Source organism: Melopsittacus undulatus, chromosome 1 (assembly GCF_012275295.1).
Source record: "Melopsittacus undulatus isolate bMelUnd1 chromosome 1, bMelUnd1.mat.Z, whole genome shotgun sequence".
Taxonomy (NCBI): domain Eukaryota; kingdom Metazoa; phylum Chordata; class Aves; order Psittaciformes; family Psittaculidae; genus Melopsittacus; species Melopsittacus undulatus.
The window spans coordinates 151,735,158-151,806,755 of record NC_047527.1 but is presented as its reverse complement, the minus strand read 5'-3'; the positions used below and the strand labels follow the sequence as shown (position 1 = coordinate 151,806,755).

Genomic DNA, 71,598 nt, shown 5'->3' with positions numbered 1-71,598 from the left:
TTGTCTCTCCTCTTGCTCCATTTGCTGGCATTTACCCAACATAACAGTGAGTGATGGCTCCGAGAGGCTGCCACTGCTTTCCCTGCCATGATAGGGCCATAGATCCAGCAGCATCTGCCAACTCAACAGCGCTGGCTCTAATTCCCTGCCTCCAGGTTTGGCTTTTCCGTTTTCCCTTTCCCCCCACTGGGTGATAATTGCTGCAAAGAACTCCCTTTTGACCAGCCTGATGAGATCCAATTACCATTACATCAGTGCTCAACCTTGGGAATGCTCATGACCACACACTGACCTTGATTGAGGATGCTCAGCCCAATGTCAGGGCAGAGGGATGATGGCAGAGTGGAGGGGCAGTCGCTCAGCTCAACCCCAGCTGCCCCTCTGTTTTGGGTCCATTACTAGGAACCTGCCTCAATGCTAATTCGCTATATGGCCCTAAATAGAGGGGCCTGTTGTGTGTTTCTCCTCTTTCTCCCCATCTATGAGACACACTTCAACCACCAAGATGGAGTTTTACTCTGGAATTGCAAAAACTGCACCAAAAGTCTATTATTCAGAGCCTTGATGTGGTAGTTTTGCAAAGCACGAATGAACTCCAGAGCAAGGAGCATCTGCTGTAGCTTCAGAGATGCAAATGGGGCTGCCCTGGGTCAGATCAGGGTGTTCAGGCCAGCATGAGCAAATTTCCCTGGTAGCAAAGCAGTGCTCACCATTGGAGCTGAAAGAACCACCAACACCATTGATACGCTGCCTCTCATGCAGCAGGTTCATTATAAAAGAAACCTTAGACCTGAAAGTCACATGAAAAACTTGGTATGAATTGGCCTGTATCCAGATGACTCAATACAGCTCCATGGGAATCACTGCAGCTTCTCTCGACCTGGGGGATGTGGGGCCCACAGACAACACCAGTAGGGTGTCAGACTGTTCATGAGTACCTTTTTTCCTCTCTTCCTTTTTAATGCATGATATAACTATTACTGCCCACAAATAACAAACGTTTCACCATGGTTTTAACTTCAGTGCTGACCAGGAACCTCAAAACACCCTGTTTTCCTTTTTTCCTTCCCTTTTTCTTTTCCTCTTGGTTTCTATTTTCAGGTTGAGTTGTGCACACACAAAGCAAAGTGATACCTCTTTCACACCATGTAGGTACATGGGTGACTGCTCCATCAGGCACTCCACATCCTGTGCTGCAACCTGAAGGCTTACTAGCAGGCTGATCCTCTTCCACACTGTGCTTACACACTGCAATGCACCCACCACTGGTGGTGGTATCCATGAGCTGCCCTGCCACAGAGAGAGGGAACAACTTTTACCTTCTCACTAATCTCTTTTGCTCCAGGTCTTACTTTGCTCAGGCTCCATCATCTGCATGAACAGCCTATCAACAAGGTGAAGACATCTCACCTTTCCAACCACAGGCATTCAAATGTCATCAACCACATACTCCAACATGTTCAGAGCACCTTAGGACTGGGGGGGGGGGATATCACAACACCAGTTTGCTGCCTTTAGGAAGCTCCTTTTCCTTGCCAGTGTGGAGGAGAATCAGAGTGCTTGGCTCTGTCTCCTCTTGCTGCTTTCAGCCCACCCTGTGGTGTATTATGGAGCGGAAGGAAAAAGGCAAAGACACATCTGGCTGCTGTGCTTCAGCCTTGCTGGCTGTTTCCATGGAGCACCACGTGCAGCACCACCAGACACACTCCGGAGCCGCATGTGGCCCGCCGGCTGTGCTTTTGTCACCTTGTGCAGTGGGCTAGTGTTGAAAGGAAACATCAGTGTGCCGTTTCATCCCCAGCCTGAGAACACCCCATGAGGTCTGGAGCTCACGTTTCATCCACATGCAGCAGTGCAAGGCACAACCAAGCACAACCCCGGGAGGATGATGTGATCCCACAAGCATCCCGCCGGCTCCAGGCCATGGGACTGAACTGTGGCTCACCCTTTGGGGCTGGGAGTGTGCTGAGCACGCAGGAGCTGGAAAGGCAGACTGCTCTTCAAGTGCTACAGGGAGGTCTCGGGCAGCAGGCAGGAGGAATCCTGGCCAGCATCACCCTACTGTGAGCTTCTGGATGAGAATCTGTGTTTTGAAGAAAAGGTTATCATAGAAGCATAGAATCACAGAAGGGTTTGGGTTGGAAAGGACCATCAGATCATCCTGTTCCAATCCCCTGCCATGGGCAGGGCACCTCACACTAAACCATGGCACCCAAGGCTCTGTCCAACTTGGCCTTGAACACGGAAGACATATAGAGATACACTGACAGAAGACACAAGAGAGAAATGGATTTTCTTGCCCATTTTTGCTGCAGGATGATGAGACATAGAATCATGGAACCAACCAGGTTGGGAAAGCCCTTCAAGCCCATCCAGTCCAACCATTCCCCAGCCCTGCCAAGGCCACCACTAACCCATGGCACTGAGGCCTCGTCTCCAGCTGTGGGAACACTTGCAGGGACGGTGCCTGCAGCCCTGCCCTGGGCAGCCTGTTCCAATGCCTGAGCACCCTGTGGGCAAGGAATTGTTCCTCAGCTCCATCTAAACCTGCCCTGAGGCCGTTTCCTCTATCAATTTCCTTGGTAGTAAAGCAATCCTCACCATTGTCACCTGGGAGAAGAGACTGACCCCACCTCATGAAAGTCTTTCCTCTGCTTTGTGTTCCCAAAGAGTGTTTGTTCCCCAGTCTGGTGAGTTTACAAGGCAAACACTTTGTTCAGAGCCACAAGAAGAACTCTGCTTATTATAAATAATTATAAATATAAGTATAGGTAAATATAAATATAAATATAGTATGGTAATAATGATTAACAAACACAGGTCATCCGCTTAGCTAAGAAAAATGGGCATCACTCATCAGCCCACAGCAGAGCCCAGGTGGTTTACACCAGAGGAGGACCAGGGCTCCTTATTCTACCTAAGGATATCTCTAGAAAGGATTCCTTACTTGCTGGGGTGGCATCAAGCTGTTATTGCCATGAATTTGGGATGCCTGCTCCACTTGTGATTAATTAGGTCACAAGTGAGTTAGTTATATTAGTCACCCTGGCATGACTGACACTTACTGTGCCACACCACTGCATCTTGTTCATGGCTAAGGATTTATAGGCACAAACCCTGACTCCGAGACCTTCTTTATATCTGCTTTCTTCATGCCTCTACTTATCTTGCTGATTTGCCTTAGCAGAGACCTAGGAGGGAAGAGAAATACAGATGTGCATTTGAAATGTCAAAGCAGCTCCTCAAACAGCAGTTCTGCCAGTCAGTGTCAGGGTTTTTAAGTCTTGTTTTGCCATGCTTGGAAAACCTGCTGTGCTCCTCTGGAAAGGAGGATTTCTCAGCCATTCCAGAATGGAATGCTTCCCTTTTATAATGATATATAATGATATTTGTTTCTTACAACTGTCACTGTTTGGGGGACTGAGTATTGTACATCCAGCAAAACCAGTGGGCAGATGGATTGATTGACTGGATGGTTGAGGTTTGAGTGGATGCAGGGTTTGTATTTGAAAAGGAAATTCTTGCTGTTGGTCAATGTGGAGAAGCTTAAAGGAAATGAACTCTCAGATATATGTCCTCATTTACAAATAGATAAATTTCCTCTAATTAGGGTTGAGATTCCACCTATGTAATCCCAGGGCAATTCACAACCAAGAAGCTGTTCTCAAGGCAATATCTTCTTAAGCAACCAAGGCCAAAGACTGAGGTGATCAAAGGTGAAAGTTAGATTAAGCACCTGCTTGGGCAGTGTACCACATTGTATATGCTGGTGGTAGGGTATAAATACTTGCATGCATGCATATTAAATACTGAATAAATTGACTTCAACATTTAAAAGCTTCCACTGCCATAAAGCAGAGTGTAAATCTAACCTCATATAACAACTCTGTCTCTGGATATCCTCACTCTGGGGCTGGCTGTGTACTGCGGTGCAAGCATTTTCCACCGCAGTCACTTCCAACTCTCTACCTTAGCTGTAAAAGACTGTTTAAGTGATCTAAACCGCAGGCACAAAACATCTATTTATTTACACTGCCTGCTTCTTTTCCACCACTCCATGGAGTTCATTAAGGCTGAACTGAAAAGCAACCACTAGTATCTATGGAGATAGTTCAATAAAGAAATGTATATTGCACCCACAGCCACAAACTCATTTTCACTTGGGAGGTGAATGTGCCCAGGCAAGTGGGTCTAAGAACAGTCTTGACATTTTCATTATGTTGAATAAAGGGAGAGGCTGAAGGGAGAGACTGAAAAGCCTGAGGAGGTGAAAGTCATGTAAAAGCTGCTTCCAACTGTGTAAAATGGTTAGAGACTCTGGTGTCATAACAGTTTAACACTGACCTGGCAGCATATGTGCTCCTGTATGCCAGCTTCTCACGGGGCAAAGGACAGCTTCCCTTGCATTGCCAAGCCTGATCCCATGATCAGATGTTATTGAAGAGGTGACAGGGGCTGGGACTGACAGGGCTGGTTTGTTTTCAGAGGTATTAGAGGTAGTATATTCATTTCCACAGCAGTGACATCTGCTTGGACTCAGATCCTCATGAGGCTCTTACTCGTGTATATTATTTACAGCACACTTCCAGGGGCAAATGGCTAAGGGTTTTCTAGTTGGCTTTTGGGTAAGAGAGACAGTTCTAGCTTATAGAATCATCCCAGTGGAAAGAGGGATGGAATTAGAGGCAGGGAGGGTTGGAAGAAGAGCAGCTGGGATTATATCAAACTTGGCTGATAATGGAACAAAGTGCCCAGATGATTTATTTCCTTTCTATCATTGGTGTCTTTCACTAACAATTAACTATCAAAAAAGGATATGGATCAAACCCTATGATATGAACTGTTCCTCCCTCCTCCTCTACTGAATTTCGGGAAGCTCAGCTCCAAACTCTGTAGCTTTCTCCTCTTGTGATATTAAATACAAAATCCCAGTATTTGCCAAAGATTACATTCCCCAGTGAACCCACCTGCTCCTGTGCTGTTTCCATGGAGGTTGAGCTCATCAGCTTTCCGACTATTTTGATGGCCATGCATGTTTTTAACCACCTTGAGGTGATACCTGAGAATCCATAAGGTCCCTTTTTCTAGCAACATTTTGTAGCTGGTTACCAGCACCCTATGAGCCTCACTGCAAGGCTGAGTCCCACATCTAAAACCAGCTTGAGAAGGGCTGTGCCATGGTGGTAAGAGTTTCACTAAGAAACCCATCCTTTGTTAACACAGATTCATAGAATCCCAGACTGGTTTGGGTTGGAAAAGAGCTTAAAGCATCCAGTTCCAACCCCTGCCATGGGCAGGGACACCTCACACCAGACAGGTTGCTCCAAACCCCTGTGTCCAACCTGGCCTTGAACACTGCCAGGGATGGGGCAGCCACAGCTTCTCTGGGCACCCTGTGCCAGCGCCTCAGCACCCTCACAGGGAAGAGCTTCTGCCTTAGATCTAACCTGAACTTCCCCTGTTTCACTTTGAACCCCTTATCCTATCACTGCAGTCCCTGATGAAGAGCCCCTCTCCAGCATCCTTGTAGCCCCTTCAGACACTGGAAGCTGCTCTGAGGTCTCCACTCAGCTTCTCTTCTCCAGGCTGAACAGCCCCAGTGTTCTCAGCCTGTCTCCATACAGGAGGTGCTGCAGCCCCTGAGCATCCTCATGCAAGGCCATAGTGAATTTAGGAATCAAATTTTAAGTGTCTATACTTTGTACCTATTCTAGGTACCAGAAGAGGACAAAAGCCTCAAGATGCCAAAAAGTGGGCTGTCCTTGCCCAAGTTTATCTATTGTGTGCTCCAGGGAATGGTCAGCCTGATGTCCTGGCTCCACTCAACCCTCTCCAGAGCTCAATTCCCCTCTGTTTTGTCAGCATAACTGCACATGAAAGGGCTTCTTTAACCCAACTGTTGAAGTGACGAAAGCTACAAAAATAAATGTAATCCTGGAAGTGTTGAGGCTGACCCAGATTACTGTGACAGAACTGGGTTAGGGAGCACCTCCAAGCTGCAGCTATGCTGGCACATAGTGCTTAGCAGGGTGGAAAAGGACAGCTGGGCATGGGGGTGCTCTGAAAGTGGGTTCAGCAGAGGCCAGAAGAGCACATTAACCCCTGCTTTAAACAGCACCTGCTGTCCAGAGAGCATCTCATTTCTTAGCCCAGTGAACTGTTCCCTATGGTGCAGGCATTCAGTGACGACAGCAGGAAAGCTAAAAGAAGCAAGAGGGACAGGGTGAGAAGCTGGTAAAAGGTGAAGGTTGTCCTTGTGTTAGGGTCTACTCCAAAGACTTCTGAATTACATACAAGTAAGGGAAAAGGCCTCTTCTTTCACCAAAACTTTGGAAGGGAATAGTTGTTTTCCAGCCCACAGAAGCTCCAGGCTAGAGATGAACTCTGCCATCTCAGTAAGCACCTCTGAACTCAAGTCCACCCCTCACTCAACATTACTGTTTCCCCTTCTCCTAGCACTTGCTGCAGCAGCCACTTGAGACAGTGAATGTCAGAGCCTTTCACATCTCTGCAGCCTGACTCTGGTCATGGGTTAGAAAAGAGTATTACAAACATAGGAACAATTATAGCAAAGAAAATCAGGTTCCAGTTTCCTGGAAAGCCTCTTCTGCAGCAGGCTGTTAATCAAACTGTGTCGAAAGCAAACCCTTTTTCATGGAAATGAATGGCAAAACCCACACTTCCCATTTGGAATAGGGCTGGGTGAAGATCAGGAAAACTGGAGTGGAAAGTAACCAGTCATCCACCGAGGTAAAACTGTGTTTTTGGAGAGGGGGGGAATGTGTCAGATCTAGGGCAAGCTTAGGAGATGAAGAGGAGATAGGAATAGTTCTGGTTTTCATACTCCCTGGAGCTCTGCTAGCAGGGTGCCTCTGTGGAGAGGAGGAAAGTCACCAGAGGCAGGTGATGTGGCCAGGAAGAAGTCTTCCTCAGCACTGGAACAGAATCAAGACATGATATGAAGGAGAAGCAATTTGCATTTGGTAAACAAGTTGTATTAGCTTAACAGAACCTTGCAATTAAGCTACATATTCTGGGCATCACTCACTGATGACCTCCCTGCTGGGCCTCAGAAATAATGTGTGTATATGCTGATACAAAGCACACCTCTAACAACAACTTGAGAGCAGTTTGAGGGTGTTGGGTTTGTAGTAACCCCTTGAAAAGCTAAGGCCTGGGTCCACTATCCTATAACTGATTAAAAGCACCTCTTATTCTTAGCAGCACTCCCTCAGGTCTGGACTTTATAATGCAGGTAATGAGAGCAAGGTGATCAGAGATATTAACAGCCACTGTGGCTAGCTGGAAGATAGGATGGGAATGCCTCCCTTAAGTGAGTTCTGTCTGTGAGCTTGGTGAAAGGCCAGAAGTACAAGGGAGAGTCATTCTCATTTCTTGTGATATTTTATTGATTTACTTCACATAATGCAGTTCAATAACTCATCCCCCAAACTGATGAAACTTCAGCTCCATATAAACAGGTATTAATCCCAAGTAAATTACTGATGAATCTTAATTAAGCCATAAGATGGAACAGCCCATGTAGTTGGGCTGATTAACGGTACACCTTGGACATGCACTGAAGCACAGGGCAATATAAAGTGCTTCTAGCTCAGTCTGGAGGAGGCTCAGGGGGGACCTGATGGCTCCCTACAAGTGCCTGACAGGAGGATGGAGTGAGGTGGGGTCGGTCTCTGCTCCCAAGGAACAAGGGACAGGACAAGAGGAAACGGCCTCAAGCTGCCCCAGGGCAGGTTTAGATGGAGCTGAGGAACAATTCCTTGCCCAGAGGGTGCTCAGGCATTGGAACAGGCTGCCCAGGGCAGGGCTGCAGGCACCGTCCCTGCAAGTGTTCACACAGCTGGAGACGAGGCCTCAGTGCCACGGGTTAGTGGTGGCCTTGGCAGGGCTGGGAATGGTTGGACTGGATGGGCTTGAAGGGCTTTTCCAACCTGGTTCATTCTGTGGCTCTAAGGCGTGAAATCAATCAGCAGAATGATAACTGCAAACCCACTCTCAGGGTATTGGCAGAGCTGGGGGCTTGACTGTTGCTCCAGCCATGACCATGACACTTCCAGGTGTCTATTTAAAACAGAATACGGCAGGAACTGAGTCCCTCAGGTTCTTCCAAAGCAGCAGGCCATGTGAGTGCATTGCTGTTCGCATCTCTCCTATGCATCCAAATAAAACATGCCAGTAAGAGCAGCACAAGCATGGGAGCAGGTGCCTAATGGAAGAAACTAAGTAGAGAGATGCCTTTGTGAATCCCTGGAACACCTTATGTTCTTCAGTGCAAGCCAAAACCAATTCTGTGCATTTCAGAGAGCATAATTCCTATTCTTTTTATGGTACTGTAAATTAGGAGGGACTCTATGGAGGTCCAAAGAACTAAAAGAGTGTAAAATTAAGGCAATGGAGAGAAGAGGGGGGGGAAAAGCTCTGTAAGTTACTCCCCTTGCACACAAGCATCATAGTCTGCTTCCTGGTTTATCAAAGCATGCTATAGCCCTTTCTAGAGAAGCAGACTATTAGCATACAGCTGCACCTCTTAGGAGAGCAGAACAGAAAGAAGTGGAGCTTTGGTGAAGTGTTTTTCTGGTGGGTTTTTGTGGTGTTTTTCACTCCCCACAACAGGGAATATAAAACCCACAGAAGGGGGATAGTGACAAAGCAAGTTCTCAGCTCCAGTAATTCAGTGCAGCTCCATTGCAGTCAGTGGAATGACACTGATTTACAGTAGATGGTTCATTTACATCAGTCTCCCCCCACTTCTTCCTCCCCCTGGGTCCAGAGAGGTTGAAAGCAAACACTGAAGAGAAAGCATATAAGGCCAAAGAAATCCAAGTGTCAGAGAACCCTGCAGAATAAGAATGCATTGATATTTAACAATGCAAAGGCTATATGCCACAGAAGGAAAAGGGAAGCAAAGGACGTGCCCAGATACTGGGAACAGTTTCCAGTGGAAAATGCATTTCACCTGGATGATCCTAACACTGCTTCTGAGCCTCTTCTGAGAAGGGGAAAAAGTATGTTTAAGTAAAAAGTATGTTTAAGTAAAAAGTATGTTTAAGTTAATCTCTACACACTGAGATTCTGGGTTCATAATTATGGGAGCCCACTGATAACAGGTTCCCATTCCCTTCTTGCTCAGTCTTCCTAGGCTCCTGCATCCTGAGGCTTTGTGTGTCTCCGTTCCCAGTGCTTTACCTCTGTCTCACCAGGATCCCTCTCTCCCACCACCACAGGAACTGTTGGGCATCTCCTTTTGTTTCCTCCTTTCCTCCTATGTCCCTTCACCACTTATTTTGTGGGCTCTGCTTCCATTAAGGCAGGAGGTAGGTGAGGAGCCATTAGCAATTGATTATCAGCACTAAGGACATCAACCCCAAGGATAACTGCCCTTGATTAAAGTACTGACTGTGGCTATCAAATCACTTTCTAGCTTTAGAGTACTCTTCCTGCATGCTCTGTCCACCCTTCCAGTCCAATTGGAAAAGACCAGAGCAGGCTGGAAGCTTTGACAATGAAAATCAGATCTTTTACAGGACTATTAGGAATACATAATATGCTGGGAACAATTCCTTTGAATCAAATTAATATGGTAGGTGGTTACCTGGCCCAGCTGAGGAACAACCAGGTCACTTTTTCTATCATAGAATCACAGAATCCCAGACTGGTTTATGTTGGAAAGGACCTTAACATCATCCAGTTCCAACCCCTGCCACAGGCAGGGATACCTCACACCAGACCAGGTTGCTCCAAGCCCCTGTGTCCAACCTGGCCTTGAACACTGCCAGGGATGGGGCAGCCACAGCTTCTCTGGGCACCCTGTGCCAGCGCCTCAGCACCCTCACAGGGAACAGCTTCTGCCTTAGATCTAACCTGAACTTCCCCTGTTTCAGTCTGAACCCATCACCCCTTGTCCTATCACTGCAGTCCCTGATGAAGAGCCCCTCTCCAGCATCCTTGTAGCCCCCTTCAGACACTGGAAGCTGCTCTGAGGTCTCCACGCAGCTTCTCTTCTCCAGGCTGAACAGCCCCAATGTTCTCAGCCTGTCTCCATACAGGAGGTGCTGCAGCCCCTGAGCATCCTCGTGGCCTCCTCTGGACTTGCTCCAACAGCTCCATGTCCTCCTTATGTTGAGGACACCAAAGCTGCACACAGGGCTGCAAGTGGGGTCTCAGGAGAGCAGAGCAGAGGGGCAGGATCACCTCCCTTGACCTGCTGCTCACGCTGCTTTTGATGCAGCCCAGCACACGGGGCGTTTCTGGGCTGTAAGTGCACACAACTCACAACAAGAACTTGGGGGTTTTCACCTAACACCAGAATAATGGATTGCACATTAGACCTCTTTTCTCTTCCACTATTCACTCTGCTCTTCAGCTATCCACTGTGAACACATGTACAGATACACACATCCCATTTGAGCTACTGGCAGTCCAGTTATATCCATCCTAGCAAAGCCCTCTAGGGCAGATGTAAGTAATACCAGCCAAAAGTGCTTTGGGTAGTGCACCTTTTAGTCGGGTTCACTGATATAAATGAACTCTGGCAGGGGAAAAAATGTTTGTTTTTATGCTTGATGTTGGTTTAACTGCAGCTGCCATAAAAATCTCACTGGAAATGTCACAGCAGAATCACACCCTGACTGACAATGAAATGTTCCTGGCATAAATCATGCACAAAGAAAGGATCCAGGTCTAATTTCTTGGGCAAAGGGAATGGGGCAGACCCAGCAGGAAAGAGTTCCGAAGAAAAGAAGGAAGAAAGATGTCTTAGGGTAAAACAATTCCCCTATTAAATAGATCTCCATCCCTGTACATTAGCAGGTAGTGCTGCAGCCCATTCGCAGTCACTCGTACAACAGCCACAGACCTCTGGATGAAGCTGCCAGTTGTTGAATGGGAAAAAGCTCCAATGGAAACCTTCAGCTTTGGCAGAGACAAGGCCACCTACGAGGCTTTCCATTTCCCTTTCTTCTCCTCCCTCTCCCACCCCCCTTGCAGCCATTAATTTACTAGCAGCAGCTGTGATTGTCTGAGATATGCAGGGAAGCGTAAGAGCATCCTGTGCCTCATGCCAATGCTGTTAGTTCAGGAATATTACAGGATTATTTCTTTAAGATGTCCCTCCTGTCATAGGCAAGGCTGGAATTGAGAAAATAAAAGGGAATTTAAGAGGATTTTCACTCAGTGTGTTTGTTATTCATGTTGTTGTTGCCACGGCATGTGGGATTTGTGTGCGTTTAAGATATCAACTTAACTATGTTCCCTTCACTTCAGTCCTGGTGTTTGCCAGCTGATGGGATGCCAAGGTGAAGTAACTGAATCAAAGGAGATTTAAAGTAAATACCATTCAGAATATGGGGCAAACAGTGTAATACTAGTGCGGTGGCTAGAGAAGGGGGAGAGGAGGGGAGGAAAAGGGCTATCATGTGCTGTTTTAATAGAGGGTGCCTCTCCAAAAGACTAATGAGAGGAGAAACCAGCTGTCCTGACAAAAACCATCTCAAATGTTGCCAGAGACTTCTGTTGTCATCAGTCTCTTCTTTCAAAGGGCTGCTGCACTCAGGTTTTATTTGGTGATGTCTTTTACTGTGGCCTGGAAGGCATTCCATTCATTAGTTATCCTTAACAGGCTAACTACAAACAAACGACAGAGCTGGGCTGCAGGTTGGTTTTGTCCTGTTTGCACTGTTTCTTTCCCAGATAGGCTTTATCAGTGTCTGCCCAACACACTTTGCCTTTTGTCTTCTCATTCTTAGATAGTTTTCTTTACAGGGACCAAGAAGGTAAAGGCAAAAACCCCACATGTTTGGTGTATAAGCACTGGCTGCACACTGTGTGCCCTACCTCCTTGTGTTTGGAGAGCTTCATTGAGTTAGATCCTGTGTTATTCACACAGCCGAGCTTTGCCCAAGGGGCAAGCATGTCACATTACCTTCACTCTTTTCTAGTCGGGAATGTAAAATCAACTATCACACACACCTATCTGAAATGTCACTTTTCAAGGAGAGTGGCAGTGGTCAGTAGGACATGTTTTACAGACAGGAATGAAACATCCTGTTCCTGAAAATCATAAAGTCACTTGGATCTTGAAGAACTGGCTTCTATCAGGAACAATCACTGCTGCACTGAAGGCACTTCAAGGTTGGGGTCATTCATGTTCACTCTCTTAAGCAATATTTTCTTTAGGGAGCACACTGGTGTGGAGAATTAAGACAAACTCTCTCTTTATACCTCTCTGCTCCATCCAGACTTTGGAAATTCATTAACAGTGGCAAATTGGAAAAGATACGGTCCAGTGAAGGGGAAAAGTCATTGTTACTCCTTGCAAAAACCTTTCTTCCAGCAGCTTCAAAACTCAGGGACATGTCAAGACAGCCTCCAGGTCCAGGGAGCAGATCCTGCCCCTCTGCTCTGCTATCATGAGACCACACTGGGAGCAGTTTTGATGTCCTCAACATAAGAGGGATATGGAGCTCTTGGAGCAAGGCCAGAGGAGGGACACTAAACTGATCAGAGGGCTGAAGCACCTCTCCTGTGAGGATAGGCTGAGGGAGTTGGGGTTGTTCAGCCTGGAGAAGGCTCCAGGGAGACCTTATTGCAGCCTTTCAGTACTTAAGAGACCTATAAGAAAGATGGGGAGAGACTTCTTAGCAGGGCCTGTTGTGGCAGGATGAGGGGTGATGGCTTTAAACTAAAAGAGGGAGATTCAGGCTGGATGTGAGGAAGGAATTCTGTACAGTGAGGGTGGTAAAACACTGGCACAGGTTGCACAGAGAGCTGGTGAGTGAACCATCCCTGGAGACATCCCAGGCCAAGCTGGATGTGGTCCTGGGCAATCTGATCTGGTTGAAGATGTCCCTGCTCATTGCAGGGGTTGGACTGGATGAGCTTTGAAGGTCCCTTCCAACCCAAACCATTCTATGAGTCTATGACTTGACAGGAAAGGAACCAGTGTCTCCGGGATCAGATAAACACGTAAAACATGAAGAACCAATGGCTGTTACCACACCAAGGCCTGATTTCATGGCTCTCTTGGTGCCCTTCAAGCCCTGCTGCCTTCTGCAGAGCTGCCCATAATGCATCCAGCCTTAAAATGGCATCAGGAAACCAAAACCTCTGCATCCATGTTACAGCTGGGGTGGCAGCACAGAGGTTCAGAGCAGTGAGAAGATGGATGCAGATCTCAACCACTAGTGATACCCCATCTCCAAGACCCCTCTGAACAGCACATGTCCCAAATAGTCCCAAATGTCATTGTGCTGTCAGCATGCCCCTGGCTGTGCCCAGACTGCAACTGTGCCTGTAGAGCCTGCCCTTCTACCGGCAAGGGCAATGACAGCAGGGAAAACAGAGGCAGTGGGGGCTTTGGCACATATTAGAAATCAAACCACATAACCAGGATCCCTGGAGTGTTTGTATGGTGGTTGCTAGCAAATGTTTGAGGCCCGGCAGTAACACAGGGACAGCTGCTGTCGCCCACACTGCTCAGAGTGATGTGGGACATGGTACAGTCACACCTTTGCTCTTCTCTTGAGGCTTCTGGTCATGGCTTGAGTCACAGCCCAGGGGCACCGGACAAGATGTTAGGAGACCTGAGTGCATCTGGCTTGAGACAGGTCACTCCACTCCTGTGCCTGGTTCTCTCAAGGGTTTACAGCCCTAATAATTATCATCCAATCTATTTGTCCTGTTTACAGTACAGCTTACAAGGATGCTGTGTACTCCTCTCATGTAGTTTTAGTTCTTTAACCTCTATTGTTTCCAAACCCCCACTTAAATGGCTGAAAACAGAATTTCTCTATTGATTTCTTTTCTTTTTCCATTTGGCAAACATTGATTTTTTTTTGCCTTGTGTTTTTAATGGAGCTTGAAATTAACATGAATCTGTTTGTTCAGATCCCTGTTTGAATTAGCAGTTTTACTAATAAAGTTAGGTACCTGTTACCTTGGAAACAGAGCTCTGTTTTAGCAAACACATTAGGGCCTACCCAAACAGAGGTAGTAAAAACAAATACCTTGGTGGATGCTGGTATCAGCCAGGACCTTCAGCTCAAACCATGCTGCCTGCCTGAAGATGATGGTATTTAATGTGTGTTAACTCAGGGGCTCTGGCTGTTTCCCAGTGTTCCTCCTCTGGACTTGCTCCAACAGCTCCATGTCCTTATGTTGAGGACACCAGAGCTGCACACAGGGCTGCAAGTGGGATCTCACGAGAGCAGAGGGGCAGGATCACCTCCCTTGACCTGCTGCTCACGCTGCTTTTGATGCAGTTGGATAAGGTTAAGTTTTCTCAATGTCTTCATTTTGCAGCATCATGCAACTAGTACACCAGGATAGGATCATTCCCCCTTTTTCTGCCCCTGAAAGAGAAGCCTTAACAGAGACCAAAAAACCTGTGCAATATCAGAACTGTTTCAGCCTCCTTGAGTTGGAACTACATGACCTTAAGGTCCTTTCCGACCCAAACCATTCTATGATTCTATGATTCACGTATGCTTGGCTTTTTTTGACCATGAGGTTAAGAGGTGTCTCAGCCATGCTTGCTCGGACTCCAAACAGAAGTCCCAATTAAAGGAATGCTGAAGGAGACATAACATGCTGTTCTGCTGAGGTTTGTTGGGTTCTGATTGTTTCTGGCTTCCAATATCACCTTCAATAAAACAAAACTTGTAGTTCTGCAAAACACCAACTGCCTGGTTACTTATGCAGCTCCGTGCATCTTCTGTGGACAGGCTGCAATCAATGAAGGTTAACACTTAGTGTAACCTCAGCATTAACACATGCAGCATAACAGATGAGTAGCCACCGCATTTGAAGAGCAGGTCACAAAGCAAAGTAGAAATGATGTGTGTGCAGGATATAATTACAGCAGTGATGTAGTAACATTCTCTGTTAGATTATTAGGGGTCTATTCTGCCCTTGCCATGCCTACATAACTCCCATTAATGTTAACTGAGGTTATGCACGTGACTCACCAGCTGAAGAAATCACTAAATTAATTACATGCAAAGTACCCGTTTCATTCTTTTTAATACCTACTGATGCATTTGGCCAGTGCAAATGCTCACAGGAACGAACTATCACAGGATGGAGGGGATAGCAAAACACTGCACAGATTTAAAACCCCCATTAGACAAAATTAGTCTTGACAAATAGGCAAGGGATAATGGGAATACGAATTCCTGGACAGGGCTTCCTGTACACTCTTCAGAAACCCTGGGGCTCTGTTTGAACAAGCCAGGAGAGGCTCTTGCTTCTTTGCAACCTCCTGCAGAGGAGGTTCTCTCTTTGTAAAGCAAGGTGTTAAATACTGGCTCTTGCAGGCAGAGGAGGCACCTCTTGTGAGTGCAGCCATAGGCACAACCACAGGCTCGGAGAAGGCACACAGCTTCTATTTTTGTTTCCTTTCTCTGCTTGGCAATCTCAACCCCCGCTTTCTGTCCAGGAATGCTTTGATCAAGCAGATGTGATGACAAGGACCAGTGCGATGACAAAGCCTTTGCATATGGTGGGAGAAGTCTGGGCTTCACATTCAAAGAGTGTGTTTGGCTGAAGAGTCTCATTCTGCAAACACTTACCCAGGCGTTTGAAGGGTGGAGATTGCTCTACAAGAAACTGAATCAACCTTCTCTCACTCTGCCTTTGTTTCATTTGTGGCTTAAGCACCAGGAGCTCTTGAGCTTTCAGTACTCGTGAGCTGCTAAAACTGGGGGCAAAGAGCAGAAAGAGCTTCCCAGAGAAAGGAGGGTGGCAATAAACCCCCTCCATCATCTGCACCTCTAATATTGCCTCTTCCTGATGCTATAATTAGAGCAGAGCTGGGCTCTCAGCCTTTGCCACAGCAGGAACCCCCTGGAATCCCCTTCCCAGCTGGGCAGGATCTGGAAGGGATTCCCCCACCCTTTCAGCAACCTGAGAAGGGCTGGATGGTCATAAAACCCCAGCACCTGTTTGTGATCCCCCACTGGGAGCGGGGACAACATCCAGACTTCCTGAAATAGAGCAATATCCATGAGAGCCAACAGAGCCCCCCTCGCTATACGTTAGAAAGGATGCCTGAGCCTTTAAACCTTTATTTTGCATGGAGTAAACAGCCTCTCTGGTTTCATCTGGAACTCTCTGAAGTCACACTGAGCTCCGCTGTCCCCATAGAGTTTATGGCCCGGCTCCCCATGTGTGCTGGTGGCACTGGAGCATGTTGGACGTGCCTAGCCATGTAAAGAGGCCTGGCTTCAAAGAGTTAGCATACAGGCTCACTGCCTCCCTCACAGGCAAAGAGGAACATAAGTTTCACCTCAAGACAGTGTGGACACAGCTGCCAAAGTAAAGTGAAGCCAGTCCTGGCCAGCTGCACTGCAGATGGGGCTGCCAGTTTAGTTTGAATCCCAGACCGGTTTGGGTTGGAAAGGACCTTAAGATCATCGAGTTCCAACCCCTGCCATGCAGGAATGTGTCACCCTAAACCATGTCACCCAAGGCTCTGTCCAACCTGGCCTTGAACACTGCCAGGGATGGGGCAGCCACAACTTCTCTGGGTACCCTGTGCCAGCACCTCAGCACCCTCACAGGGAAGAGCTTCTGCCTTAGATCTAACCTGAACTTCCCCTGTTTCAGTTTGAACCCATCACCCCTTGTCCTATCACTAGAGTCACACTACTTTCTGTAATGCTTAACAGAGATATATACCCATCTGCTTGTAGCAATTTGCACTTAGGACACCCTGTTATCAATGGGGGTGATACCAACTGGAGGTATAAGCAAGCTGAACAGTTGCCTAGGGTAGCAGAGAAAGGAGAGCAGTAAAACTGCAGCTTTAAGTAAGATCTCAACACAGCAGCCATGGCATCATCATCCCTGGTCTGCACAGGTCCTATGGCAATAGTGTATATGATGGCTCTGCTGCCCTGGCAGCTGGCTTACCACTGCCTCCTCCTTCACATAGGATGAAGACAAACAGCTATATAAAATAATGCTTCCTGGGGGCAGGAAAATGAAGGTGAGATGGAATAAAGGTGTCTAGAGACAAGATTGTGTTTCTTCCTCTCCTCTCCCTGCTCTCTGGTATGTGTCTCAATGCTGGCTTGTTGAAAGTCCAGCAGCAGCCAGTAGGGCTGGGGAGCCTGTGCTCAATGCCTCAACATGCTCAAGAGAGATGGTGCTTAAAGAAATTAGGAGTTGCCATGGAGAAAGGGCTGGGCTCTGTCTCAGAAAGCTAAAAAGCTCCTACCTAAAATCACATTAGAGTATAGAGAATAGAAACTCAGACGCCAAATAAGAATTGTGTGGCTTAACTTCAGACATTCATGTTTAATAATGCAGATGGATGCATCTGCTTGAGAAACAGAATGGCCTGTTCATCCCTTGGTTTTGTTAAGTCCATAGAGGTCTCCACAAGGCAATTCCAGGTGATGGAATTGGTATTTTAGGAAGGAAAGGTGGACCTTGTGGACACAGGACTGGTTTTCCACCCATGTCTACATTCCAAAGTGCTTGGCTCAAAATCTCAGGTGCTGCCCATTTCTATTTCAAAATACCAATAGAAACCAAAGAGAAAACAGCCTGTGGAAATGCTCATCAGCAGGTTTCAGTGTGTTTTTGAAAGGACAGACACCTTTCTGTCCTCATATCAAAAAGGAAGGGACTGGCACTCTGCAGAAGGCAGCCACCATATGGCAGAACCACCTAAATGAGCTGCTGTCCCATATCATATCATGCAAGCTTCATTAGCTGATGTGTGCACGGATCCTATTCCCATCGCAGCTCAGATTCAGAGGTACCAGAGAACGCAACTCACCTCCAGAATGACTTTAACCCTCTAGCACATAGTGCCTTTCTAAGACACCACCTACGCTTACAGGCTTGGTGTAACTATACAAGGTCTAATGATTAAATATCCCCGTATCAAACATCCAGCAGTTGGAAATTATACCCTGCAATTCCACAAGTATTGATTAATCGACCTGAACTCTTCTGCACTTTACGACAGATCAGAAATCACACTCTCCTATGGCCTCTCTTTTGCATTACAGATTGCACGTCAGCCTAAATACTCAGCTCCAGTTTGGTTTGCTTGATAAGTTCTGGGCACCTCTGTGCTGGGAGGCAAGTGATAAATAACGTGGAAAGATGGCAGGTGAGGCACTGCAGACAGAGCCTGCAAATCACAGAGCACTTGTGAGATTCAGACACTGCTGATGCTATAGTATCCCAGTGGCACACAGAATGGGGCTATCCCCCCTCACCTCCCATGGGGCTATTACAGAGGTTGCCACTGGCACAGTCTCAGTGGAGACTTTTCACATAGCTAAGTTTCCATCTCTGTGTATAATCACTCAATCCCAGACTGGTTTGGGTTGGAAGGGACCTTAAAGCTCATCCAGTTCCAACCCTCTGCCATGGGCAGGGATACCTTCCACTAGACCATACTGATGGCAAGATACAGCCCATGCCCACTACCCCACACAGGAAAGGGCAATCTTTTCCACTGTTTTTTCTCCATTGAATTCTAAGGCTGCCTTGCTAAGCCCCATTTTGGGTCCTTGTTTGCGTGCTCCACAGGCAGTCCCCCATACCCCTGCAGTTCATCTCGCTCTATTCCATCACCAACACAAGGGACCTGACTCAGTGCTGCCCATCAGTTATCCCACTAACCCTGGGCTGTGGCATCAGCAGCCAAAGCAGCAGCTTGGAGCAACCTGCTCTAGTGTGAGGTGTCCCTGCCCATGGTAGGGTTTGGAACTGGATGAGCTTTAAGGTCCCTTCCAACCCAAACCAGTGTGGGATGCAGTGATTCTGCCCCTCACAGTACTTTGTGCCTCACTCACCCAAATTAAATACAAACCCCAGGGGCAGGCGTTACTCTGGATATGCAGGGGAGAGAGGAGGCAAGAAGGGAATAGGGGAAGGGATAAGGAACAACCAACAACAACGCGCACCCCTGTGCCGGCCGCCCCTTAGGACACCCCCGGAGAGCAGCCCCGGCGCTGCCTGAGGCTCGGCCGCCACCTGCCGGCCCATCGCCGCACTGCAGCCGCCCGGCCCGGCCCGGAGGGGAAGGGGGGGGCACCAGTGGCCGCCTCCCTCTGATCACTGTAGCGTGGCCTTTGCAAGGCTGCGGTGGGAGGAAGCGAGGTTCGGAACTGGTGTTGTCTTAGCCCCCAGCTGAACCGAGACGCTTTGGTGTGCGCTGGGCTGCATCCAAAGCAGCGTGAGCAGCAGGGCAAGGGAGGTGATCCTGCCCCTCTGCTCTGCTGTCCTGAGACCCCACTTGCAGCCCTGTGTGCAGCTCTGGTGTGCTCAGCATCTTAAAGGTCTTTTCCAACCTAGTTGGATGATGAGAACCAACCTAGTTATGATCATCATAAGACCCCCTCGCATCCTCTCAACCACTACCCACAGACTGCTGCCTGCCATCCCCAAGCAGGTATCAAGCCACTTCCAGCAGGCATTTATTCCTTCTGTACTGTTCCGGGGCTGATAAACTGATGATGGAAAACAATTACCACCACTGCAGTCAAAAAGCAGGCACAAGTTAGGAGGGAGTGCTGAGCTGGAGCATGGGAAGGGCCAGGACCAGGGGAGGAGTTTCTCTTGTGATCCCTGTCTGGTAACAACATGTAAGTGCTGCTCCATCTAAACGCGTCTTTCACACGAACAGCAACCAGGGAACAGTCCCGTGGGGCTGAGTTAAAAGGAATAAGGCTGGAGAGGATGCTTACTTGGTTAGCAAATATTTATTTCTCCCTACCTGTATTGATTACCTTTAGGTATGAATAGCAATGGCATTCCTATCCTCCCTATGTTTGTTCTAGTCAATAACAACATTAATTTGTACACCAACAAATCCACCCTTATCCACCAGGCAAATAAGCTTCATTGTATAACAGAGGGGAGAGTTCTGGCAAAAGGGAGCATGTAGAAAGAAGCCTGCTCATAAGAATTATTGATAAAAGAATTATATGTTTATAGAACCCAATTCCATATCTGGAAGCGTTTTATACGCTCAGTCCTCAGTGATTACTGCAGCCATCTCAATAATTGCTGTTTGCTGAAGAGAACTGATTCTAAAATCTCCCTGATTCATTTACAAATTGCTGTTATTTTTGTTCTAAAGTAGCACTTGGAGTGTGTAACACAGAGGAGGGCTCCTCTGGGTAGGTGCTGTGTAAAGACACAATACAGGAGCGTTGTACTTCCAACCCATCACCGAGGTACTGGGTTTCTGAACCACACAGCTCTCTAGTGTCTGAAGGGGCTACAAGGATGCTGGAGAGGGGCTCTTCATCAGGGACTGTAGTGATAGGAGAAGGGGTGATGGGTTCAAAGTGAAAGAGGGGAAGTTCAGGTTAGATCTAAGGCAGAAGCTCTTCCCTGTGAGGGTGCTGAGGCGCTGGCACAGGGTGCCCAGAGAAGCTGTGGCTGCCCCATCCCTGGCAGTGTTCAAGGCCAGGTTGGACAAAGGGGCTTGGAGCAACCTGGTCTGGTGTGAGGTGTCCCTGCCTGTGACAGGGGGTTGGAACTGGATGAGCTTTAAGATCCCTTCCAACACAAACCACTCTGTGATTCTAGGATCACCAATGGCCAAGCATGGCCTTCAGGGAGGAAAACATATGGGGTCATATCACTGAACACTAAGGTACTACCAGACAAGCAACAGTGCCAAATTCTTGCCTGCTCAAAACTGGCATAATTCCACTGAGTTACATAAATCAGGAGCTGGGTCACAAACTAAGGCTCAAAATAAGGGAAAATACCAAATTCTGGGAATTTCAGTTTTCTTCACACCCCCCCTCTTTTGTTAAACTTAGTGCTTTTGGTTTCGGGTTTTTTTTGGCATTTGCATAGAAAACGTGCCAGTGTGTCTTTTACAGCACTCGAAGAAGATTCAAGCTGCTTTGCCTGATATTAAAAGATGTGGCATTTGGTAATATTTGGATGCAATCCAATTGCTGAACTGCTAAATGTCTGTAACGCCAGCACATCTTGAAGGGAAAGCAGCAAAAGACAGATGAAAATGGAATCTATCAACAGGAATAAATGAACGTGTGAGCAGAAAGCAGCAGGAGGAGTACCCAGTGCCTAAGAATGGAGAAAAAGGTACCAAGCACATTAACAGAGGTATTAGTGATAAAACACAGCTGCATAATGAAGGTGAGCACTAATGTCACAATTGTGGAGTGGAAGAATGAGTTTTGGAGGGAGGGAGTGGAAACACAGCATGTAGCTATATGTATGATGGCATGTGAAATGAGAGTGACCCCTCCTGGAGTATGTTAGATCCTAAAGACTTCCTCAAGTGATAAAACCTAGGTTGCAATACATAAGATTAATACACATCAGGAGAAACTGATTCTCTTGCTATTAAAAAGATCATGGGCTGGTTATAAAAGACTCACAGTTGTGTAACCTCCAGTATTTAGCCTCTGAACAAGTCCAAATACATTTAAGTGCTAATAATTAAAGGTGAGATATCAACCTCAAGCTCTGAATTTTGCCAGCTATTGTCAGTTTAAATCTGACTCTTGGCATTGCTACAGCGTGGATTGGTGAGGTCCTAGGAATATCCCAGCAGCCTTCCTTATGAACCATTGAAACCAGGGCTGGAAGGGACCTTGCAGGGTCATCTAGTCCAGCCCTCTGTCCTAAGGCAGGATCAATTCTCCCCAAATCACTCCTGACCAATGCTTGGCTAACCTGTTCTTAAAAAGCTTTGCCAATGAAGATTCCACAACCTCCTTGGCAGTCTGTGCCAGTACATTACTTCTGTTCCAGCTAGAAAGTGTGCCCTAACATCTTCCTTAAATTTCCTTTGCTGCAATTTAAATCCATTAGTTCTTTCTGTATTCCCAGTGGACACAGAGAACAATTTATTTTCCTCTTTCCGAGCTCTACATACCTGAAGACTGGTATCACATTCCTATTCCACCTCCTTTCTCTAGATGCATAAAGCCACTTCTTTCCAGCTGTCCTCACAGGCCATGTATTCTAGGCTTCTGACCACTGCTTTCTGTTAGACTTTCCAATTGGTCTATGTCTTCCTTCTTTGACGTATAGTGCACAAAAGCAGACACATTTCTGCAGCTAAGGCCTGAAGCAGAGGATAAGTAAGGGTAAGATTACTTCACCTCTCTTCTCCACAACACATTATTTATAGGGTTGAAATTGCATTTGCTTTTTTCAGCCATGGCGTGTGTTCAGTTTTTAACTCGCAGCACTCACAGATCCCTTTCTGCAGAATAGTGACTGCCGAGTCAGTCACCCCCATCAATTAATGCATGTTGGTTATAGGAATTCACTGGCAAGATCCTGGAGTGTCCAACACTTGAGTTTCAACCTCTAGTACAGAGCTCATGTATATCCTACCAGTGTCAGTTCATTGCGAGCAATGGAATAACACCAGAAAATGGTTTAACCCAAGCCACCCATCCAGCAAGGAGTTCAGCAGTGGTGCTTCCCACTAGTACCATGTTTCACATATTCCATCTGCAATAATCTAAAACACAGGGATTTCACTTTAGAGGAGTTGGAGCAGTTTAAAACACAGGGAATGAAACACCAAATATTATAGCTCGGAGCTATCCCAATCATAGAATCATAGGTTGGAAAACACCTTTAAGATTATCAAGCCCAACAAGATGAAAGGTCTCCAACCCATCTGTATCCTGATGGGCATAATGCCCAGTGAGTGGAAAGCCCTTTCAATCACCAGTAAAACCCAAATCAGGATGAAGTGGGAAGAGTACCTGATCAGTTCCATTTTGGTTGGTTGTCCAGAAAGGAAGTTCAATCTCTGCTCCTATCTGTAATGTATGGAATTGTATTATACAATATAGAAATGTACTCTGAGGAACCATGTATTGTTTCTCTTTCTGCTCTACAGGCAGATCCTTCTCTGTAGCAGCTGGAGTAATTTGCTGGTACAGCCTTTGGGCAGAGACAGGACAAGGTTCCTTACAGCAATGAGGTCTAAACAAGAACCACAAAATGCACTGTGGAAAGAAAAGGGTTAACTCTTCATGTGCCAAAGTGGGTTTTCATCTGAAATAGAAACACAAGTTATCCACCCACTGCTCATAAGCACATTAAGCATTTAAGTGACATTTTAAAATTGCTCTGAATTTGATTTTTTCCAAGCATTTGAAACAATTTGGCATGATTAAAGATTCACAGTGGAACACTAAGTAGCTCAAAGGAACAAGTATCTAACTTGAATGAACATGAGCTGCCCTCAGTGTGTGCTTGCAGAAAGCCAGCCATATACTGGGCTGCATCAAAAGCAGCATGAGCAGCAGGTCAAAGGAGTGATCCTGCTCCATGCTCGGCTCTCGTGAGACCCCACTTGCAGCCCTGGGTGCAGCTCTGGTGTCCTCAATATAAGGAGGACATGGAGCTGTTGGAGCAAGTCCAGAGGAGACCATGAGGATGCTCAGGGGCTGGAGCACCTCCTGTATGGAGACAGGCTGAGAACATTGGGGCTGTTCAGCCTGGAGAAGAGAAGCTGCGTGGAGACCTCAGAGCAGCTTCCAGTGTCTGAAGGGGGCTACAAGGATGCTGGAGAGGGGCTCTGCATCAGGGACTGTAGTGATAGGACAAGGGGTGATGGGTTCAGACTGAAACAGGGGAAGTTCAGGTTAGATCTAAGGCAGAAGTTCTTCCCTGTGAGGGTGCTGAAGCACTGGGACAGGGTGCCCAAAGAACTGGTAAATGCTCCATCCTTGTCAATGTTCAAGGCCAGGTTGGATAGAGCCTCATGGTCTAGTGAGAGGCATCCCTGTCTATGGCAGGGGACTGGAACTGGCTGATCTAAGGTCCCTTCCAACCCAAACCATTCTATGATTTATGTGTAATTCCCGCAGGTGCCTTTGAAAATCCCTATTTTGAATGTAGCTGTCTGTTGGATAAACAGCTTTCTACCAAACCTTGTCTGCCTGCAATAATTTATGAAAATCATAACATTGATTTAAGCTTTTCTCAGTGCTCCATAAATTTTATACAGCCCTTAAATTATAAAACTGCTGCTGCTGGGGCACTGCTGAGAACAATGCTTAATCTCTTCCCTTGAGAAAGTTGGCATGTCAGAGGAGAAGAGACTCAGGCAGCTGAATTGTTTGTTTCAATTTACAGGGCAGAATAAACCAGCCTGGATGCCAGGGCTCTAGTCCCACTGAGACCGTGTACATCAAGATTGCATTGCCAAAACACTGCTTAACTGCTCTGACCTTCCTCTGCCTTTCCTTGGTTAAAAATCAGGAAAGAACTTGCATTGATTTCACAAGGATACTTCTTTTTTGCACACATCATCACATTTGTGACAATTGAGATGTTCCCCTTCTCATTTACAGTCAGCGTGTTCCTGCTCTCAGATTCATTTAGACAACAGAACTGTATCTGTCCGATTACATGTTGGTGTAAAAAAGCTTTGCAGACCTCACTGTATCCTTATCACACAGTCTCCCTCCCAGCCCAAAGCCACACCAGAACAAATATAGGGGTTTTTTTTCTGCTTTTACAAAAATTAGAGTTCTTAGGAGTGTTTGATTTCTTTTTTCTACCATCTTTGGCAAAGATTAAAGCCATCGTTTTTGGCACTGAATCTAACACAAGGTGAAATTAAAGTCCTACTATAAAGAAACTGTGTTTGAATGGGTTCCTTTCCTCCTAAACCTGGCCTAGTCACACATTAAAACTGCAGACTGCTTTGGCCTTAGTGAGATGTTGGCTAAGAGCATGGCTGTTTTCCTGGTGAATCCTCATCTGGAGTAGCCCAGTTTTCAAAGGCACAGTGCTCAGGTCATTATTAGAACCACTCTTTTTGGTGTTTCATCTGGGGATCCAAAGACAGCAGCTTCTGGCATCTTTTCCTTACCAATTGACACTTTCCAGGTCTTTCCCCTCTCCTGATAACACTTCCTAGTCTGTCATTCAGACAGACTTTAAGGGATGCGTTTTCAGCCTTTCTGTACTCACGCTTTTCTCCCACGTAACCCTGTGAGTTTCATCCTTCCTCGTACGCTGTTTTTGCTCAGAGGTATACAAACCATCTGTGCCTCTAATACAACGTTCTTAAATAGCCTCCAGGCAGATCTCTGTGGTTTTTAAGTACTTCTCTTTGCCCTTCAGCCTGCTGTTAACCATTTTCCTCATAGTTTCATAATCTGCCCTTTTAAAGTTCATTGTTACTGTGTTGTCCCTAAGGGAACCACTCTTTCATGATATCAAACCTAAAAGTGTGCAGTGATCACTGCTACCCCACGGAGGCTCAACAACACCTTTCTCTAATAACTTCTACAAGGTAGCTCCCTCTTGCCTATGGCCTTAACTAATCAGGCATTGCACTGACTGCCACAGGAGTCAAGGAAAAGGAATCCTTTGCCATATGGACTGGAATGGCACCAAAGCCACTTTACATCTGATAAGAGGAAAAACTGCTTTTGCCAGCTGTTGCTTTACCTTCAACAAAAAGCCATCATGGGGTAAACACTAAAATTCAATCTTGTGCAATTTTCCTGAGCAGTCCCATCCATTTTCCCAGGAGGAAGTAACTTCCCAAGGGCTGCCTCTTGAGATTTTATAGGTTCTCAAGAGCCCAAGGAACCCTATAGGAGGATACAGTCACTCATGTAAAACCCTGTGCTGTTTCTCCCCCAATTTTAATGGTTACCTTGCGACTGCCACCTTTAAAATGCTCTGAAGTGGGGTGAAAGGGGAGGTCTGTGACATGAACAAACTCTTTGCAGATGGAACACCTCGCTCTAGGAATGGAAATCAAGGGATGATACTGAAGAGGCAGCTGACACATCAGCCTTTCTGTTTGCTATATGCACAAAGGATTGATTTATGGCATCCTGCCACAGGAGAGGGCTATAGGTTATTAACCAACTTCAATAGACAAACGCTTGCTGAGACTGCATATCATACCTCTTGTGCTGTACCAAATGTAATGACTCATCTTCAGGCATGCCTGATGTCCTTGAGGATGCAATTGGCTCTACACAGCAGAGTAAAGCATCACTTAGTTAATACACTACAGCACAAGGGAAACAATCAGCTGAAACGATGACATTGCTACTTCCTGCTTCATTATAAATCTCCAGCTTCCTAACAGGATTATATACTGAAGCACTGTAAAAAAAAAGACATTAAATCCTATAATGAAACTTAAAAAATGTGTAATTAAACCAGCTAAATCCAGGCTTCTTGTGCTCGGTGTCTGCAAAACACAGCCTTTGATCCTCCAAATGATGCTTCCTGCAAAAGTGCTGGACACAAAACCAATCAGAATAGAATTCTGACTCATTCCTTCCTGTTTAGGTCAACAAAATGAACATTTGCAATACAACAAATTTGGTTTTATTTAAGGGAAAAAAAACAACCAACCTTTTCAGACAGGCTGAAAACCAAAGGTAGGAGCTCTTGGGCCACTCACACATGAATTTTCTTGCTCATTCTGTCCCAGGTCTTTGCCATTTCTACCTCATAACACTGCATTCTTGATGATTCATCTCAATTCCTATCATTTAGAGAAAGATCCTGTTTCTTCAGAAGTAAGAAGGGTGACAGAGCATCTCACTTTTCTTGACAGCATTCAAGTGCAATGTAAAAAGCTTCCACTATAGGCATTCATTGTTGCAGTACTACGGAGCACCAGGTTTGTTCTGGCTTCCTGCTCAGCAGTTAAGAACTGACACCATCATCAGTAAATGCTTTGGAGTCTTAATGAACTGGGAAATACCCACGATTTTATTACTAAAAACTGCATAAGAATCCCATGTTAGCTAACAGGCCATGTCTGACCAAGATTCCTCTATTAGGTAACAAGCCTCAGCTACTTGCACCTTGCTCCTCAAAACAGAATCAACCACGTTGGAAAATAACCTTAAGATCATCAAGTCCAACTATTGCCCCAGGACTGCTAAGACCACCACTAAACCGTATCACTGAGGGCCTCTCACCCTTAGCTGAGCAAGCTCCATGAGAAGAAAGCAAGTCAACATTCCCCTCTACAGAAAGGTAAAAGGACTGGGGATGGGAGCAGGGAAGGGAGAGAGAAAGGAATAGCGAGAAGATCTATTCCAGTCCTAGCCCCATGTTCTATGCACTTACTTTGCCTTCACTTCATTAGGAAGTTCTTGCCATTATTGGTTTTCCATGTTCCATTGTTTAAGACAGGTGATTGCTTAAGACAATTTCACATTGCCTTCCTAAATGAAGAAGTCTCTTTAGTCCCAGGTTTAATGGGGAGTTGGTGGCGTGGATAATTTTCCTGGTGTGGCACATGACTATTCACACTACTCACTTGACTAAAATGCTTTTGTGCATCACTCACACCTCTTAATACATCCAGGTAAGTTACTGTGAGGTGAAATGGGAGTGAAATACAATGAATACAAAGGGCTCCTCCTGGTCAGAGCACTACAAATCACAGTTGGAATAAAGGAAAGAGACTGGATTTCCATATCCACCTTTCTTTCCCCTGCTGTGCTTCCTGAAGAATGACGTACCTTTCATTATATTATTTCCAATTAAATCCAATTAATTTATTTGCATTCCAGACATCTATCATGAAGTTGTATGACAGGAAGCATGATTAAGCAAAAGCGCTGCACCCAGTATCTTGAGGTAGCCTTCTTTTTTACTGGACTTGTCTCCCAAGTCTCTCACTAGAACAGTAATTTTGTTTAAATGCAATAACTAACAAGATTCAAACAAGACCAGAGTCTTAACTTTGAACCAGCTGCAGATTTGGGAGGCCCTCTCTAATTTTAAGGTAAATCCAGATTCCCTCTCATCCTTGGCAAGCATTTATCTCTCCATCGCCATGTCCCCTAAACTGCCTCACAGCTAAAGGGAAGAGCTTTCAGGCTGTGCAAGAAAACTGTAAGCAAGTATATTTTTGTGCTGATAAAGAGAACCAGGAGAGTTTAAGCAAGCAGCCAGTGATTAATTCAATCTTTCAGATGAATCTCAGCAAGTCATTTGTTGAAATATACCCAAATACTCCTTCAGTATACTGTAATGCTACAAGATTTCTCATGGGGATATATATATATATATATGTATTTTAATGGATTCACACAAGTTTTAAGTCTACAAAATAAATGGAAAGATTAATCCCTGGGAACCTTTGAGTCTGTATTTCTTCTTCCTACATTTTATTTTCTCTTATTTATGCAGAATATAGATAAATTATGTATTTACCAATGTAACACATCCTCATGAGAATGATCAGGTTGTTACACTGCACTTCTCTGGCAGTGTGAGTATCAGGCCAGTGCTACAGCAAGACTTTAATATCCATTTATAGGTCTGGTTTTGTTTTTCTGAAAGGAAAACATCTATTCATTCTCAAATCAGGGTAACATGGACTCATGCTATTAGTGTGACACAATTCAGACTTGCACCCAATCTTATGCCGCAGGAAGTCAGTAAGTATGGAGATAGAGAGCAGTCATGAGAGGCTTAGTTATCAGCTGACCAAAAAAATCACACTTTATGTACTGAAACTGTCATTAAAGTATCTTTGGACCACTTAAAGAAACCATAATTTATTGTTTAAAACAGATGAACAAACTAAACCCAGCTGTTTCACACAGCAACTTCAAATTTGCTCCTCAATGAAGCTGTACAGCCCAAATAATTTGGAATGTCCTGTCACAACAGAAGAACTGTTTTTTTACCCTGTAATTCTGCAGCAGTCTCAGGCCTCTCTTGTATCTGGTTATAGAGCACACCATACTCCCAAATGATTTCAAAATCACCAGTCCCATTCCCACCACCTTGTTCTTCCCAATCCCAGCAGCTTTCAGTGGTATTTTGAATTTCAGCACATCCTGTTACACAAATGGCACAATAAAGGTCATGTTCATTGTACTGTACATGGGCCACTGAAAGAGTTTAAAATCCTGTATCACAGTTATGATGTTCCTTGACTTAAATTTCCTGTTTATAATTCCTACTTGAAGAAAACCAAAAGAATGCTTTTCCAAAGTGTAAAGATTAAATACAGTTTCTTTTAAATAAGCTGTTTGAGATCCCAAATGATGAACACAGAAGTAGCCAAGTGGAACAAACAGACTTCAACAAACAGAAACCACCACCACAGCACTAAGCCCATCAGTGTGATAGCCAAAGTGCACAATTTCCAATCTTTCTTTTGCATCAGTTGTTACGATCAGCTACAATCACCATTTCTGTATCTTGCTAGCACAATCAATTCAAGTGAATTTGATGCTTCTTAGATGGCATTCACCACAGACAGCATTAAGACTACATAATTGTAGCAATTGCTGCAAAGGCTTGCAAAGAGCTAATGTGCCAAACCACATATGTAAAAGTTGTGCAAAAATCCTCTGAGACAGAAACCTTCAGTTTCTGTTCCACAACAGTGAAGTGTCTCTCTTTTGAATATCAAGGTAACAGTAACAGGTAAAAACCACACAGTTGTCAACTAAGGCCAACAGAGAGGAATTACACATTTAAAAATGTATTGATTGAAAATGTATATAAGGCAGATAGGTACAGGTCTATTTTGCTAATCATTTGTGACCTCAAATAGCTTTTACATACATGGTTAAATTCTCTTTTAAAAGAAAGACATGCCATACTGTTCATACAGTTCCACTATGCTTCTGTAGTTGGACTACAACAAAGAGAAGACCTGGATACCATGCTCCTATGCCTAGGCAAACCCTCAGCCTTACTCAGATCCCTCCAAGGGTAAGTAACATATAAAAACATACAACTCCTAATCATCATTTTCCTCATCATCAAATGAGAGAAGACTACTGTTTATTTGCTTAGCTGTACTCTGAGGAGGAGCTGCTTCTCTCTTAGTTTTCTGTTCCTCTTTCATCTTCTTTCTTGAACTTACATTGAAGTCCAAATTTTTCTCTGACGAACGTTTGGTTGGTTTCCTGAACATAATTTTTCCATCAGCAGGTTCTGGTTCACCATCTATAACAAAGACAGTAAAATCAGAACACATCTGCACATGTTCACACACACATACAGACCTTCACCACTATCTGTTCTTGGTCCCCAGAACCAAGATCAGCGAGACCCTGACAAAATATAACTGTGAAGACAGATTTTTTCGGCCACAAAATGTCCTTCATGCACACACATCTGCTACATGGCAACCAGCCCTTGAAGCCAGTTCTCCTTCAGCACTTATTAGAAGTGGGTTCTCACTAATCAGAGCTATAACTTCAAAGAGACTGTGAGCAGTCACACAATCCAGTCACATCACTTATCAAAATGGAGAGGACAGCTTCATAGGATCCCTTAATTCCACTTCACTGTTTCTGCAATCCATGACAACACAAGCATATATTCCAGAATTATGGTGTATCTCTCAAGAGCAGAATGCCATATACATAAGACAAAGCTCTTTAATATCTGCTGTCCTGCTGAAACAGCTAAAAAGATCACATGGTCATAAACCTGCCTTTTAGTATCATATAGGATGAAAGTTGTAGGGTTTGTTTGTATCTGCAGAACCACCAAACTATTCCAAATGACTAATTCTGCTCCTCAACATGTATTAGAGCAAATTTAAAAACAAGGATTTGCTATCTTCCTTCAAGGAAGTACAACAAGTAACAACATCAAGGCAGTACTTCTGGGGAAAAAAGTGTAATTGTAAAATCATGAATTGGACATAAAGGTTCATGCTGCAGTGATCTGGAAGTTGTATAATGTATGTCTGACAGGGATGGGGCAGCCACAGCTTCTCTGGGCACCCTGTGCCAGGGCCTCACCACCCTCACAGTGAACTTCTTCCTTATATCAAACCTGAACTTCCCCTGTTTCAGTTTGATGCTGCACATGTGATACTGAAGTATAGGAAATGCACATAGTATATTCTGGAAAGGAAAACCAGCTATTTCTGAAAACATCACAGCCAAACAACCAAAATGCATGATCTATAATTTTCCTCAGAAGCTGGGCCTCCATTTTTGGGCTCAGCAGTTTAATATCAAATAATTCCCCTTACTAATTGTTGCTTAATTACATTGTTTATTTGGAAACCCTGATCTGAAGCACAGTGTTAGCCAAATTCTGGTAGAAAAGGGCATCTGTAAGAAAAACTGCACTTAAGAGCAGACACAACTGTTCATATATTTGAGTGTACACACTAGACACAGCACCAACACTGCTATGGGAACAGAACAACCAGCTACTGCATCAGGAGCATCAAAAGCCTTCACTGGACACTCTTTACATTTTCTTAGAATAGTAAATTGAAAATCAAACCCCTAAAGCTGTAGTGAAAGCATATGCACAAAGTAAATCAGATAAACAGCTATGTACTCATACATATGGAAAAACTGAAGCCAGAAATTTCAGTGCTACTCCAAAATCTCTTGTGAACTGCACAAAATGATTTAATCTTGTGTACCACAGAGAAACTGATCATTATCTTTGTAATGTGAATTTAAACAGCTAATAAGCAAAGTGCATAAACTGCGCAAAGCTCCAAAAGTCCACTACCTTAGCTCTGACTTGCAGGGCCTCAATACTGTTTGTGAATCATTGTGCATCAAAGGAAAAGATTTTAGCTCTTGGCCTGGTTAAACACTGGCAAAATTTCATCATATGCTCAAGAACATTCCTTCCAGCAGGAAGGCAGGGCACCTTAGAATCACAGACTGGTTTGGGTTGGAGGGGATCTTGAGATCATCCAGTTCCAACCCTCTGCCATGGGCTGGGACATACTTCACTAGGCCATGTCACCCAAGGCTCTGTCCAACCTGGCCTTGAACACCGCCAGGAATGGAGCATTCACCACTTCACTGGCCACCCTATGCCAGTGCTTCACCACCGTCACAGGGAAGAGCTTTTGCCTTAGATCTAACCTGAACTTCCCCTGTTTCAGTTTGAACCCATCACCCCTTGTCCTGTCGCTACAGTCCCTGATGAATAGTCTCTAATGTTCTCAGCCTGTATTTGTACAGGAGGTGCTCCAGCCCCTGATCATCCTCATGGCCTCCTCTGGACTTTGGATCTCAAACCAAGGTCTGAACACAAAGACCTTCAAATGAAGACAATCACTACAGATACAAAAGAGGAAAGAGCAAAGCCTCAAAACCGAGCATTTACATGTTTTGAAAAAGTAAGAGGTTCTCTTCACAACAGCCAGCCAGCAACACATCAGTTATCAACATGTCTTAGCGTTCATATACAGTGGAAAGGAAGATTCTCAGTTGGGAAATTTACTTCCCTGCTACCTTTTCAGATTCATAATTTCATAAGTCACCTGATTTGTGGTCTTATACATGTATTTTGTATATACACACACACATATATATATATTTGGACCCAGTACCTGTTAAAGTAATTTAACTTTCAACTCTGGGATAAAAATCAAAGCAACAAGAAACATAATTAAATCACGAGCATCAAGCTTGCTTTATAGTTCCCATTTTTAGAATTGACCTTTATCCAAAAGAAGGAATTATTCAAACCTCTCTTTATTAAAGTGGAAATAACCATTTCCTAAAGTGTCTAAATACCTGCTTCTGAGTAGAAATCAGAATGCAAATCTAGAGGTCAGACTGACAAATAGCCAAAGATTCAACAAAGCCTACAGCAAGCTATAGCACAGTCACCCACACTTTCATTTCCAGTTTCACACCAGGTCCTCTCCATAACAGAGGAACAACAAAGCACTTATCCTTTCATTCCCATAAGGCAAAAAATCCCACAAGGACTCAGTACTACACTCCTCACACTAGAGTAGAAAAGTAAGCAAGTATCAAGCTCCCTTTTATGGATTATCTCTCTTTGGCTATAAGCAAGAAATAAGTAATTTGCAACCCACCTGATTCATGTGACTTTAAGGACTCTTTGATTTGCTGTTTAATCTTCATCGCTTCTTCCGCAGTCAAGTCCCCTTTCTTCAATGTTACCACTTGAGGCTGCTCATCTTCCTTGTCACTGCCATTGTCACTATCATCATCTGCAAGTGGAAGCTGCTCTCTCTAGACAGGAGAGAAATAAAAGCAATCCTGGTCACCCCACTGAATCACAGCTACTGAGGATGGGCTACTTGTCTTTGGTTTCACTTCTGCAGTGAGATTAGGGAAGAGATTTAGCATACTTGGCAGTGCCAAACTCTCCCAACACACATTATCCCAGTGACACTCCAATTCTATCACTGAGACATGGCATCCCCTAGGAAAGAAACTGTATGGGCTCTTTGAGACAAAGCCAGCAGGAACCTGGAAGGTGAAGAATTCATTCCCTTGTTCTTTACTGTATAAGCACTATCTACCGTGTGACACTAAGAAAATCTTGGATGTGTGGGTCCAAATTTGAATCTTCTATGCTGTATTCCAAGCAGCACAGAGAAAGGGAGTTCATGGCGGCTTTGTTATTAAAGCTGCCTAACCAAACCACTATAACCATTATGGACTGACACAAGGAAAACCATTTCCCTGTTTCCACTCTCTCAAATCTGTGCTCTGAGACACAAGAACCATTTGGGATAAAAAAAATGTAACAATACAATTCAAATACAATTCAAATCAAGGCAGTAACAATGGTGGGGTGCTTTCTTTTTTGCTAGTTTAGTTTTCAGCTGCATAGGTTAGGTGGGATCATGCAAACATCTGCACAACCAGGTAACAACACCACTGCACAAACAGCAGTACCAGCATGACTGCTTCAATTTATAGCTCCTTAGTTATCAAAAGGAAACTACTCTGTATTGTGTTATGATAATGGCAGGCCTCTTTCATAAGGCATTCTGTAAAATCTTAGCAGGAAACACATGCAAAAATACACTGGAAACAGAAAACCCCTCAGAAAAGGCTGCCTTTTAACAGCTGTCTCCAACACCTCTGCCATCATCTCAGTTTGCTGACCTGTATTAAGGTGATGTTACCTCCTTTTCAATGTTATTTTTGGCCGCTTTACTACATTATTCAACCACTATTTATTCTGTCTGGGTTTTGTAAAGCCAGTTATATTTCGGACATCATTGTTATTTCCCTGTTGACACAACCCCCTTGGGCACTGACTGCTCTGCAAAGCGCACCATGATCCCCTCGGCTGTGACCATCAGAAACAGCAGCGGGGAAGGGCGCTACAATTTCTTGGTGGTTTAAATCACCAGCAGGGAAGAAATAAGAAGACAGTTTTCTTAACTTTAAGCCGGCAATTACTGTTCCCCTTCTCCTACAGGAACAAAGCTGTATCCATTTAAGCTTGGGGCGGGACCTCAAAGCACAGGAGGCCCCATGAAGCGGCTGCTACCACTTCCCACCCCAGGAAGGGCCAGTCGCGGGGGTACAAAGGAAGCAGGAGGGCCGCGCTGCCCAAGGCTTAGTTTACCTTGGTTTCCACCGTGGGGCCCTCCCGATACCCGACCTGCCGCTTGAAGCGGCTGAGGAAGGCAGGCTCGGCCGGCCGCACATAGGAGACCTGGTTCCGTTTGCTCATGGCCGCCACCGAGCCGCGCAGCCGCCTTCCCCTCAGGCTCCCCAGCAGCCCTCATCACGTGACGGAGACGAAGGCACGCTCAGCCAATGGTAGGGAAGACGGGACAAAATGGCCGCGCTTATATCAGCTTCGGGGAGGGGGCGGGGCTACGTCGGGTGCGTCACTTGGCGTCAAATTTGAACGCTCCGCCGTTTGCGAGCGCGCGCAGGGAGCATGGCGTCCGCCAGGAAACGTAAGCGGGGACTCAGCAGCCCTGAGGAAGGTAAGGGGCGTTGGGAACGGTTCATCTCGTGTGGGGACCGTGCAGTATGATGGGGTGAGGGATGGTGCACCCGTATATGGGAACCGGAGCGGCGCGGTGGGTGCCCGTGGTCTGGCGAAGGACGGCTCTGCCTTGTGAGGGTGTTGGGCTCCTCGGTACAAGACAGAGAAGTTGCTGCTTTATAGGGTTCAGTGGAGGCCATAAGGGTGATCCGGGTCTGGAGCGTTTCTCTTCTGAGGAGAGGTTGCGGGAGGTGGGCCCTGGGTATTCTGGAGAAGAGCAGACTCAAAGGGATTGGGGGTTAGACACGGTAACCTTTAGAAGTACTTTCCAACCCGGCCCATTCTGGAATTCTCTGGTGTCACCCATGTGTGAGAGCTAAGAGGGTCAAATAGGGATCTGGCTGGGCTCTGTGCCCCATGGAGGGGCCGATGTTCAGGGGCTGCGATCCTGGAGGGGCCACGTTGGGGTTGGAGTAGCGGCACGGAGAGCAAAGATCCCCGTCGCCTTCAGGAGACCTTTTGGCACTGACATCCTTGGGTGATATCCCTAAGGGATCCCACAGGTGATAAGTGTGAGCAGCCCTCCCGAGTGGAAAGCTTCACTAACCTGGCTGCTGTCAGCTGCCCCGCATTAATCGATTCGTTCTCTGTGATGTTATCGAGTTTTAATTAGTTGTGAATGAGAAGCTGGAGCACCTCCATACAAGGACAGGCTGAGCACATTGGGGCTGTTCAGCCTGGAGAAGAGAAGCTGCGTGGAGACCTCAGAGCAGCTTCCAGTGTCTGAAGGGGGCTACAAGGATGCTGGAGAGGGGCTCTTCATCAGGGACTGTAGTGATAGGACAAGGGGTGATGGGTTCAAACTGAAACAGCGGAAGTTCAAGTTAAACATAAGGAAGAAGTTCTTCCTTATGACACGCTGGCAGAGGTTGTCCAGAAAAGCTGCACTCCCCCATGCCTGGCAGTGTTTAAGGCGAGGTTGGGAGGGGGTTTGGAGGATCCTGGTTTAGTCTGAGGTGTCCCTGCCCATGGCAGGGGGGTTGGAACTGGATGAACTTAAGGTTCTTTCCAACCAAAACCATTCTGGGATTCTATGATGCTTGTAACTGTTGTCTCTTACAAATGTTCAACTGAAAGCAGCCCTTTGAAATGGGAGCTAAGGGCAGCTACTTGAGAGTTGGTTGTTTCCCAAGGTAGAGGCTGTGCCTTTCTGATTTGAGTTTTAAAATGCACTGCTGCTTCTTGTCCCTGCTCATTTTGACACTTTGTGGGACATTATGTGGATGAGGCCCTCGTGACATGGGTTAGTGGTGGCCTTGGCAGTGCTGGGAATGGTTTGGCTTGGTGATCCTTTCCAGTCCAGTTCATTCTATGGTTCTGTGAAAGCAGGTAGGCTCACACAGCAGTGGCAAAGTATTTGTGTAGTTCCACAGCAGCAGCAAGGCATTTGTGTAGTCTTAATGAGAAGGTTAATATCTTTACACATCTTAATTTCACTTGTAAAGGAATCCTCTTACAACAAAAGCTGTGCACTCTTTGAGGCTTTATAAGGTCTTTGTTATTGGAATATTTTTATAAGTCTTTCATTGTCACTTTTTTTTTTACATTTGATTATGTTAGTTAATATTTTGACTAACCTGTGTGAAAGAATTTTGTGTCAGTCACCCTTAAGTAACACTATCCATCTATGGGGTAATAGACCCTTAAGATGTGAAGCTGTGCAAAATGATGCTGATAGCTGAAGGAGACCTTTATGCATTAGAGTGTTCTACATTGCTTCATTAAAATGAGAAGAATATAACTACTTTTAAAAGAAGTGTAAGCTGTGCAGGTTTAGGAAGGTGAGTTTTTGCAGTGATGACAGTAAAGCTGTTTCCTGCCGTGTTGTTTTACCTGCAGTTGAGTTAGCAGTTTTAAAATATAAAGGGAATATATAATTCTATTAGTGTCCATGTTCCTAATTCTCCAAAACATTTGCAAACCCTTATATATGTTAATTTAAGAGTCTACTCACACTGCAGGACTGGAATTTTCTCTACCTTTGCAAGAAACTGAACTTTCTGTCAAGGGAAGACAGTTACTTACTATTGTTGTGAAGTTCTGATTCATGCATGAAGCAGTTACTTACAAGGCTCTCCATTTATCTCCCTCATTTTCTATTTCCAAAATATTTTCAATTTAAATTATTTTTCTGAGCAATAACTTTATCTTGTTTAATTGTGTGTTTCATTTTTATTTTCTAGGAGATTTACGTGACTCTGCATTACCTTTGAACACATCTAGGTAAAATAATATTGGATGGTTTGCATGTATGAATAATCACATTTGTGTCAGGGACAATAGATAATGGTGTGTGGTGAAACACATAGAAAAGATCTGTTAGTTTGCTTTGGCTGCTCCCTGGAAAGTCCACCTTTGATTCCTACCTGAGCCTCATGCAATGCGAGGAGGCAGACCCTTATACCACCCAGGACAATGTTGCCTCTATGGGGATGTCTGCTCAGGTTGAGCCTGTCACCTCGCACTGCAATGATGTCTCTCAGAGCTGGTTTCCTGATCATCCTCGCAGGGTCCTTGGGGTTGATAAGGTAACCAAACATCAGAATTATCCTTTACTGTATTTGCTAATATCTGTATCTTCCTATATTAATAAACTAGTTGTGAGTTCTCTATTTGTCTCATTTTGGAATACTCAAACTCTGAACAATGTTGCATATAAAGTGCAAACAACACCTACTATAACAGCGAAATAAACTTGAAGCTTTTCTTTCAGTGTTTTCCTGCACTATTTTGTTCCTTTCTCTTTTTTGCCAAAACTAAAGTTCTGTTAGTTATAACACCTGTGTGCTGCCTTTTGGGAAAGAATAAAGTAAATTCAAGATTGCTACCACTTCATTTAAGAATTGAATTCTTTAATGTTATATCTGTATACACTGGTATTTATGCCAGAACTTCTCAAAGCTTTAATGTCAGAGTAATGCACTTCCTCAAGCTAAATTTACTGGTGCATCTTCTGATAAATGTGATGAAATAGGTTAGGCAGCTTTTAGATATAGGTGCTGCTATACTTCACTGGACTCATGGATCAAGAATTGGTTGTTCTTTCCCTTCTTGTGAGCAGCAAAGAAAAATGCTAGCATTTTTCTTGCTGGAAAGTAACATCATCCACTCCATTTATAGTCTTTTTCAGTAGAGAGAAGGATGCTTGAAGCTCATGGTCTTAGCAACTACTGAAACATTTGTAACAACACTGGTTTTGTATGTCTTGGGTTCACTGTGAAATGTGTTCTTTTTGAGCTAAAATTACATGGAACAGGGATGAATTCCAATAATTCTGTGCTATTTGCTTTTAAATCTACACATTGTGACCCTCATTAAATCCATGGCTTGTAGTGAATTGATGTGTACAATATACTACTATTACAGCTAACAGTGGTATATTTTCAGGAGGGACCTTTGTATGACTTTATGCTTAATCTGATTTTTGTGATGTAATTTTCTCAAACAGCTGATAAATGTATTTTTAAGTGATCTAATGCATAAATATTCCTTTAGTGCTGAAGGTGATGCTATCAAAGTCTGTGTAAGGGTACGTCCACCTTCAGAGGGAACCGCTTTAGGCAATGAACATCAAGGCTTGTGTTTATCTGTTCTTTCCTCAAAAACCATCCGTCTGCATTCGAAGCCTGAACCAAAGATCTTCACTTTTGACTATGTTGCAAATATGGAAACAACACAGGTAATGACTTCCAGAGTCTTGGAATAGTATTGCAGATTTTCCTCACATTCTGGCAAGTGCTACACTAAACCTTTGTGAAGATGGGTGATGCTTTGGGTCTTATTTTTTGCACTGGTCATATTGGTAATATGCAGTTATAATACAGAAATATTGCAATAAATTCTGCTCTCTAATAGTTTTAATGTATTTTTTTAACTTTTAATTTCTTTAAAGTTTGCATTGAAATTGGAATTTCTATTTGTAAATGTTACAGTAACACTTTAGATAATAATCCTGCCTGTTGGGACAAACATAGAAATTGCTGCCAGTCAGTAGCTGATATTGAAGATGTGATTTGTATAGTGGGAACTTATGAGTTTGTAGACTATTTGTTATATTTCTTACATTTTCCTTTTGAGCAGATGCATTATTTATCTGGGACTGCTAATACAGGAAGGAAAATCCTTCAATTTAGTTTTTGTGATTGTGCTTGCAATTCTGAACATAATCTTAATTCCTGTAAGACTTCAGTTCCCTTTAGCTTCTGTTTAAAATAACCCTTAAATATGTTAATTTAAGAGTCTGCTCAGTCCTCCTAAAACCCCAAAAACCTACCCACTCTAGGCTGTTATCTGTAGCTAGGCTGCTCTTGCAGGTCTAAGAAATCTGTGAAAACAGATGAGGTTAAGAGCAGACCTGTTGAATATACCAATGCAAATGCTGAAAGTTAATTACATTTGATAAGTGTCATGAGCTTAATTTTGATGGTATAAACCACATAATCAAAAACACTGAACCAAAATTAGTATAATAGTTATTTGAAAGCTGTTACCATGATGCTGAGTTTTGTTATTTTTCTTTCAGTTTATCAAGGAATAAATGTCTTTCAGTGGCTTATGTCACAAAAGCTTAGGATGTATTGTTTTGCTGTGAGAAGGACTCCAGGGATCATGAAACATGTCTAATGTTAAGGAATGCAGGTGTTCAAGGCCAGATTGGATGGGGCTTTGAGAAACTTGGTCTAGTGTGAGGCACCCTTGCCCATGGTAGGGGGTTGAACTGGATGATCTTAAGGTCCTTTCCAACCCAAACAATTCTATGATTCTATTTTATACATTATGAAGTTATGATCTGTAAAATGCTGGTACAAGCAAGACTTGAATGAGTGTTGCCAAGTGTTTTCTCTTGTCTTTGTCCTCAGGAGTCAGTTTTCTCAACTGTGGCCAAAAATATTGTTGAATCTTGTATGAATGGCTACAATGGAACAATCTTTGCATAGTAAGTCATTTAATGGTAATTCATTGCACCATTTGAGGGCACTGTGTTAATGAGTAGTAGTTGTGGGTTTAAGTGCCAGAGCCTGCTTAGTGTTACAGTAAAGTTTGCAAGTGCTTTCTTGTAGCACAACCCAGGGAATGTTCTTCTTCCTTTTTCAGAGGTGTTATACTTCTAATACTTAAGGCAAATAATGTTGATTGTAAACTCAATTCAATTTTACTATTCTTTGACTAAAACCTACAAGTTTTATTGTATTGGTAAAGAAAAAGCTACTTGTTTTCCATTTTACTATGGGCATACTGAAAATCTCTAACTTGATATTTGGCTATCTTAACTCTTTAGTGAGGCTTAATTGTCTGTGGGAATATTTGGGAATGATAATCTTAACTTTCATGATGTTTTCAAGGTAGAAATATATTTGTGATGAGTATCATTATATTAACTCAATATTTTATCCTTCGGAAAACTGAGATAGCAACTTGGTCAATAAAGCTAAGTTGAAGGCCCAATCTAATCAAAACCTTACTGGGTTTTTTAAGCCTAGCACAGCATTTGCAAAACTGTGAAGTGAAGTCTACTTTGTTGCAATATAAAAAATGTGGGGAAAATGAAAGGAAATTGCTCTGAAGTTTCTCTAGCATGGTGAATAACTATGGTCTAAAAACGAACATACTCAGCTTACAAGTATTTTTCTCATTTGGGGTTTATGTGCACAGCTGAGTGACACAAAACCCCCAAAACTGACCCGAAAAGTAGCTTAATATAAATTTGAAAGCTTTTGTTTTAATGCTAAGTTCCTTATTTTTCCTTTCCAACAGAAATAAGGAAGAAAATGGTGGGTGGTGAGGGAGAGAAAAAGGTGATTTATCCAACAGAATTTCATGTTCTATTTGTCTGCCTCTTTAGCTGATTTGTTTCTCAGCTTCTGTAGCTTTTATTTTAAACTCTGCATTCTCCTTAAAAGATGCAGATTAATGAAAAATTAAGAGCCAGAATAAAACATTATCTGACTCCTTTTGTTTTTCTTGTTGTTGTTAGTGGCCAGACTGGGTCAGGAAAAACCTTTACTATGATGGGTAAGTGCATGAGAGAATCTTTCAGTGGTCTCCTACTGTTTTCTCTTTTATCTTGAGTTGAAATGTCTTGGGATGATTTAGTTTTTTGTCATGTTACAGATAACTTTCAGGTTGAAGAAATGGTGTGGTGCTCAGTGCAGTTGATTTTTGCTTTATATCAAAATAGTGCTGTATAGGTACTCTCATCTACCTTTTTTGCCCTGTTTTTAACAGGAGAGAAGCTTTTCAGTTAAAGGCATCTAATAAATGCTCTCAAAAATGAGTATGCTACTGGCTTCCCCTTTTTGGCTGATATCCCTTGCATGTGTAGCAAAATATTGTCATGTGCAAGGGACTTCCATATTAAAATACATTGAAGTTTTCAAAGTAACTGCTTCCAACCTGACTAGGAAGGTGAGGCCACTCTGTATAGGGAGGGATCCCCTTGTAATCTTATTCTTCATATAGTGTATTAATATATTAATAATTTTGCTTGACATTAGAAAGTTACTGAAATAACCAAAACCAATTTAGCTGACATGTATTTGAGGACTACATAGGGGTTAACTAAACATGGGGACAAATCCACCCCATCTTTCTGGTTCTTGAAATCAGGGTTAAAGTACCTGCATTGGCATACCTGCGCATTTGTACATGCTTTCTGTGAAAGTTATACTCTTTTAGACCTGAGTAACCTAAAGACAGGTAAAATGAACTTTCACAAGCATCATTTAGGCTATGTATGGATCTGATTATGGAATATTATCTTAGGTCTTGAAAGTTGATTTTTATTGCATTTCTTCTGTGGTTTTGCCATAAAGTGACTAAAATGTGGTTGCTGAAATCTTCTGTAATGATGTCTTGAAAAGGTCGACCATTGCTCTCAAGTAGTAATAATTCTTTCTTGGTTTTAATTCCAAATCTCTTTAGGACCATCTGAATCTGGTAATTTCACTCACAGTCTGAGGGGTGTCATTCCACGGAGCTTTGAATACTTATTTTTTCTAATTGAACGGGAAAAAGAAAAGGTACATTTATCTTGTACTTCTTATTGCAATGAAAGTCTTACATTAAAGATTAGCTATGGTTCTTTGGTAAGTGAAGTCTCCAGGATTATTGCCATCTTGTGTTAGATTTCCTGGTGAGAAACACTTGCTCCTAGTACTCTACCAAATTATAGTACTTTCTTCAGACCCAAGTGTGCTTATATTTTGAGTCTAAATATGCATCTAGGTTTTGGGTTGTGGGTTGTCATGTGGGCATCAGAAATGTATCGTATGCAGAATGCATACGCAAATCAGTAGCTTTAGGTATGTGTAAAAAGAGACTTGCTGCCATGCCATGCCAGACTTAATAAAACCCATCTGTTTATAGTGTAAATTACTGCTTTTTTTCAGGCTGGCAATGGAAAGAGTTTTCTCTGCAAATGCTCATTTATTGAAATCTACAATGAACAGATATTTGACTTGCTAGATTCTGCTTCAGCTGGGCTCTTTCTCAGAGAACACATCAACAAGGGAGTCTTTGTTGATGGGGCTGTTGAACAGGTGTTGTCATCTGCTGCTGAAGCATACCAGGTATGTCTTGTTGCTTTTTAATATTTTGATGCTTACTTGGTAAATATTCCTCAGATAAAAGCACATACTTTTTTGCACAGTGCCTCTGACACTCTTTCCCTGTTTCCATACACTGCAAAACAGTGTAAAAAAAACCTGTTTCTAGATAATACTTTATGCCTGTTCCACACATAAAATCATAAAATGTTTTGGGTTGGAGAGGACCTGTTGCCCAAGTCTGTGTCCAGCCTGGCCTTGAACACTGCATGAATGAGATACATATGCATAGTATTCTCTAATTGTGTACTGCTAACATGCACCCTTATTGGATACATTATACTTTCCACTAGCAATAGCATTCTTGGAGGAAATAAGTGAATATTACAATTAGTGTTGTAAATAAGCTTGAGTACAGCTATGCTTTTTCACTTTTAAAAGAACTCTGTCAGAAAAAATTAGAAGTCCTTGATACTTTTGAAAGCTGTTGCACTGAAATGTGCTTACTAATGAGAGAAAATACTGAGTACAGTCTGAGACACTTGCTATCATTAGGTACCTTTTTTTATTCTTAGGTATTATCTATGGGCTGGAGAAACCGTCGTGTAGCATCAACCTCAATGAACAGGGAATCCTCAAGATCACATGCAGTTTTCACTGTCACAGTGGAATCCATGGAGAAAACCAATGAGGTGGTTAATATTCGGTCTTCCCTGCTCAACCTGGTAGACTTGGCAGGATCTGAGAGACAGAAAGACACCCATACAGCGGGAATGAGATTAAAGGTTAGTTCTGTAAAAGCTGTGGTATGTTTCTCCTTTCAGATGTATTGCCCTGTTCCATCTGCCAAATCAATTCACTTTTACTCTTTCCTTTCTTAGGAAGCAGGTAACATAAATCGATCACTAAGTTGCCTGAGCCAAGTAATGACAGCACTTGTTGATATTGGTAATGGAAAACAGAGGCACGTTTGTTACCGAGATTCCAAGCTCACGTTTCTGTTACGGGTAATACAAATCCTCTGGATTTTACATGCTACTTGGGATATACAAAAAATGCTTTTTTGGGCTTTTTTTTACTGTAAAAAGCTGAACTCGGGTACATTAAAGATGCTTCAATATTGGGCAGGTGGAAAAAAGCTTGAAAAGTATCTTTTTACCTAAGCAGACTTCCAGTAGATTTATTGCTGTAGACAAATTTAATAGGAGATTATGAGCCTAAATCCATATTTGTAAGTTTAAAAGAAAAGTATGTTTTCATCCTTATAATATTGGAAATAGTCTGCATTGCAGTGTAGCATTTGGAGATGTGTTGCAATGTTTGAAAGCGTTTTCAGGATTAGTCTACATGTGCTAAATGTCAGTACGATGTTAAGAATTAGATACACTTGCAGTTTCCTACCTGAAAGCTTACAGGCTCTTTTCAAGGTGAACAGAAAACAAAGATGGAAACAGTTAAGGATTTGTTGGTCACCAGCACTCATTAAAATTCTATGAACAGTAATGAATACCTGTAACACATTTTTGTGTTATAGTGCTTGTACACAATACAGTATTTGTGCTACAACTCGATGTGATCACAGCTTTATTTTCCAATCTTTCCATCCCTGTTCTATGGATATCTTAGAATCATAAGTCTCTGAAGAATTGTTCTTTCAATGCAACCCAAAATACATTGAAATTGGAATTGAATTGCAACTGTATAAACTGTTTGAGTGGTTATGTTCTTTTTAGGTGGCTGTGCTGTAAAGATGTCCACAAAAAAGGATCTTGAGTAGGGAGAGAAAATGCCACTGAGGCTTGTAGGCTATTTTGGTAGTACTAGACTTCTAGTCTTACATATAACTGCTGCCTTCACCAGAGACTTGAAAGCTAATTGTTTAACAGCATAGAAATACATGAAAACATGCATATAAAAAGGAGAGGTTCCATTTATATCTTTAGTCAGGAATCTGTTGGTTTGGGTTTTTGTTTGGCAATTGCCACCAGAAGATAGGTTGGAACAGTTAACAGATGGTTGGATACCAATCTGCTACTCTTTACCAAGATTGAAGTGAAATATCTACTAAAGTTAACTTCTGTGTTTTTAAACAGGATTCCCTTGGTGGTAATGCAAAAACCTGTATAATTGCAAATGTTCATCCAGGATCCAGGTGCTTTGGTGAAACCCTGTCCACTCTTAATTTTGCTCAGCGAGCAAAGTTGATTAAGAACAAGGTAAGAGAGTGACTCAATGTCTTTATTGTTGCAACAATTTCTTGTCACTTAAACTACACATCTGCAGAACAAGGAGGCTTCTTTGAAATACTCTTGTTTTCACTAATTTCAATGAATATAACTGAAGTTAAAATACTAAATTTGTTTTCCTAAACACATTTTATAGCAAATGATGTTTGCAAAGTACTTGTTCACTTTTGCTTATGAATAGAGTACAGCAGCTGGGGGACTAGGGAATGGCTGAAAACAGTGTGTATTCATTGCTTGTTTTCAGAGCACTTCATTAGGAAAAGTAATGAAATTGTCATTAAAAAAAATGGATTCACTGGTGTTTCAGTGCATCTACTTCTTATCTATGCTACTGCCCAAATGTAATTTCTCATGAGTGGGTTTTGAAAGCATGTTGGCATCTGGCTGGACATTGCTGCCTTCAATGTATAATGCATTGCTGGTCAGAATGCTCAAGACAAAGTGCTACAGAAAACATTAATATTTTTAACCATTTTAACCTTAAAAAAGGAGTTTTGCTGCTTTGCAGTGTTTCAGTTTCCTCTTATCCTATAAGACTTCTATTTGTATCTTTAGTAATTTTCTCTTTGTGAAAGGCTGTGGTAAATGAAGACACACAAGGAAATGTGAGGCAGCTGCAAGCTGAGGTCAAGAAGCTGAGAGAGCAGCTTACTCAACTTACTTCAGTGCCATCTATGCGTGATATTTCTGTATCACAAGGTAAGAGTTGGGAGTGAGGGAAGAAAATGTCCTACTTTGGTAGCCTTCAGTGTTGGAGCCTTAGGTAAGTCAAAGTTTCTGAGCAGCTAATACTTTTGTAGGAACTGACCTACAGAGGTTACCTTTGTCTTATGGATCCCATTGCCTGTGTTTGTACAAGATATTTTGCAGTAATTGTTAATGTCAGTTTCATTTTCTTCCTCTTATAAGTATGTTGTCCTGGGTTCAGCTGTAACAGTTATTTTTCTCCTTGGTAGCAGCTGATGCAGTGCTGTGTTTGGGCTTTTATGTGAGAACAATGCTGGTAACACACTGTTTTAGTTGTTGCTCAGTAGCACTTACCCTGATCAAGAACTTTTAAGTCTCATGTTCTGCCAATGAGGAGGGGTACAAGAACCCAGGAGGGAGCAGAGACAGGGACCAGCCCCGAACTAACCAAAGTGGTATTCCATCCCATAGCATGTCATGCCCAGTATAGAAACTGAGGGGAGTTACCTTGGAGGCTCAGATCACTGTTTGGGTCCAGCTGGGTATCACTCAGCAGATGCTGAGCAGTTGTATTGGGACTCACTTCTGTGTGCTGGGTTTTTTTTTTCCCTTCCCTTTTTAGTTTTATATTCTCTCCCTTTGTTACTCCCTTATTATTCTTATTGGTGGTAGCAATAGTGGTTTTGTGTTATACCTTAGTTACTGGACTGTTCTTATCTCATCCTGTGGGGTTTATATTCACTCCATTCTCCTCCCCATCCCCGTGGGAGCAGAGTGGGGAAGAAGGAGGGAAGTGAGTGAGTGGCTGCATGGTTCTCAGTTACCGGCTAGGCTCAAACCACCACAGTGTATGTACTGAGCTATAGTTTTATCATATCTAGGATACTCTTCCAGTTTGTAAGAACCATGCTGCCTAATCTTCTAAGTAACCAAAAGTTTACATGTGCTTGTACATTTATATCAGGGAGGACATAATTATGTTGAGAATACTGTGTTTTTTAACTCAGGACTAGGTTCTTCTTTTTCCTCTCCCCTCTTCCCTTCTTGCCTCCTCATGAAGATCCTAAGAAGGATGTCTGCCTTTCAATAAAAGATCTGTTTCAATGCAAGACATTAATTGGGGGTTTATGTAGTTGTTTTCTACCAGCAGCTTTTCTCTAGACCATTGTATCTGCAACATAGATCCCAGCATGGCTTTCTACTATGTATACCTCTCTCTGCAATATGCTACTGTGTAATTTTGATAATGAAGTAGTAAACTTGGTCTTGTAACTCTTCCTGTGTTGTTGAGACAACTCTTTCCTGATCTTGCCAAGAAACAGAAGATGCAGCAATAGAAGTGATTGCAGAAGTTGAAAGACTTGTCTAATACAAAGCATTTGTGGTTGAGTTTTCTGAAGGAAGTAAAACATCTCTGTTAGCATACACACTTAACCAGTAAAAACAAGTCAGTCATTATGTGGGACACTGAATCATTGTCCATGAATACATGAATATTGACAGAGGACTGAAAAATGTTCAGACATGTAGTAGAGTTCTGAGGGAAGGCAACTGGTGATGCTTAAACACTGAAGATGGGTTTTAAGCAGAACCCAGTACATCAGAGCTGTGTTTGCCTATGCAGTTAAATTGTGTTTGTAATATTTGATCACACAAATATGCAATCTGCTTGCTAGCTACTTTAAAAACATGGTGGTATTCCATAAATAAGTAGTCTTGCTTGTGTGAGGATATTCAGGAAAGCTATTTGGAATTAATATCTAAGGTGGATTAGTTAAGCCCTTTTATTTGCTTGTGTGGACACTTCCCTTCCAGATTAAATCACTGTCTATTTAATTCAATCTTTTCCTGAATTTCCTTCTCCTAAACCAGTTAGTCCACTTTTAATATGTACAAACTACAGTAATAATGCTAAATAATGGCTTAGTGTTATCAAATTAGTTTCAGAGGGGTTTTGCATTTTATAAGTATACTCTGCTGAACAGACTGATTCTTTCAGTTTAATAGAAGTTCATTGTAAAGGTACTTCATGCTTGAACAACTTGAATTATACAGTTAGGTATATGGACTGCGTTCTTTATCAGCATTTGCAGGTAACTAGGATTTACTGCCTAAACTTCCTTGCTCTGGGTATGGCATTGATCCCTGTAGGGGAATTATACTGTTCAATGAATGAGTTTCAATTTTCTCTACACAACCATGACATTATGTATCTAGGGAAAACCAGTTGACTGGTACTTTGATAAATGTGGCATTTATTTCTTTGACTTACCTTACAGGTGCTGCTGAAAAAGGGCACAACCAGCTAAACTACATGAATAAGTTTCTTGAAGCAATGTTGTTCTGGGAGAAATCAGAAGGTGAAAAGAAGGTATGGAAGTATGTTTTTAAGTGCTTAATATTGAAACTTACTCTCTTGATGATATTTTTCTTTGGTTTTGAATAAAAATATTCTGCCTGAAAATAGTAAGGTTTGGTAACAAGAGAACTCAGTCAAATGACAGGCAAGATGAAATCTGCAGGTCAATTGCCAGTGATTGGACAGGTTTTGACCAACCTGAACAGTTCTGTGATTCTCTTCTCTTTTGAATTCAGACAAGCCATGGGAGAACTTTCATAGTATATTTAGTTTTAGGAGGTGGATTGTTTTAATTAGAAAATCCCAATAATTAACCAGAACAACAAACTTCTTTCCTTAATTTTGAGAAGCAAACCTCCATCATCTCCATTTCTTGTTGTGGTGCACTCTTGAATCAGCCAAAATGGATCAGTTTCTTGAGAAAAATCAACTGAAACCAGCACTCTAGGGGTGCATTTGATGTGCTTTACTGAATACCTAGTCTACCAAGTTATACTGGAGTTTCTGAGTATAGAATCATAGGATTCTTTGGGTTGGAAAAGACCTTAAGATCATCCAGTTCCAACCCCCTGCCATGGGCAGGGACACCTCACACTAGACCACATCACCCAAGGCTCTGTCCATCCTGGCCCTGAATGCTGCCAGGGATGGAGCAAAGTAACTGGATGATGGAAAGCTCTTCCAGTGTAGTGAGTAATGTGGGTTCTTACTATGAGCTTTTGCTCTCTGTGAATCTGCTGCAAATGATAGCCTGCATTTCACAGAATTGCTGTTGACTGAGTTATGTTTGTGATATGTGCAGCTTAGAAATTCATCTAGTGTGACCATGACTTTTTTCACTGATCTGTGTATGTACTTTCTAAGAATTTATTAGAAAAAATTGCTCAACTAGAAGACCTGTGTGGCAAGAAGGAGAAATTTATTCAATCCAACAAAATGATAGTTAAATTCCGTGAAAACCATATTGTTCGCTTGGAGCGGTTACATAAAGAGGCTGGTGGAAGCTTATTGCCAAAAGAACAAGATGATCTCTTCAGTGAACTTAGGGAGGAATTGCGGATGCTCAAAGAACAGGTAAGTTCTTTTTTAGAGCAGTTTTCTTTTGTGAGAATAGCTCATGCGATGGGTGGATATAGGCTTTTTAGGAAGAGCAGGCTGGAAAGAAGATGGGTAGTGGGTTCCTTTATAGAAGCATCTCAAGTGCATGGAAGTTGCCTATGGAGTGGATAGGTTTAGAGTTCGTGAGTGAGTTTGCCTAAAAGGAAATGTTGGTAAGGGTGATGTCATGGTGGGAGCTGCTACAGGCCACTTGATCTAGGTTAGGTGGAGAACTGAGTCTCCTACTGAAGGAAGTCTCCAAATTACAGATACTTATTCTTATGGGAGACTTTAGTGTCCATGACATCTGTTGAAAGGGAAGGACAGCAGGATGCAAGTAATACAGCAGGCTTCTGAAGGGTAAGAACACAGGTGCCAGATGCACCATTCAGGAATGGTGCAGTCCTGGAGCTGTTTGAGGAAGGCAAGTACCAAAGTACATACGTAAGCCTCAGAAGAGGAGACTTAAGGTTCTTCAGGTATCATTTATGAAGCAGTTCTGAAGAACAAAGAAGTTTAAGAGAGAAGGCAGATTCTTTAAAAACAATCTCTAAGCACCAGCAAGAAAAAGGAATAGATGTATTGGAAGACCAGCTTGAATCTCTAGCCCATAACTGAGCTCTGAAGTGAAAGGAGGGGAAGTACACAAATCAGGGCAGTCATAAAGGACTATAGAAATCTTTAACTGCAGGGGCAGTGTTAAAGTCAAAGCTGAAACTGCAAATGAATATCAAGAGCAACAAGGAAAGCTTCTCCTGCTCTATTGTCAGTTAAAGCCTAAAGATATCAAACCCACTGATTTTTTTGAGAGCAGATTCCAAGGGAGTAAGAAAATTAACAAACAAAAAAATTGGGGTGGTTTTAACCACTGTATGGAATATCTTTATTCCTTTTCCATTACAATGTAATGCTTATTAAAGGTACTAGTGTAACGGGACCTCTAATATGTATATGTATGCTAGATATGTATAGCATTGCCTGGAAAATAAAACCTGGTGAATACAATGCTGCTTATTACAGGTGGAACAGCACCCACAGATTGCAAAGTATGCCATGGAGAACTATAACCTCAGAGAGGAGAACAAAAAACTCCGTTCTTTGCAGTCAGTTAAAAAGGCTCAGGAAATAGATGCCAACACAATAGTGGAATTGGAAAGAGCTTTCTCAGAAGCTTCAGCCACAGAGAAAAATACTGGAGGTAACAATATGCTCATGTTTTTCAGCTAAGTAAGCTTACTGTATTGCTGGTGTGTGCAGCATAGTGTTGAAAATGTCCGTTTTGATGTATTTTTGCCTTCTTCAAAGTGATTCCTGAAGAGTGATAAAACAGGTTTACTTCATTTTATTCACAATGACCTTCAAGCAAATGCAGCACTAGGGAATTTGAATTCTGGTGCATCCTGTGAACACCAGCCATGATCTCATTTTGCTGTCTTTAGTTGTCCTAAAAACTGCAGTAATAGGAATTATTCTACTTTTTTTCATGTGGGCTGTAGCTAATACCCGTTTATTCTTTTTTCAGTCTCAATTGCTGTTGAAAAGCCTACAAATGCTACCATTTTAGTAAAAACTTGAGATATTTGAGCTACTCTGTGATTTCAGGGGGTATATGTTTGTTCTCTAGGTCATCATTTATATTCCACCACCATATCAGTGGAAGGCAATTCACTGGCATCTGTTGAAAGGCTGAAAGCACGTCTGCTACAGACTCAAAGTGAACTGGCAAGTTCAAAACAAGAATATGAAGAATTTAAAGACCTAACCAAGTGAGACAAAACAGTACAAAAGTATCTTTCATTAAATGTTTTCATTACTTGTATTGACTTTTAAGTTGGCCTCAGATCCTGAATATACAGTCTAAGAATTTCCTTGCATGTAAGAGAGGGCCAGGATAAGATGGTAGGAACACAGAGAATGTTCCTGTTGAACTCAGTTCCTCACAGATTAGGGGACAACCATGATGCAATCTGAAGGCATATCTTCACTGTTGCAGATTTGTCTTTCCAAGAGCTCTTTATGCTAAGATGCAAAACAGTTCTTCACAACATGCAGGGAACAGACATGCCCTGGGATTCTGATAGTCACCTGCTTTAATAGGGAGAGTTTGGCTTAGTTTCCATGCTGAGCAAGCATTTTTCAGATGGAAGCAGTGACAGGAACTAAGAATTGATGGGGCTTGGGGGCACATTTTGGGGGGTTTTGTTTTGGTGCAACAGTAGTTTCTAATATAACACCTTTAATATTGCAAGCTTAAGCCACTGTAAAGTAGAATCCAATCATCCCAGAAAATCTTGGCTAAGCCATTGGTTAATTTATTCTCTCTCTTCCAAAGATATTTAAGAAAGCAATAATACCACTATCTTGAGACCTGCTATCAGAATAGGGAATTAATTCACATAAAAACAAAGATATGGTGTCAATAATTCATTCACATCCATTTGCTTTGGCACCTAAACATGAGATAAGGGTCTACTTTATCCTTACTAGTGTAGTAAAGAATTTATTGTTATGGTTATCCTTGAGGGCAGCACAAGATAATGCAGAAAGCCTGAGTAATACCTTCAAATGCAAGTGAATAATACATGACTTAACTTGATAAACAGCATTTCTGACAGCTTGAGGTCCTGTCACTGGAAATACAAGGAAAATAATTGCATTTCCAGCAAACACAATGGAAACCAGGAAGCCATGTGTACAAATCTGTTTTTTTAGTCTTAGATTCCTGTGTAGCAAATCCTACAAACTTTATAAATCCTAAACTCAGATTATAACATTACCAATCCATCAGTTGTTCTGTATCATTAGTTACAATGCTTTGTTCATATCTTCACAGATTAGTTTATTTTTCTGCCCACTAAATGTATTTCTATTTTAAGTATTCCATGTTTTGTGCAGGTCTTGTTCTCTTGATAGCATGAAAGCGATATACAGATGCATTGTTAGTGGAGTGCAATCAAACAGCAGTGTGCCTTTGAGCATCTGGATTCACCTCTAGGTTCCACTAAATTTTCAGCTTGTTTCCAGTTTTGGAGTAACCGAATGCTTCATTTTACATTCAAGTGTAATTAAATGCTGTAACTGAATGAGTAAACTTGAACAGTTTCACAGGTTGACTCACTGTATCCTAATGCTTCTGTTGTCAGATAGCAGTCAGAGCTGAAGTTCTACCCTGTTCTGCAAGTTTTATTGCAGATGCTAAAAAAGAGAGGATAAGTGATAGCATTAAGCTGCCAAAAGATGAAATAGTGTTTCCTTTTGTCTGTAGACTTTGACATTACAGTTGTATTAGCAAGACCAACTATCACAGTATCAACACATAGCTCTGCAGAAATGCTTTATGAAAATCATTCCTACATTTCTGCTCCACTGTTGGATTTCAGCTAAAGCCCTCTTAGAGGGCAAAATAATCTTAACAGAGCAATACTTCCAAAATGCATCTTTAAAGGAATTTCAAGCAAGCACCAGTTCAGCCTTCTCATATAACTGGGCATCATTTTTAAAGCTTAAAACAATGTTGGTATGGGTGATGCCACCTTGTCAGCAAAGGAATTGCAGAGCTCTCAGCTCTATTTCTTGCTCTGTAATGGACTTTTTCCTGACATGTTTAGTTCTCTGTCGTTATGCAAGCACCAAGAAGCCTCCTAGCTTTGTCATTTTGTGTTTCTTTTGACTTCAATACAGCAGTGGTGGCTTTCTTAAAATAAGGTATTTCAGTGTTTGGGCAAGAGTTCAGCTTCAGCTTGCTGCTTGGCAATACTGCAGCTTACTCTTCCTCATAGGAGGACATAGAGATGAAGTGGTTTTGACAGTAGTAAAATACTTCCCAAACAGGAAAAAGCATATGGAAATGGAATCAGAGCTTCAGTCCCTTCGGAAAGCAAACCAACATCTCGAAAACATACTGGAAGCAACTAAAGCAAGCAAGCGCCTAGAAGTCTCTCAGTTACACAAGCTACGCAGAGAAACTCTGAAGGTATGGTAAGAAGCTTCTTGAAAACCACACACACTTACACCTGAGTTGGGTGGGAACACAGAGACTTTTATTTGTACAATCCCTTAACCTAACTAGCATTCTGGTATGTAATCCATATGGGATAAACTAGATCTGATGCTTTTTTGTTCTGGAATATTTACTTACTGACTGACTGCTACTGTAATCAGATGACACTCAAAAGCATAGTGGTGTAGAACTAACCACTTTGAGCATTTTATTTTGGTATTCTGCTTTGTAATCTCTATAACAGAACATAACCACTCCATCAAAAGCCTACCAGCTGAGATCCCGCCTAGTGCCGCGGGTCAGCCCGGAGATCCTAGCTCATCATTCTGAAGCTTTTCAGTGTTCTGAAGAGGTGATGGATGATGTTTCAAAAGAGCCAGTTTCCCCAGAGGTGAATGAACAAGAAGCATATGAGGCTATGGTTGAGGAACTCAAACTGGCACAGGTGAGTGTTATGAATAACAGCTGAAGTGTATGTGTGTTCTAAAGCTGGTTTTGACATGAAATACTGTCCCCCTCATGAAATGTGTTTTCTTTTGTATAGGAAACTGATGCACTTGATGGGTACTCAAGGCTTCACTAAACAGATCTCTTATTATACATGTCTGTGTGCATACATATGCAGAATTGTACTTAAAAAAGATTTACCATGAAAATGTTGAAAGGGCCTTGAGTTGAATATCATAAGTAGTTTAAGATACACAGGTTATTTAATCTTTCCCTATTTAAACCTGATACCTTGACTTGGAGGAAACTTCTTTATAAGTCTCTGGTGCAAACTACATCTGGAGTAATACCTAAGCTTCATGTATAATATGCATTACCTGAAGAAACCTGCTGAATGATGCTTGTCCACCATTATACTTTCTCTTTTCTAATGGACACTGAAGGTCTTCGGTCACATAGCTAAGTACTCTCCAGAAGCTGAAACTAACTTCAGGGCATATATAACCTTAGCACAACAGCTAAAACTCCTCTTTCATGCTACCATAGTGCCGAGATCCTCTAAGGAACTAAGCTAGTGTATATTGAGTTACTTCTTTGTAAAATCTTATTTCTCCAAGATAATCATGTCTGAAAACGAAGTGTTTACTGGATTTAGTCCTTGTATTCCCTAGCAGATTGTCTTGTGTTCTGGCAGTTTAGTTGGCAACAGGAAAAATCAGCTACTAAAGTACTAAAATACCAGTTTATTTTTGAATGTTCAGTTTTCTGTTGGTTCAGGTCATAAAAAAAGAAAGTAGCTGACATTTTTATACTTAATGTGAACAGATTGCCATATGGCATGTGAGAATAGCTGGAAGATGAGTGCTCTAATTTTGAGTCTGTTGTGTCACAGGAGCAACTGAGCACAATGCAGACAAAGCTGGATGAAGAGGAAAGCAAGAATCTGAAACTCCAGCAGCATGTTGATAAACTGCAGCATCATTCTGCACAAATACAGGAGGTGAGAGAACAATACAACATGTATGTGAGTGTGTGTATATACATTAAGGTGATATCTACCACACTCATACTACTGTGCCTTCAGTGAGATATGCAGTGTTACTGCATTTTGGCTTGTGAAAAATGTACATAGCATCATGGCTCAGGGCTGTGCAGGAAGACAAAGACTTCATTTAACACAACACTACAGGTCTGGGGGTTTGGGGGTTGTTGTTTTAAGTGTTGTGATTCTGAGTTGGCTTGATCTGAAGTATAAGCAGATAGACACTTAGGATGCCTGTGCTTGGTTTTGACCAACTTGCTGATTTCTGGAAAACAGGAACAGTCACAAGGAAATTTCCAACTTTGGAATGCTGAAAACACTACTTGCCTCAAGGAGCTGAATTGAAATGTTCTTACTGTATAAAACACTTCCAGGTCTTCCTTAATTACTAGGTTTGATTGAACATAGAATAGGAAATAAGGGCTGTATGCTTCCTGGAGCAGTCTCATTTCTGTTCCAAAGTAGACCTCAGCTCCTAAGCTGTGGGTTGCTTTTAAGTAAACTTCTCAGGTAAGGTAATATTTTCAGTTATATCCCATCTTCTTTTTCTTGGACTTCTATGGATTTCAGATTTGCTAAACATCAAACTGAAAGAAAAATATATCTTGTGTTCATAGCCAGTTGATGAGATGCTCTAATGCATTATTGTGTCATTATTACTGCTCTGTGACTTGGCCACTCCTACATTTCGTTCCATTTAAAACTTATATTTCTCTTTTCAAGCTTCTTTCATCTGAAAGGAATGACTGGAATAAACAACGCCAGGAGCTCCTGGAACAGATAAAATCACTTGAAAAGCAATTTCAAGACAGCCAAAGCAATACTGATAGTAAGTCTGTGTAATGCTGTATCCTGGGTTAAACCACAACACTGTCATTCTGTATGAAGTTTTTGAGGTATCTTAACATTTTAGATCAACAATAATACATTTGAGTAAATGTTTTGGGCTGTTAATCTCCCAGAAATGGATTTTTTTATGTTTCAAATTCTAAATCTCTAACATTTGCAGAATAGTTTTTCTCTGCCCAGTCTTGCCCAGTACACAATATTTGGAATTGCTCTCTGTTCACTCTGTGAAAGGAGTACAGGATATAACATATAAAAACATTAACTGAAAAAGGGAAAATCCTTTATTGTTCTATGGACATGCAGTGATATGATCTGGAATGGTTTTGGTTCTGCCTGTACTCTTTAGTTCTTAAAGTCAATGTTTCATTGACCTTTTCCAACTACAAATCCTTCTTGAGTGAGTGATCTCCAAGGTTAATTCTAGTGAGAATGCAGGAAGTTTTCTGAGCCTTTCCCAGGATATTCTGTAGTGTTACATGCCTTGTACCTAGCACAGTTTTCCAACTAACATGCCAAATATTTGGGTTTTGACAGTATTAAAAAGTGAAGTCTGTGACTTGCGCATTGTCCTGAAGTCTGCAGACAAGGAGTTGTCTGCTGTAAAACTGGAATATCGTGCCTTTAGGGAAAAGCAAGAGAAAGAAATGAGCCAGCTTTCTGCTAGACATATGGATGTACAGTTCCAGCTGGACAGTGTCAGGTATGTTGGCAGTTTGGTAAAATGCCTTAACCTCCATTTTGGATGCATCCAATGATGTAATTCTCTTCTGCATGTCAACTTGCACTCAGTGATCTCTTATTTTAAGTTGTTATTTTGTGCTTATGACCTTTGCTTATTTTGGGGTGGTTTTTTTGTGCTTAACTCTTTTCCTACCTATTTCAGAACAAGGAACATAGTGAGATTAGCTGAATGAAAATAAAATATGGCTTCCTTAACTTTGGTTTGCTACAGCATTTTTGCATTAAGTAGTATATACCTGTAAACTTAGTGACGTTCAGAAATGAAGTGGCTGCAGAGGCATAGTTTGGTTGGGGTTGGTAGGGTTTATATTGTCAATTTAGTCTTAAACATTGACTGTTACTTCAGTCACATGAAGCAGGTGACATAATGATGCTGCTTTAAGAATCTGAGCAGAAAGAAACCATAAAAATAAACTGAAGTTTGACTACTGAAGCCTGGAAAGCTCACTACGTTGTATGTAAGAATTGCCATTATCATTGGCAGGTGAAAATCAGTGAGGATTTTAATCATTAGCATGACCTTAGTTATGTTGGAGTTTGGGTTTTTTGTGGTTTGCTGTGGTTTGGTTTTGGGGACCAGTGTTCTGGAAAGCTTAACTATGTTAATGCATTATCATGGGTCATAGAATCATGGAATAGTTTGGGTTGGAAAGGACCTTAAGATCATCCAATACTAATCCCCTGCTAAGGACAGGGACATGTCTTGGCTGAAGTCGATTCTTAAGTGATGCATCATGACACTGGGATCCTGGAACTGAAATTGCATGTGGTTTCATTGATGCCTTTTCTGTGTTAGTAAACATACTATTTGAAGGGTGTTCTTTCTATAGGCCTTCCATTAAGAGCATGGTTCATAACACTTCATTTTTGTGAAAGATGCAATTAAAAAAGCTTTCAGGGCAACAATTTAGAGGTAAATAACCCAGAGTTGTGCAGAATATATAAAGATATGTAGGACATAAATAACACCGATACCAACTAAGCAGATACAGGTACTGAAGATCATTCTAGCAGTCTGTTGTCCAACAGCTGGCTAAGAAAATACAAACCTGGGGGGGGGGGGTTAATGAGTGAATGCCATTGTCACTACACAGTGACTGAGATTTCTATGGGATTGTGTAACTAGTAAATTATTTCTGGGGATGAAGGAGTAGTCTACCTATGCCACTAAAGTGAATGAGTTAGAAGAAGTTACCATTTATTGCCATTCTTTCTAAAATAACTATTCTGTATTTTAGCTGTGGGTTATTGAATAGAATTGATTGGAATAGCTTCATAATGAAACAAACTCTTAATGTTGTGGGTGGGTCTTGGTTTGTTTGGTTTTATTTTTGACAGGCTAGAACATGAGAAGATCCTCGAGGAAAAAGCAAGCCTGCAGGATGACTATGACAACTTGCAGGAAGTAGCCAAGTTTGAGACAGATCAGCTGAAGCAACAGCTTGAACAAGAAGCAGAAGCAATGAAAACTGAGCTTCGTGTAAGACAGTCAAGGCTTTTAAAGGACTTCATTATACTGTTGTGTGGCCAGATTGTGTAATTCATGGAGTCATGGAATGGTTTGGGTTGAAAGGGACCTTAAAGCTCAATGAGTTCCAAACCCCTGCCACAGGCAGGAACACCTTCCGCTAAACTAGTTGCTCAAGTGGAAGCCGTCCCTGCCTGTGGTAGGGGTTTGGAACTAGATGAGCTTTAAGGTTCCTTCTAACCCATAGTCATTTCTGTTACAGTATCATTGATAACAGATTCCGCAGCAATAACAAGTTTCCTGTTGATTTCATTTGGAAGATGTACCCAGAATCTGTATTAAAACTTGGTGCAAGAGTTTTGCAACTGCAGGACTACAAGAAATATCCAACATCAAGAAGCAGGAGGGATTTTGGCTGAGGAAACAGCGATGGAAACATTGAGGGAGATGGGTTAAATCAGTAAAGGAATAAGAAACTGCTTTGAAAAAGAATCCTGATGTCAAAATGCTGGTGACTTTTCATCTCAGAGCTAGCTAAGACTGGTTTACTTCTGTCTTTACAAAGCAGTTGCTTAAACAATTTCAGAGTGGATGTGGTCTTGATAAAATGCTGTGTGGCTTCTTGTGGTGGATCACTGTCCTGCAGTACTGTTGATGGTGTCCTTGAAAGCCTGTCACACTGAAGCGACTGCAGAACAGCAGCAAGGTTGCCCAAGGGCTTTTGCAAATGATTTTGCCTGCTTTTCTGCAGTGTACACTCTGCCTGCTCAGCAAGTTTGCTTTAAGTTTTACTTTTTAGTGTTTAAAGGAATAGGGACAGATTGAAAATGATAACTTTAAATTCCTTATAGTCTGATACCTTGTCCTGCTGGTTGGGGATTGAAAAGTCCCCCTGGGTTAATCTACAAGTTAATTTCTCACTTTAAAACCTTTTGATATTGAGGACTATTATAGCTACAGGAAATGATCATCAATGGCAGGTGAAAAAGGCTGATTGTTTAATATGAATAAGACTTTGCTTTTGAACTTGTCCAGGACAAAGCTAAGGATCTTTCTGTTTCCATTTAGGGTTTTGTGATGGGTGTTTTCAGTTAACTTAGCAATTTTAGGTTTTCATTTTTGTTTAAATGATTCTAAAGACCCTATCTTCTAACAACATGTATTTTGATATTCCAGAATCTTTACGAACTCCTGAAAACAGAAAAAGAACTTAATGAAAAACTAACATTAAGATTGCAAGAAGAAACCAGTTCAAAGTAAGTTTTAATTAACAGTGGGGCTTATTTTCATCTTGCTTCATTGGGTTTGTCATATGCTAGGTTTTCTATTTAGATGGGGCTTTTGGTTGTAGCTGTGTAAGTGCAATAAAATACACTTGCATGACTTAATTCTTGTTAAAGCTTCCTTTTGTTCTGGTTATATGTCTTACTATAAATATTTTCTTCTCCAGGGAGCTCTTGAAAGAGCTCGGAAAAGCACAGGTGGAGAAGCCATCCTCTGAAATGGTGACTCAGTGTGAGCAGCAGGTACAACAGCAGAACTCAATGTCTAAATCGTGTGTTCACAGATTTCTTTGAGCATTAATAGTAATTTCAGCAGTGAACTGACTGTTCTGTTGATTACCAGCAAAATAAATGTAGAGTTCTTGAGTTTCAGATGTTGTTAATCTATTGCTTAATTCTTCTGGGGAGATGAACAACTTACCTCCTTCCCTTTTTGCATGGCTTTGTGCTTTACACAGCATACTTCAAAAATAATGAAGCCTTTCCTTCACTGTTATTGTTTCTTCCAGGAAGCAAAACTGCAGAAATTGGAACAGGAGCTGGCTGCTGCTGAAGAAATGATTGTTTCTTTGAAGAAGACAAATGATACAGATAAGGTTTGGGCTTATTTCTGTTATTGATACCCAGTTTTGCAGGTAACTGTGTTCTGTAGTAGAACGGAAAGTGCAGAGCAGCCTTCCTGTGCTCCTTAGTAATTCCGTGCTTGAAGGCAATCCTGGCTGGGTATCTAGGTAAAATAAACCCTACTTTTTCCCAGAGTAAACATGAAGTTTGCAGGTGGTGGGATACTGGTATGTGTTCAGAGACAACACAATGTAACTGACCATTAAACAAACAAAAATATCAAGGTAAAGCTGTCTACTGGGCAAAACATTCAATGCATGAACAATGCAGGCTTAAAATCATAGAGCAGTTAGAGTTGGAAAGGACCTTAAGATCATCCAGTTCCAACCTCCTGCCATGGGCAGGGACACCTCACACTAAACCATGTCACCCAAGGCTCTGTCCAACCTGGCCTTGAAATGATCAAGGCTTCCTGATGATCAACAGGGACTTCCAGCCAGTGCCATATTGGAATGGGCTAATAGAAAATGTAAGAAAGGTGATGTCAGAATGTGACTCTGGGTATCTTTATTAATAAAATCAGGGCATTTTTTACAGGAAAAGATTGCTCTGGTGGTTTGAAAGCTTAAATAGCAAAAGTTTCCGTAGTACAAGCATTTATGCTGTATGTAAGACAGGCATAAGAAATAATGCATTTACTATCCACCATGATGCAATGGTAAGTTGTGCTTTTTCCATGCTAAACTAAAATATTTGACATGTTACAAGGTCAGAAGTGTCTCCTTTTGTCAGTGCAGTGGTGTTTCTTGAAAGCGCCTTTTCCCACTACAAACAGATGTAACCTTAAACAGCAGTACTTCTATTAAAACCTGTTACAGCCTGAGACTAAAACAGAGGATGAGGCTTCTCTCTTAATGATCACAGCAGGTTATTCAATTCTTTGTGTAAGTGCTCAGAACAAAACTCGATGATTTAACAACAAATTTCCTGTTATTCCTTTACATGTGCATATTGCAGCCTCATTTGCAAAATTGGTATTGACATATTGCACACTAAAGAGGCCAGTAATAAAATATGTATTATCATGTATTAAGATTAACTTTCTTGTGTTGCAGGAAGTTGTAACTGACTTGATGAGACAGATCCAGGAGCTGAGGTCTTCACTTAATCATAAAACTGAGTCCCTAGATGGTCTGACAAGAGAGCTCGAGGATATAAATGTATGTCCTGTCATTTTGAAGGGCATGGTATAGTTCTTCAGCAATGGAAGGCAATGACATGTCTTATGGGTCTCAAACAGCATAACTTGCTGTAGCCTTTTAGAAGGAAACTTCTTTGTTTTGACATGTTGAAGTCTTCTGAACACTTTTTTGCCTAAGGCTGTCTTGAAAACGGAACTCTCCATGTGGTGGGTAAAGAGCTGTGTTTCCAAAGGGACCTATTCACATCCTGTAAACTACACTCAGCTGACAGTCACGCTTAGGTTTGCTAAGAAACTGGCAATTTAAGACCTCAGCAATTGCAGCTGAGTTGTAAATTCATTTTTGAGTGAATTCTTGTTGCTGATAGTCCTATGTTCTCAATCTGAAAACAAGTATAAAGAACTAAAACTACGTATTTGAGTAAGTGAATAAATATGATGCGTTTTCATATTAAAATAGGTCTGGTTTGCAAACAAAGCAGCCCACAGAATAGTTTAGATGATGTATATGTAGGAGCTATGAATTCAAAAAGTCCAACACAAAATGCTGATGAGCCGCATTTCTACATATTGTTATCTAGCTTTTAATAATGGTTTTAGTGGTTAATGTGTTGTGGTGGCTAATACATATTAAATTAATCTTTTTCCATTGTTCTGAACTCATTTCTAATAGCTTAGTTTGTACAATGTGGCAACTATGATCTCGGTCTGATTTTAGTAATTGTCCCCAAGATTTTAAATGCTTGTAGTCATCATAGGATTTGTGAAATACATTTATTTGTATTATGCTGACCAACTTTCTTTGACATTGATAATATTTCCAAGATAATATAAAATTTAATATAATACTTTTTGTAGTGCAAGTATAATCTTCTTCTGGCTGCAAGAGAAGAAAGCAAAGGAATCATACAGGATCAGGAAAAGAAGATTGAAGAGCTGAAGGAAGCCTTGGAGAGAAGCAAAATAGCTGATAACATTGAGGTAAAAACAATGTTGGTGTGTTATTCTATGATCATGATAATTTGTTCAGCAGAGCAACTAGATGTTATCTTTACACAAGCATTTTAAGCAAAACTACATCATTTTGGTTCAAACTATAGCTAGTTAAGCTGTTCTTAAAGGAATTCTTAATGAGATACCTGACAAATTCTGTTAAATTATCACATTACATGACATAAATATTTTATAAGCTACTTCATAAAAACCTCTGCTAAAAGCCTGCTTTAATTTTGTTAAGGCCACTGAGGAGTCATCAGCTGAATTTAATGGCAACATTACATTAGCAGCTGAGAAACTCAAATAGGTAGATGAATATATTGCGTTTAACATTCTCTCTTCCCCCACTGCTTCTATATGCAATAACATCTTTTCTTTACTCACAATTTTAACTAAAAGCTCCATCTGCTGGAAACAGATTTAGGATGCATCATTGATTTAACTGCTTGCTTTTCAAATTGCATCTTTCATTTTTTCACTGTCTCTTTCCTGTTGCTGCTCTCATGTTTTGGTGACCATGCCCATCAGTCTAAAACCACTAACCTCCTGTTGCAAGTAATTTCTGCAAGATCATCTGTCATATTATATGTGCGTAGTCCAATCATACAGCACCGATTAAGCCTCCCAGAGTAGGGTTTTCTTCTCCAAACCCCATTCTTAAATAGATTTCCACTATGTTTAATAAATAGATTGTCTTCAATAATAATCATATCTAAATCTGACATTCTGGAACCCCAAACTGAGGTGCCTGCAAAATGGATCACTTCATTACAAACTGAAGTATCAATTCTTATAACAGTGTTATCCATAAGTGTATTTGGCTCCAAATAAACTCATAGTGTTTCTCCTTTGACTTTTTATATAAGTTAATGATTTTCTTCATGCTTTCTTGACTGGATGAGAACTAATCTAAGGTGGCATATAAAACACTAAGTAGTGTTTATCCTTCCAGGTTAACACACATTGTATAGGTATGATGCCCTAACACATAAGGTGGGAGTCTAGATCATGGAATAAATCCAGAGGTATCTACAGAACAGCAGTGCACTAAAAAGTTGTCATCACTATTTCAGCATGGCTTAAATCTATATCTTATTATTATTTAAAGCATTGTGTCTCTTTCTAAGGATAGATGATACTTTAAAACAGTGGTTGATTCCAGATATCTCCTGCGAGTATCTAATTGACTTTACTGTGGTAAAGCTCTCATTTTCATTCTGCAACCAAGACATCGGATGCAGAAAACATACTAAAGAAATTTATAGTTGAATGCTTGCTACAATTAATGATGAAAAAGTGGATGAAAAAAGGGAGATGCTTGTAGCTGTTGGCACCCTTAGCAAGAATTACAAAGGTTAGAACCATATAACCAACCAGGTTGGAAAAGCCCTTTAAGCACATCCAGTCCAACCATTCCCAGCCCTGCCAAGGCCACCACTAACCCATGGCACTGAGGCCTCGTCTCCACACTGTGTGAACACTTGCAGGGACGGTGACTGCAGCCCTGCCCTGGGCAGCCTGTTCCAATGCCTGAGCACCTTCTGAGCAAGGAATTGTTCCTCAGCTCCATCTAAACCTGCTCTGGCATCTTGAAACAACTGCTTTAGAGAGTAACTTTGACATTTCTTCTCTGCTTATCCAATGGCTTTAAATAGAGAGATCTTCTGTGTGAAGACTTACATCACACTGTTGATCAGCTAATAAAACTGACTGAAGCCTCCAAGAAGCATGATTCATTGCTTCAATCTGCACAGGAAGACATAACAAAGAAAGAAGCCTTAATCCAGGAACTCAGGGAACAGGTAAAACAAGGAAATTCTTCTGATAACTGGCTCCTTGGGAGGGAGCTGTGGTTAATTGTAGTTTCTGGAAAAGGCTTTGCTAGTTATCTTAGAGCATCTTGTATGCAATACTCTTGGTGAAGAGCAACACTCCTTTCTGTAAAAGTAAATAGTAGTTCAAAAGCTTCTGAACAAAGGCTAGATAATCTTTAAATGCTTCAGAATAGATGTCTAGAGATCATGAAAATGTTTACTCTGAAAACTGAGTAAAATTATCGATACCTCTAATAGAGCAATCTGAGGTTGTAAGCACTGTAACCTGGGCACTTACCTTTTCCTCTGCTTGACACTTAGCCCCAAACAATATCATTATATAATGGAGATAACTGTTGAGCTATCTAAAGTATGCGGTCTGAGAGTGAGTTGGAGCTATTGCAGACCAAATAGCCAACTTAAGCCTTTGTCCAAATTTTAGCTCTAGTTGTCATAACTGGCCTAGCCCTAAGTGATACATTTGTGCTGGCAAAAACTCTAGTTAGGGTAAGTTTTCTTGTGAAGAGTTCTTTTGTCACATTAGCATATTCTCTTTCAGGAAACTGATTAAATATATACCAGTGAAAGCTTTGTATCGCATCACACCTTGTCCAGTCATGTTTGCCAATAAAGTTGATATTAGCTTTTCTGTGCTAGAAAGCTCTTTGAAAGATATATGCTGTTTGCTATTTTGTATGTATGATTAACTAATTCACTTCTAATTGGGGTTTCTAATAGTTGGACAAAGCGACAGAAGAACTGGAGAAGAGGAAGAATGAATATGAACTAAAAATGAAGCAACTAGATTGCTTTTTTGTCTCATCTTCAGAAATATTTCCTCAGGTATGGCATTTATGAGAGAAACGTTTTCATTGTAATGACTGTTAAAACTCATTGAAAAGGACTAATAAACTTGACAATGTACCAAATGGTCAAATCCCATTCAACTTCTTTGTAACTCTAATGTATTATTGATGACTGCTTGTTATTTATTACTGTGTGTCTCCAACTGAGTGAAAAGATGTAACCAGTACATAGGGGAACCAGTTCTTTGCTAATAGCTTGTTGGTTTTGTTTCTTTTGACTTATCAGTGTGCAAAAACTCCCCCTAAGTTTGATGTGAATTTGGCAAAGCTCTTGGAAACTCGTGAGCAAGAAATAGCTGATCGGAGGGCTTCTGCCATAAACCTGGAGCACCTTGTGCATGAGCTGAATGAAGAACGAAAAGCTAAAAACGCTGAAATTCTAAGGCTGAAGGTAATATGAGTTAATCTCTAAAGCAACTTGTAAGTTGGAATTAGACAGAATACAAAGCTCAGACTTTTAATGAGCTCTGCTAAGTAGTCTGCCTATTAAAGCAGGAAGGTAGTTCTTGGTCTTCTCTTTCCACTTAGGTTGATAAATGGTGACAACTTGTTTGCAATGTTCTGTATACCTCATCTTCCTAAGGAGCGAGTTGTTTGTTCATGAATGTCAAATGCTATCATCATTTTTGCCAATGAAACTGTTCTGACTTATTCTAAACCAAGTTTCTAATGACGCTGTAAATGGAAGGGTGATGCAGATCTTGGCCAGAGAACTGTGCTTCTTTCTGATAAATAGCTTTATCTTCTCTTGTGCTCAAAAAACATATCCAATTGGAACTGAAAACAGGAATTGCAATTAGGTCTTCAACTAAAATGTTTCCAATTTCACTTGCTTAGGAACAATTAAATGAGTTGGAGAACTTGCGTCTGGAAATGCAGGTACTGGTGGAGAACAACAGGAACTTACAGAACCTTGTAGAAGCTCAGAGACCAAGCAAGAACAGGTAAAATAACCCAAGAAAACCTGTCTTAACTTGAAGCAAGTTAAGCAAGAAAAACAAACAAATGTGCAGTTTTTGACTGAAATGCAATCTTGCCTCTTGCTTGTATAATTAGAGATTGACTCAGCCTCTTCTGTGGAAGTCATTTACTGGCTTGTAAACTTTATTGCCTTTAAATCACAGATTCTTGAACACAAAGTTTTATAAAGGAAATGGAAATAGAATTTAAACTAATTACCTGCCATGACCATTTCTATGTATTGTATATGGTTATCACTTGTGCAATTATAGATTCAATAGATAATGTCTACATGAGTTCAATACAAGCTTTAACATGGAGGCCTGATTCCATTTGTCTATCGTTTACCTCATCATATCTACCTCAGTCCCAAAGCTGTCTAAAATACAGTTGTATAGTTATTAAACTTTGAATTGTTTTCATTAAAACATTAGTTTTTCTATACTCTAACAAATGAGTGATGTTCTTGGAATATCAAAATCTAAACCCTTCTGGAGTTGTTTCATGATGTTTGGTGTTCCGAGTAGGAAGATGTGTCAAGACATTTTCTGGTTTAATCTGGGTAATATGACGCTTTTACAACTTGATTCCTCTTTCTGAGAACCTTTCCTCCTTTTTGGATTTCTTAGTAACCAGAAACAGCCTGATGCTCAGTACCTCAAAGAGAAAGAGGAGGAGGTTGCTGAAGAACAATGTGCCAAGGTATTACCCTTCTCGTGTTTCCCTGCTGTGAAGTATTAGTATGTTCTTATATTACATGGCAGTGAAACACTGGCTTCTAGTGAATTCTAACAGATGGCAGCCTCTTATCTCTTAAGGTTTCTATTTAGATCTGACACCAATGAACTCAGTGTCAGATTGCACAATAAGCAAAACCAAATTTAGACCATTAAAATCTGACTCATCTCTAGAGTTGGAAAGTGACAACTGTGTCACTTGCTAATGTCAGGTCACTGCCAAAGGGAAGTTAATGTCACAGCAGAGGCTGCCATGGATCTCCCAGACAGAAGAACCCCCTGTTAGAGCTCTGCTCTGTATGAATGGGCAGAGATACTGCTGTGGGTCACCTGTGCTGGCATGAAACTGGAAATAAGTGCATACAGCAAAGACATTAATATTGGGGACGTGAATTACTGGGCAGTAGGATGACTTTGGTAGGATCTGGAATGAGTTAAATACCATCAGTTCAGTGACAAGTAATTTCATCTATATTAAACACTAAGAACATAACAAACATTTTTGAACTTTTACAGAATAAAGCAGTGGAGGAGATGCTGAAAATCAAAGCAGAGTAAGTTTAAACATTGTTCATTGAACTGGAGACTTGTATTAAACTCAATAATGCCAGAAAGGTATATTTAAGTAATAGAAGTGCAAGATCTGACACTATAAAAGATGTCATTTGTAAATGTTGTTTATATTCCTGCAAGACACATTTTCTTACTCTTTCTTATCAGTAGGTGGTAGTAGCACCTACTACTATGCTTTCTAAAATGGTAGCATTGTATCAGGACTGAAACAGATGAAACCATAGAAAAACTTAAATCGAAAGGGACATTTTGAATTTTAAATTATAGATATTTTGAATTGTTATGTGCACATGCCTTTTAAAACTGAAATACTGCTAATTTCTTTATTAATATCATGCATATCTTATAATTTTAGTCTAATTATTTGCCCTTTTTTATGCTATTTGTTAAAATATTTTCCCCTTTGGCTTGACTGATAAACATTATTATCAGAGGATTCCTAGGTAGTGTCTGCACTATTGTGCAAGTGGTCCTCAAAATTCAAGTGATTTGCACCATGGATGGATAGTAGTTAAGAAATAAAATACCAAATAAGTAGATAACAGTTTGAAAATGTTACTCCTGCTACTCACCTGTATTGCTTCATGATTCATAGAGGCTGAATCTCCTAATATTTGAGTTATTTATATTTAATGGAACACTTTCTATGTAATTAAGGATGAAGATTGGGTTTTATACACGTGGTCATTTCAAAAGTAATTTATATCAAGCTATTTCTATTCTTGATTAGGGTTATTTTGCTATTTGATGCATTGGTTTTTCATATCTCTCTGGTCTCTGAACCAGTGGTACAGTGTCTCCTACAAACAAATAACGTACAAAGAAGGGGAAAAAGGTCTCTCTTATCACCAAGGAGACATCTTGACAAGCACAGCAAATGAATTCTATTGTGATATATTGTGGCTGCAGTGAAACAAAACCAATGGCAAGAATGCTCCATCACTGGAGGTGTTCAAGGCCAGGTTGGACAGAGCCTTGGGTGCCATGGTTTAGAGTGAGGTGTCCCTGCCCATGGCAGGGGGTTGGAACTGGATGATCTTAAGGTCCTTTCCAACCCAAACTGTTCTATGATTGCAGTTGATTCTGTGATTCAATGGCAAATATCATTTATGCAATATTTGAATGGTTATGTATAATTACTAAAGTTCATATCATCAGGATATAGGCTGCTGAGTTTGGTGGTATGGTTTAATATTCTGGGAGCCTGCAAGAATTACAACACTTTCAGCACACAAGGTGTCTATCCAAAGGCGTGATCCTGCTGTTTCCAGGCCAAACAAGCTCAGAGCTGTTCAGAGATGTTTCTGAGCAACAAGGCTGTTGAGGAAAAGCCACAATTTAGATGAAACCTGGAGAGCAGCAGAGTTCATATGGCAAATTTAGGCGCATTTGAATTCATTTTAAGTGTTCTTATAAGTGAAGCTTCTGTTTTTCTTTCCCAAGGGGAGTTATGCATCCTGGATTGGAAGCAGCATACTTCCCAAAAGAGCAGCAACTCCAAAGCATTGCTTAGTTGAGAGACAGTGTCAAACACCAGCACTGAGAAGAGGAATGGAATTTTTCCTTGTCTTAGCACTGAGTTCTAAGGAAAATATATTGTCTCAAAAGGATGCTGTTAAAGGAGCCTGCCTCCCTGTCCAAGGCTCACGAAGTAATTCAGCTGCATGCCATTTATGTTGGGGGGGTTCTAATTTATGATTCTTTTACATTGACAGATTAGAAGAAACCAAAAATAACCTCAAAATCAAAGAGAATACTTGTCTTGAAATTAATCTGGAGATGGAGCGAACGAGAGCTCTGGAGCTCAAAGCCTTTAATGAAAAAGAAGAAATCAGGTCAAAACTGGAGGAAATGTATGAAGAGAGAGACAGACTTGCAAAGGTTATACATGTGTCTCTTTTTTGGGGTTTCTTTACAGTAGAATCGTATTCAGCAAGTAGAGCTGTTGCTAATTGCACAATTGAGTTAGCAATTGAGGGCTGCCTCTGAAAATGTATTTGTAATGCTGTTTCCTGCACTAGTCTAACTCTGGGTATGGAAATCACTGTCACATTTCATAAGGCAAATCAAAGGGTGGCTTTTTTTGCTCTTCAGAGGGATCTCATTACTGTCTAAGGAGGCATAAGACAAATAAGGTATTTCCTGAATGAGCAGACTCTTTCATCATGTGTTACAACACACTTAAATATTGGTATGGTCTAAAGAAGCTGTTTCTGGAAGAAAGGAGGGGCTCCAGTCTACAATGTCATTATTAATTGCAGGAAATGGACTTGCTGAGGAAGCAGATGAAGTCTCTTGCGGAGGAAAACGGGAAATTGATTGGTCATCAAAACCTAAAACAGAGGATTCAGTATCTTGTGAAACTGAAGAAAGATTACACTGAGCTTAGTGCGGTAAGTTGTAGAGAACATAAAGTAATGGCCTGACATAGAAGAGAGCTAAGCTTTGAGAACATAAACTCTTGCTCTTCTGTGGGAGAGCCATGGATAGATATCTCTGGTTTTTATGCAGCTGTGTGGTTGTGGCTGGTCTATCTCCTTGCAGCTCCCAGACAAGGATCACCCCATTTGATTTCCTCAGTACATAGTGATGAAACACTTGGATGAGTGTAGATACCACCTACTTAGAAGTATGAAAGAAGTGAGTATCACATCCTTAATGCACCCATGTTCGTTCTGTTTTGCAGGAGACTGAAAAACTAAGAGTTGAAAATGCTTCTCTGAAAGAATCAAGAAGATGTGAGTCCTGCAGACATCGGGAGCAGCTCTGACACAGCTTCAGGGACAGGGTTTTAAAGTGTACAGAAGAAGCAAACACCAAGTGTCAAAATCTTATTTTCCTGGGACCACAGCAAAAGTCAAGTCATTTAGTTCCTGGATTTTGGGCTGGTAATAACCTCTAGTGAAGAATTGAATTCAGCCATGTGGGCAGCTATCAGTGACCTATCGTCACCTTCCTGGCATTTCTCACAAACTGGTTTTTGTATCAGTGCTAGAAGGTACTTCCTTGAACCTGTCAATAATATTATCCACCTGGTTTTGGTTATTTTATACAGTACTTACTTTTGCCCACAAAGAAATGGGGCAAGAGCAGATGAAGGGAAAGATCTATGTCAGTTGGAGTGCAAGTTTCCTAGTGAGTTCCTGCACTATTTGACTGAAGGGAAGAAGAATAATGCTTATCTATGGATTTTGGAGTTGCCTAATCCTCCAAATTTACTTGAACTTTGATGTGAAGTCGTAAGGTAAAAAATACACCTTAAACTGGGGCATTTATTTTCCTGTAGACAAATAGCATAGTTGTATGCTTTCTGTGTTGTATGTCTGTAGTAGAACTTATACTCCATCCTTTTCTAACATAAATAAACCCTTTGTATATAAACCACAATGGCCCCCATTCGTTTTTCCTTCTCACCCTTCACCAACACAACCCAGCAGCAGGGAGGAGAGGGGCTGCTGGGGGAGGCAGTGCACCACTGGATACGGAAGGAGGAAATGGCACAGGGAAGCAGCTTGTTGCCATTAAAGCATGCTCTGCATTATTCAGGGCTTTGCTTCTTCCTGCATCTGTAAAGGGGAAGGAGCATATGGGGTCGTCAGAGGGGTTTGGAAGCAGAGGGGAGTGAACCCATCCATGGCTCAGCTGCTTGAGGGCACCAACAAGGTGAGGAATGTGGTGGGCACACAGGGAGCAGATGGAACCTGTCTGCTGGTGTGCAACAGAGAAGTGAATTATGGGGATGCCTGAGACCAAACCTGCCTCTGAAAGCCCTTTTGCAGTGGATTTATGCCAGTTTGACTTTAAAAGCAGGGTTTTGGTAGGCTCGAGTGCTAAATGCAGCCTGTTGTTTCATTGATAGAGACTCAGAATGGTTTGGGTTGGAAAGGACCTTAAGCTCATCCAGTTCCAGACCCCTGGCACACACAGGGACACCTTCCACCAGAGCAGATTGCTCCAAGCCCTGTCCAGCCTGGCCTTGAATACCGTCAGGGATGGGCAGCATCCATGCTGGGAAAGTGGGAACGGGGTGTGTTGGTGGAGGGCAGGAAGGGAAAATGGATGTGGGCAATGGTGGTTTATATGCAAACCTTATATGTACTGCATCCTATTACTTTATAGAAGGATGGAGTATGTAAGTTCTACAACAGGCATACAACACAGGCTCAGGAATAAGCAAGCTTGTGGCAGGGATCACAAAGGGAGGGACAGAAACCACTGCTTGAACAGACTAATCCAGAAACAGCCACACAACCCAAACCAGTTTAGGATTCTATGGTTATTAAAAAGGGTTAAAAACCAAAACCTCAGTCCTTGTTAATTGTGATGCTCCTTTTGTGTGTCTCAGAAAAGGTGGCAGAAAGGAGAACTGAGAAACTGAAATCCTGATGCTCTTATCAGTGTGGGTTTTGTGTGTCTTTTTCTACCCCCAGGAAGGTTGTTCTCTGCACTGACAGGAAAGCAGAGCATGGAATGCTGACAGCAACTTCTCTGGGTGTTTTTCTCCTTTGGAATGTATAGAAACATTGCCCATTTATTGGTGGGGTTTTTTGGTTGGGTGTTTTTCTGAAGGTGCTGTGATGAATTGTGCCATTAAGAAGTGGTGCCAGCAGGTCAAGAGAGCTGATCCTTCCCTTCTGCTCAGCACTGGTGAGGCCACATCTGAGTACTGGGTCCAGTTATGGGTTCTCCAGGCAGATATGGAGCTGATGGAGACAGCCCAGCAAGGGCTAAGGAGAGGTTGAGAGAGGTGGAGCTGTTCAGCCAGGAGAAGGAATTGCTTGGGGGATCTCATCAGTGTGCACAGATACCTGAAAGGATGCTGCACAGAGGATGGAGCCAGACTACAGTGCTGCCCAGTGACAGGACCAGAGGCAACAACTCAAACATGGGTTTTTCCCTCTGACCATCAGCACTTTTTCCCACTGAGGGTGACTGAGCACTGGTACAGGTTGCCCAGGAAGGTGGTGGAGTCTCCATCCTTGGAGATACTCAAAAGCCATCTGGACATGGAAATCTGTGGCATGGAATACATACTTTGAATCCTGTGTTCAATTCTGGGCCCCTCACAGCAAGAGAGACCTTGAGGGGCTGGAGCAGGGCCAGGGAAGGGCAATGGAGCTGGTGCAGGGCCTGGAGCACAAGAGAGATGGGGAATGGCTGAGGGACATGGGGGGTTCAGATGGAGAAGAGAAGGCTCAGGGGGGACCTGATGGCTCCCTACAAGTGCCTGACAGGAGGATGGAGTGAGGGGGGGTTGGTCTCTGCTCCCAAGGAACAAGGCACAGGACAAGAGGAAATGGCCTCGAGCTGCCCCAGGGCAGGTTTAGATGGAGCTGAGGAACAATTC

The 71,598-nt window shown here is 42.0% G+C and overlaps 2 protein-coding genes across 2 annotated transcripts; one reads left to right on the top strand and one right to left on the bottom strand.

Annotated features, from left to right (window-relative positions):
• Positions 1-28,533: 28,533 nt before the first annotated feature.
• Positions 28,534-34,512, bottom strand: KIAA1143 (KIAA1143 ortholog). Its single transcript, XM_005144724.4, has 3 exons — positions 34,345-34,512; positions 32,831-32,990; positions 28,534-29,961 (listed from the first exon to the last, which is right to left on the bottom strand). Exons 1-3 carry the CDS (start codon positions 34,450-34,452, stop codon positions 29,753-29,755), a joined length of 477 nt encoding a protein of 158 aa, XP_005144781.1. The 5' UTR covers positions 34,453-34,512; the 3' UTR covers positions 28,534-29,752.
• A 135-nt stretch (positions 34,513-34,647) lies between these two features.
• KIF15 (kinesin family member 15) lies at positions 34,648-70,660 on the top strand. Its single transcript, XM_034067449.1, has 35 exons — positions 34,648-34,714; positions 36,960-36,999; positions 38,272-38,455; positions 39,636-39,712; positions 40,751-40,788; positions 41,698-41,795; positions 42,165-42,344; positions 42,896-43,105; positions 43,202-43,327; positions 44,414-44,536; positions 45,142-45,265; positions 47,533-47,624; positions 48,477-48,686; positions 49,731-49,908; positions 50,335-50,476; positions 52,542-52,683; positions 52,955-53,155; positions 54,050-54,157; positions 54,923-55,028; positions 55,583-55,748; positions 57,128-57,269; positions 58,434-58,513; positions 58,708-58,783; positions 59,050-59,136; positions 60,220-60,324; positions 61,164-61,286; positions 62,957-63,103; positions 63,854-63,958; positions 64,208-64,372; positions 64,819-64,925; positions 65,571-65,643; positions 66,195-66,232; positions 67,967-68,132; positions 68,513-68,644; positions 68,938-70,660. Exons 1-35 carry the CDS (start codon positions 34,666-34,668, stop codon positions 69,019-69,021), a joined length of 4,224 nt encoding a protein of 1,407 aa, XP_033923340.1. The 5' UTR covers positions 34,648-34,665; the 3' UTR covers positions 69,022-70,660.
• Positions 70,661-71,598: the final 938 nt, after the last annotated feature.

What these genes read in the sequence shown, in the direction of transcription:
- KIAA1143 (XM_005144724.4), bottom strand. Translation starts at nt 34,452, where the DNA reads ATGAGCAAACGGAACCAGGTCTCCTATGTGCGGCCGGCCGAGCCTGCC. An exon ending in GCCCCACGGTGGAAACCAAG is followed by an intron (nt 32,991 to 34,344) that starts GTAAACTAAGCC and finishes TCTCCTGTCTAG; the next exon opens with AGAGAGCAGCTTCCACTTGC. An exon ending in CTTAAAGTCACATGAATCAG is followed by an intron (nt 29,962 to 32,830) that starts GTGGGTTGCAAA and finishes TCTTTGTTATAG; the next exon opens with ATGGTGAACCAGAACCTGCT.
- KIF15 (XM_034067449.1), top strand. Translation starts at nt 34,666, where the DNA reads ATGGCGTCCGCCAGGAAACGTAAGCGGGGACTCAGCAGCCCTGAGGAA. An exon ending in AAAAACCTTTACTATGATGG is followed by an intron (nt 40,789 to 41,697) that starts GTAAGTGCATGA and finishes AAATCTCTTTAG; the next exon opens with GACCATCTGAATCTGGTAAT. An exon ending in CTTCAGAAATATTTCCTCAG is followed by an intron (nt 63,959 to 64,207) that starts GTATGGCATTTA and finishes TTGACTTATCAG; the next exon opens with TGTGCAAAAACTCCCCCTAA.